Source organism: Protopterus annectens, chromosome 4.part0, assembly GCF_019279795.1.
Source record: "Protopterus annectens isolate FY-2018-M chromosome 4.part0, PAN1.0, whole genome shotgun sequence".
NCBI lineage: Eukaryota > Metazoa > Chordata > Ceratodontiformes > Protopteridae > Protopterus > Protopterus annectens.
The window spans coordinates 821119791-821191879 of NC_056733.1; positions in this window are offsets into that span (position 1 = coordinate 821119791).

A 72089-nucleotide genomic window follows, 5' to 3' on the forward strand; every position below is an offset into this window, starting at 1 on the left:
CCCTATCCTTATCTCATTTCCTCCCAATCATCCCTGCCTCCACTTAACCCTTTCACCTCCCCAACCCACTTAACTCCCACTAATATCAATCTAACCCCCCTAATATCATCTAATCCCTCATGAAGATGTCCCAGGACAACTTGGTTTGTTGCCAAACTTCATTTGTCAACCCCAAAAAATCTGCCAGCTGATCGAACATGCCAGCAGTTGTTTTGTGCAAGATTGCAGTACAGTGGCGATTGGGGTGTTTCCCATTTCCCCATTGTGGTGGGATCTTGGAGTTAAAATATATAATTAGCAGGTAGGGGGAGTAGGAGGGCTTGCCCCCAGCAAAAAAGAAGATTTCCTTTTTATATGTCTGTTTTCAGTCATTTACCGATCAGTGAATCGTGTTCAATCAGTTGTCATTCAACAAATGGATGTTTCAATCAATTGTAGGATATGATTCTACTGAAATTAAATGAAACACCCAAATATCAGTGTTAACAAAAGTCAACTGCAAAATGTCGGCTTTTCAGATGTCAACATGCTACTATTTATTTGTCGAGGAACAGTCTCTGCACATGCAAAACCTCAACAAAAAATATAAGAAAACATTGTTTTTTGCAGGGTGTCAACCTTTCTGTACCCCCAACACCGCTGCTAATTTTAAATACTAACTCCAAGATTGTACAATGTTGGGCAAAGGGCATACGTACCTACCCTAAAAATCATGCGGTGTTTCTCACCTGCTGACCATCTAAATACTAACTCCAAGATTGTACAATGTACCCTAAAAATCATGCGGTGTTTCTCATCTGCTGACCATCTGTGTAGTAGACCATCCTTTGTTGCTGGTGCAAGTGATCAAAGAGTCATGTGATCGCAGAGTGCCAGCATTACATAGTGGGTGGTCACAGTATAGGAGGGGGAATTGGGAATTTGCCCTTTCCCCACTGTTGAGCTATCTTATTTTGGCATAGGTGAGTAGCAGAGGGGTGGGGGTTCCCCATGCAAAAGGAATGTTTTTGACTTTTTTCAATGTTGTGTTGCTTGATCTGTATAGATCAATCAAATGTGCTTTGATGTTGTGATGTTCTAAGAAAAGTAGGGCACTCAAATATATATTTATACATATATAAATGTATGTATATGTATATATCATTGGTCACACACCGTCAAGTCATGGAAGCTCTTGCAAAAATACTTCTTCTCTTCTGTTTTCTTTAAAAGGGCATACCTTTAGTTATTCGGGAAAGACAGCGATACCAGTACTTTGGATAGTAGAAAGGTATAAAATACGCACACACATATTATACAAATAAAACACCACAAAATTCCAGAAGTATCAATAATACAACAAAGAAAATTACTTTTTAGTTACAAATAATTCGTCTCACATTCTAAAAATGTTAAGTAAAAGATTAAGACTTCTTCACACTCCAGCAAATGTTTTGCCTGGAAACCTTGTCTTTGACTTAATGAGAAACTTGGGAGGGAAGGGCCTTTCCCCTAGATGTGAAAGAAGCTGCAGGAAAATTGTTTCCTCTGCTGTTTTCAGTCTTGAATTTGGAGAAAGTGAAACAAAGGCACAAGCAGAATGCTGATGACAGTGATGATTCTTCCTTCCAGCACTGACATCTGAATCAAGTTAATTTCTGCATCTGTTCAGGGCACCGACACATTTAATGGCAACACGGGCCTACAAAGAGTCATAATATTCAGAACAAACAACGTGTTACTAAAGAGTTAACCAGTGTAAGCAGGAAATATAATATTACTGCTTACATCATCAAATTTAATTTACTTTATGCATTTCAAAATCGTTTCTGATATTTGCACATTAACATAGTCTTGATTTCCTTTCATTTATGTAGCAGTTTCTTAGTGTTTGCCCACGCTGTTAAAACTTGCCCACAGCCCAAAGTATTATACACACACACACACACACACACACACACACACACACTTCATAACATTGACATTTCATTAACACTGAATTTCATAACATTGAGACCATAACATTGAAAATTCAAAACACTGAAAACCCAAAACATTGAAAACTCAGAACACTGAAAGTGTGCTTCATAACATTTAAAACTACATTCCACAAGTAAATAAGACTCCCCCTCCACCTACAACATCACCTAACAAACACACATTCTACTACGTTTCTGCAGGCGGGCAAACCCCCTGCAATCCCCATGTGGGGGGCTCTGCCGCCCACACCCCCCCGTAAATTAAATATATCAACTCCAAGATGGCACTACAGTGGAAAAAAGTTAATTTCCTAACCTCACTGTATCACAATCGGAAATTAACTTTTTTCCACTGTAGTGCCAACTTGGAGTTGGTATATTTAAATTATATGGGTACAGGGAGGCTTGCTTCCCCCTGCAGAAACATAGTAAAAAGTGTGTTTGCTAGTTAGGTGTTATAGGTGGAGAGGATGTTATTTACATATGCATTGTCATTTTCAATGTTATGAAGCACACTTTCAATGCTCTGAGGTTTTGGGATTTAGATTTTATGGTCTCAATGTTATGAAATTCAACATTATGAAATTGCAATGTTATGAAGTAGACCCACACACACATATATATATATATATATATATATATATATATATATATATGTGTATATATATATATGTATATATATATATATATATATATATATAAATATATATATATATATTTGCATACCTTTTTATAACTCAACTAATCCATGACCTTTGAAGGTTCAAATCTTTGAGTTAGTCTAGCTCAGTCTCTTTAAATAGACAAACATACACACACACACATATTTGTATATATATATATATATATATATATATATATATATATATATATATATATTTAGTTGTACAGCCCTTCTGACAACTGGAATATCCCATTCATGAAAACAGCATCACATATATTACCAACAATGTACATTTCAGTACTGAAGATTACAGCATTACTCAAGGGAGTATTTCATGTTTAATACATTGCTTGTTTCTGAGTTCATGACTCTGCCTTTGTCTTGTGCATAAAAATTCATCACCTGGGTCTCACCTCCAGAGCACACCTGAGTCCATAAACCACTATTTAAGTGATTCGCTCATAAGATTTTTTGAGATTACTGATAATTTGTTGAGTTGTCTGAATTTTTATACATGTTCCTGATGATAACATACCGGTTTATTTTACATTTTTTTTTTGTGTAAATAATGTATTTGTTCATAGGTTCATAAGTTGGTACTAGGCTATCGGCCCTAGGGCCTATACAAGCCTAACTATAACAATTCCCTGGATATTTCTTCCCACAGTATTTACTTCCCTGGACCCCTGTCTAGCAGGGTGACTGACGTGATCCCCGGAATTAATTTCCTATCTCCCATCCAATCGTCAAGGTTCCCTTTGAAGATGGCCAAAGAGGCGCTCTGCTTAACATGTATGGGCAGTCTATTCCAGAGTCTGGGGAGTCTCTGTGTCAGGAACCTATCCCTACAGCATGTTTTGTTCATTGTGATGACAAGGTTTAAATCCCTGAAGCATGTGGCTCTGAGGGATTGGGATTTCTTTAAGTGTAGCATGTCCAGCAGCTATTGCCTCTGAGTAGATGATATGTGACAGAGTATGGCTGGAGTTTTTTTAGACAGTCAGCATAGGGCATCTGCTTTAGGCCTTTGATTTTTTTATTGAGGTATTTCTGTAGCCTTTCCAGTTGTTGCAGATGTCTTGAGAGGTACATACCAAACTGGGCGTTGTATTCTATAATGGGTCTAATGAGGGATGAGTACAGTGGGACAATGACATCCTTTTTTCTGGATGAAAAGCCCTTGGTGATGAGGCGTGCCACACAGAAAGATTTCCTGACTGTTGTAGAGATGTGACTATCAAAGATGAGACCACTGTCCACCTGTGTCCCTAAGTCTCTTATCACACTTTTGGTGTTTAATGTACTGCCACCTATATGATAATTCATGGGTACATGTTTTTTCCCAAAGGGGATAACTATACATTTCTTGGCATTGAGCTTGAGCCCATGGCTCTAGCATCAATCATCTGTTTCTGTAAGGCTCTTTTGTAGAATATCCACATAATTTGGGGATTCAGTAATGGCTCCCAGTTTGCAGTCATCTGCGAACTTTGTTAGCCAGAGTCCCTTAGTGTTGGCCTGTACTTCAGAGAAGTAGATGCCAAGCAAGAGCGGTCCCAGGACTGAACCCTGAGGTACTACACTTGCCACTTTTCTGGAGCTGGATTTGGAGTCGGCTACTTTTACAGTATGGGTTCTGTCAGTAAGCCAGTAGGCAACCCATCGAGTGATGTAGGGATTAATGCCCAGCTTAGTAAGTTTATCTATGATTCCAGAGTGGGGGATGGTGTCGAAGGCCTTGGCGAATTCCAGATAGGCTGTGTGGACTGCCTTACCCTCGTCCACAGTTCTTGAGACTGGTTCGAAGAAGTCAGTCAGGTTCAGGAGACAAGATCAGCCCTTCGCAAACCCAAACTGGGTGGGGTCTAGTGTTTGAAGGTTGCCAATGTCTTTGTCTAAAAGTTCCATAATAACACGTTCCATGGCCTTGCAGATCAGGCTCATCAGACTGATGGGGAAGTAGTTCCCAGGATCCAAGGTGGATCTCCCCTTGTTGAATGGGATAACTGTAGCTGTGCGCCACTCAGTGGGCATGAAGCCTGAGGTGAGGCTATGATTAAACATGACACTTAGGTGAGGTGCCAGTTAATTTTGTAGTTCATGTAGTACACAGACCGGGATGTCATCTGGTCCCATGGATGCTGTATTCTTAGCTTTGGAGAGTGCGGTTTTTACCTGTGTGGCTGTTATTACCAGAATTTGGCAATCGTTTGGTATTGAGATGGGCCCTTTAGGGGGTGAGAGGGGGGTGAAGTTGGCATTGAATTGATCTGCCAGGATATTGGCAATATCCTTGGGATCAGTATATTTAATGCCATTTTGTTGTAGCTCAGAGAAGATCTGAGCATTGCCATTTAGATTCTTGACATGGCTATAGAATGCATTGTGGTTGTCTTTGGAATCTTTGGCAATTTTATTTTCGTAACTAGCTTTGGAGGATTTTATGAGGGCTCTCAGATTCTTACTGAGGCTGGTAAGGGAATTTTTTGCATCCTGGGATTTTCCGCTTTTCTGCAACAGTTTCTTCCTTTTGTTGTAATGTTTGTTTATGACAGGGGACCACCAGATTGGCTTCCTTTTTTTGGAGGAGAGCGTTTGGTTCTATTTGGGATGGCATGATTCATGCATGAGGAGATGCGCTCGTACAGTGCCTAAGTGTAGGACTCAGCAGTCAAACTTTCAGTTCCCGTCTGCATGGGTGTCATGAAGTTTGTCACTTCTGACTTGAGTAGCATGAAGTTGGCTTTGGAGAAGTTTTTTATGGAGGTTGCCTTACTGGGGGGTGGGGGTGGGATGTGGATGTCAAGGGTGATTAGCTTATGGTCAGACCTGACCAATGAGGAGGTGACCACTGGTGTGGAGCATCAATTTCCCATGTTGGTAATGACCAGGTCTAGGATATTGGAGCACCTGGTGGGACTATGGATTAGTTGAGCCAGGGCATTGGAATTTATGAATTCCAAGAACCGTTGGGAAAAGGTGTTGGTACACAAGTAGTTTTCCAAGTTAATGGCAGGGTAGTTGAAATCACCCAGTATTAGAGTGTTTGGTTGTATCTTAATTTTTTCCAGTATGTTTAAAAAGGTGTAGTGAGAATCTTGGGGCATGGTGGGGGATCTGTAGCAAGCTACAATTTGGATTGCAGTCTTACCTAGTGTTAGTTGCACCTGGAGAATTTCAGACACATTGTGTTGGACAACTAGCCTGGGGGTGTGAATATCCTTGGTGAATATGGACACTCCTCCACCTTTAGTGTTTCGGTCCTGGTTTGGTGGCCAAAAAGTGTGGTAAGAGTTGTAGCCTGGTATTGTGGGGGTGCTGTCTGGAGCCTTGAACCAGATCTCAGTTACTGCACAGATATCAATGTTCTCCGTTTTAGGAGTGCCTTGAGAGAGTGCATTTTGAGGTTTAGACTTCTAGCACTGAGTAACATTACCTTCAGATTTTGCATGCTTGTACCTGTTACAGTGGTGGTTTTGTCTTTTGAACTTTGCCTAAAAAATGCACTATAAGGGTGGCAAGAGCCTTAGCCAGTAACCTGAATCCCAGGGGTGACAGGTGCAGACTATCTTTGGCAAAGCATCATGGTCTGTCAATCAGGTCGTCCCAGGGGAACAGATACTGGATCCCCTTTGAATGACACCAGAAACTTAGCCAATTGTTGAATTCAATCATTTTGTCCTTATACTGTGGTATCATTCTGTGCGAAGGCAGGATGTTACTCAGGGCTAGGGTCATACCTACCTGGACCACATGATCCGAGAGCTCTTCCATGTCCCTTTTCATGTAGTCCAGGGAGGTATGTCTCAAGTCATTCACTCCAACTTGACATAGGCAAACACATATTTATTTAAAAGAAAACAAACTGCATTAACATCTTCCCAGTTGTATACATTATACATCACTTATGTTCTTCTGTATAACTGTCATCAATCCAACATTACATAAATTGCTTATTTCCTGCTTACTTCCTGCCTTCCCTTAAAGTTTACTCCTCCTCCTCCAAAACATTAATCCACATGTATTGTTCCCACAATTTCCATTTATTTTTGTGTAATTTGCTCCTACCCTTTTCTAAAGTTCCCACTTCCAGTTATTTTATCTTTGTTACAATATGCAATACTTCAAATACAGTTTGTTTAGATTTTGATTTCCATTTTCTAGTATTTGCTTTTTTGGCAGATACCAGAATTAAACTTAATAAGGCTTTTATATGTCTGGGCAATTCAGATCCTCATTTTTAGTAAAATATTAATTTTGATTACTGTATTTCTTGCTTAAAGGTCTTTGTGTAGTTTGTTCCATTTTAGTGTAGCATAATGCAGAGGACATCAACTATATAAATATAACACATAAGACCGATCTCTGCTTCACATTTTTTAGGAATATCTGCAGTATCTGTGAGATCAGTGTGGGATGAAACGTTAATGTTCTTGAACTTCACAATCAGTTCTGCAACTCCAGTTATAGGATGATTTTTCCTAAAGATGGGATTGAAATATTTTATGATTATAGGTATAACATTTAGATGTTTGGTTTTATTTCACCGGTTGTTAAATCCTTACCTCCTGTTTATTGAAACAGTTATTTATAAGTAGACTACAAGTGATAATTCAATAAAGTTGTAAAAAAACCCACATTAAATGGCTTATTGGATTAATGCTAACAAATTAATGCTAAGGGTAGAGTGCAGTGTAATAAGAGGCCATATATTGAATGTGAGGCTACACAACACACTGACTTATCTGCCTTTTCTGATGAAACTGCAGCATAGTAGTCATTCCATTTATGAGCACTCTTGAATTAATAATACAGAACACAGTTCTTGGCTGTCACATTTTATATTAGCTATATTAGCTACTAATATATCATCTAGAAGTTGCAACCATCTCCTGATGTTGCTAAAAAAAATATCTCGAATTTGTTCTAAAATCTTTTTTTTTTTTTTTGTTTCTAAGTACTAATGTAAATTTGTAGCCAATTAGTATTCAGGATATGTAATCCTGGGTGGATTTGAGTCAAGCTACAGCAAGCCACAGTTGGAATCCACTGCAGATTAAACACATCTAAATTCAGGGGGACATGTTGGGAAAGGATTAATCGGTCCCTGCAACTGTTCACAGTGATTAAAGCTAATTATAACGCTTTGTCTCCTGGCAGAAGGTTAGACTTGGGGTCAGAGACTGACTGTGTGAAATCAGAACACTAGACAATGATACTCAAAGACATTTTAAAAGTTTAGAAGACATTCTTAAAGTTATATTGAGTGCCATGAGTAACAAGTATATGTTGTGCATTTCTTTGCCTGTTGTGGCATTTTTTTTTCTTTTGCATACAAAATAGCTATAGAATTAAAATACAACTTTTGGTTTGTTAAAGTTGAATTCGCCAAAGATGTCTGATATATATAGCTAATGCATTAAAATGGGTTTCCTTAGTTAGTGTAGGCAAATGATATAGTATCCATAACACGGAAAATGTACTGAATATTCCGTTCTGTGTACATGCTTTGAAAAAGACATCTTTATGGAATTTGACTTTGATGAATTACAGCAAATCTTTTAATGAATACACTTTAGGACATTACAAGGTTAAATACTACATTTATTCTGTAAAACAATGTATGCTGTGATTAAATTAATGATACTTTGAAGCTGCAATGTGGGACAACTTGAAACAGTTTACAAGCCAGTGTTGTACCACATAATTTTCTTTACACAGACATTCATTTACCTGCAATCGATTAGGGCCACTTGACTTGCAAAGTAGCAGAAACATAGAAAATAGTTAAGCATGATTGTTTCAACAAGAAGTTACGTAATCCCATTTCACATCCTTCTTAAATATGCAGACTGGACAAATAAGGTACAATGACAAAGGGCTTGCCCGAAACTACCACCTTAAATGGAAAAGGGTTGAATTTCCCTTAAAGCTGAAATTGTTACTATATCCACTGTAAAAAACAGCATACATTAATGGACTAGTTAAGGTTCATCTTCTACCATCAAAAATAGTCATGCATATGTTTTGTTGCCCCAAATGCCACATCTCCTACATGCATACTATTAAATAATGCCAATCAAAACATAAAACAACATACATACATAAACATACAACATAGCATATAAGCTGCTGTTTTACCAGCATTCCTCCTGCTGACGTCTACCACATCATTCTTCTTGCATGCATTTTTAATATGGCAGGGGAGAGGAAAAAATATGCTTTTACAGTAGTAACATTATGTTGTCATACATGGTGATTAGAATTTCAGTATTTAATGAAGTTATCGAATGGCTAAATTCTAATGATATCTTAATTGAAAGATTTATTATTCATTCCCTCATTGCCTGCTTAATTCAGTCTAGGATCACATGGGAGACATGGCATCACATGGCAGAGAAACTAATCCTGGTTAGGGTGTCAGTCTATTGCATGATGCACACATATACACACTCATACATGGCACACACATTTATGGCAGATTTGGAAGCTTGTCAGTTCAAATATTAGCATGCCTTTGGAATGTAGGAGAAAAATAGACCACACTGAAAAAAAAGACACCTCAGCTGAGAACCAAACAGAAGAACCAGGAGCTGTGAGGCATTGGTGCTAATCAGTGCACCACTTTATTGCCCTGATATGAAAGACAATGAAATGAGAAATAATTCCCAAATGGGCATGATTTCCATACTTAGGGCATTGTTGTATAACTCATCTACATAACCATATAAGTATATAGTTTCATGGTTGAAAGTGATAGTCTGGCTTACCAGGTACACTCATTCTTATTATAAATTCAGTAATGAAGCAACCATCTGTCTGTCCTGAACTGTAGCCCAACCTCTCCCTTTTACACCCCTTGTACTATGTAAATACTGCTTTTAGGATTTATCATGTCCTTTCTAACTCATCTCTCCAAATACGTTTTCATCTATTTATGCAGAGAACCACAGCAACTTTGGTTTTACTTCTTCATGGACTCATCCATTCCTTCAGTCATTATCAGCTCATAGTCTTTATTAGATCATCTGACATTCATCTTTCTTTTCACAATCTTCCTTATTAAAGTGCAAGACAACTGATTCTGCACAGTTTGTCTAAAAATATATTGTCCTATGACATTTTATATGTGGACTGACAATGCAGTAAGTTTAAGAACTCCGTACATATAAATGTATGGGTTATACTATTGTACAGCCAGCAGACTGGAGATCTCCACCAGCTGTATTTACCTTTTTTCAGCTATTTTGGAAATGACTTATACCACTACTTGTATGTCTCATTCCTCCTGATGTAGAGATTTGTGGCTTACTGCAGTATAGATCATGATTAAACTGTTTACTTTATTCCTTCCATTTGTATAGTAGCCCTTTTTGTACCACATCCTTTATAGGTTCATAGGTAAACACTAGGCTAGCTCCCCTTATAGACTATTTTAAGCCTAGTCAATTCCCTTAGTGAGAATCAAACCATGTACCCCTTGCTTGTGAGGTGAATGTCTTAACCATTATGCCAACCCCAAACCCATATTCAATATTTATCAGCACAGCTTTCAAGAGAATAGCTTTGAATTCTTTAAACTCATTGCTAAAACCAAGGAAATCCAGGAGCCCTCTGGATGACCATAAATAAAAAAAAACACCTCCTTGCTAACCCTTTGTATTCATAATAGCTTGTCTGATATGCAGAAGGAGGGGCTGGACAACCCAGCACTCACATCCTGTTTCTCTAACAAAGTCACAATTTACCTTCAGAGTTAAACATTTCTCTTCAATGGGGCCTACAGTGAGGAGTTCATTATGTCTATATTTGTAAAACATAGGTAACCATGCTACCTTGAAGGTAGAGCTCCCTGAATGCCTAACAGCCTGAATCTGTTTTATACATGCTGGATAATCTGCACATCATGTGTCATGTCCCAATCTCACAGTGATTTAATATACCTGGACTCCTGTGATAGCAGCCCAAGTCCATCTTGGACTTTTTTTTGTCTTTCTCTTTCATCTACTATAAACTCTTAAATATTATGTTCACTTTTTGGTAGAAAGTTTTTTTATCAAAACACACAGCACTGTATCTTTCATTTAATGTGATTACTTGTTTTTGAGCATTAATTACGTTTTACTGTAGATTTGAGCTGTGAGCTATTAGTGTACCAGCTAATTTGGAGTTATTTATAATGTCAAGATTTTTAACCTAAATATGGTATTTACTTTGCTGTGGAGCTGTAATATTGTGCTTGCAACCAAGCTGTGACATTTTCCTTCAGTGTATTTAATTTCTATATAGCAATTGTTGTCCATTTGTTTGTTTAGCAAGGTTGCCATCGGTTCATATCAACAACTGAAGAAGAATCTCTGGATCAGTCTGCCTAGCCAGGAAATGTGATAAATAATTAAATAAAACAGATCTGTACCTTTTTATGCTTCCTGTCAGGATGTGTGGCTCAGAGAGCTCCAAGGAATTTATTTGTAATTACCATTGTACCCTGATACAAAAAAAATGGTGAAATTGACAGTAAATTTGTGTGATCAAACGTCGATAGTTAACAGTAAGAAAAATAAATCACTGTATTGGCACAAAGAAAGAGTTTCTGTCTGCTGTGCTAGTGACTTAATGTCAGATTGCTGGTTGTGTGTCTGTGTATGCGTGTGTGTGTGTGGGGGGGGGGTTGGAACATTCAGTGGCGAGAGCTTGGGATGATATGGAAATCTCTAGCCACATGAGCATCCCCCAGTGGTAACTACGGGAAAATGCAGATGTAGAAGGGCCAGCAGAGTTTGTGGTAGCTGGCAATAGTCTAGGAGGAGGAGGATGTGGACACTTTATGACATGCCCACAGGGTAGTCAGTGTGTAGCAGTATGTATCTAGTATGACAGCTCACAGTATGTCCACTGCATATCTAACTTCTGTGCCAAGACAATGGATGAAATCTAGGTTACACCATAAAAATCCTAGGCAAAGTTATATAAGGGCCAGAATGTGCCTTCCTTTTAAAGAGACGAGAGTAGTCTGAAGTCAGTTGAAGCCATGGCCAAAGAATTACAATAAAATACATTAGTGATAAAATATGATCTTGGGAGTCCCATGGGTTACTATCTTGTAACCAGTTCTTTCTAGTTTGTACGTATATCCTAACATTGCCCCATTATAGGTATGGCTGGCAAAGCAGATAATTTATTAGTGCACATCAATGAATAATGCAAATTTCAAGGAATGGTGTTGAAGACTGGAACAGTAGAAATAACATGAATCTTTCTATTACTTACCATAATTGTATGAATTTTGATTACTAAACAATTAGAGGAAATGGTAAATTATGTAACAAATAATTACACCTGTGCTAATAAGGATTATAATCCAGAGCACTGATTAGAAAATAATTTTGACTTTATTAATCATATTGATTCAGTCAGTTATTATAGACACAATTATTTGAAATTTGGCAATCACAATGATTCTAGCTATAGAATAGATTTTAGAGTGGTGTTAGATTATAGAATGCTAAAATGGTTAATCTAAGGATTCCTCTGGTGATATTTTATGCATTCAAATAAAACTTGAATTTTTGTGGTCATCTTTTCTAAGTGGACATAATGTCTAAAGAGTTTAGTTAAGTATCTCCACATTAATACCTAGAATTGAGGGACTGTCTTGTTATTAACGTATTAAAAGACTTGATCTCTGTCTCTCTTTCTCTCTCTCTGTCTCTCTCTCACTCTTTCTCTCTTCATTAACTTGTGGAGAATCTATATTGGGATTAATTGTATCATATAAATATATGAACAAATGTTTTATTTTGATTTTTGGGCCTGAAGGCATCTTTCTAGGATTATTAAGAAGTAATTCCAATGGCACTATAGGATAAATTGCTTATATGTCAGATCTATGAGCATACAGAGTAAGCGCCCAAATAGACGGTCTGCCACCACTGCAGACACCTTTAAATCCAAATTTGAGGGGTTTCGCTGCCTTCAGTAAATGAAAGACAGGAGCATAACTCTCAACTTCTTTGCTCAGGAATCAGGGACAAAGTCAAAATAATGTGGAGACAAAGGCCCAAAATCAGGGACAACTTTAAATATTTCCCTAAATCACTTTAAAAAGTCAAGAGGACAATAGATGTTTCAACAACATACATTTTCAAAACAGTAGGAAGTAAAAGACTTTTACAGCTAATATTAGTGGCTGATTATAGTCATTAGTGATTTAGTCCTAATTTAAAAAAAAATGAGGATAAGGCAAAACTATGAGGCAAAATCAGCAACAGTTGAGATGTATGGGTAGGAGAGCAGTGCATTAGAGTAACAGTCGAATGCACAGCGAAAAGGAGCTACAATTAAAAATAAGGCATAATTCTGTTATCTGCATAGACATGAGATGGAGGTACAGTAGAGTTTACATTAACCAGAACTCAAGCAACCAGCACTCCCAAGCAACCGGCAATTTTGATTGGCCTGTGTACAGATATATGATCCTATCAAACACTGCAAAGTGGAGCCTGTTCTGTTCAATGCGGAACAGCCTGCTGTTCCACATTGTTCCGCACTGAACAGAAGAGGCTCTACTTTGTAATTTTTGATTGGCTCGTTTGCCGGTATATGAGCCAATTAAAAATCACACAGCGTCTGTCAAGCAACTGGAAACTACACTTATCTGGCATCTACTAATATAATATATATATATATATATATATATAGATATATATATATATATATATATAGATACATATATATGTATATATATATATATATATATATATATATATATATATATATATATATATATATATATATACACACACACACACACACATATATATATATATATATATATATATATATATATATATATATATATATATATTTAGGATTACTATCATAATTACAAAAGTCAGAATAATTTGTGACTTAAATATCGAAGGAATAGAATGAAAATAATGGAGTTTGAAATGTCAAAATCTGGTAAGTAATGTCAAAAAAGTTGCAGTCAATATTTTTTGATATTACAGATATTTACGAACCTTGACATGCTCTCAGATAGTAGATATAGTGTCCTGAATATCCATGAATTCCTTGTATCACAAAAAAAACAATAGTCTTTGTAACATTACTTTTTTTTTCCACAAGTCTACGCTTTTTAGGGGACGGAGGAACATAACATAAGAGTCTGCTTTTAACATCCTGCAGATGGTTTTGATCTAAACTAATAGCATGTAACACATCCATTATGCATAGTGTTTTTTTACCAAGCAAACTTCTCAATCGGCAATGCCAACCCTCCACCGCATTTTGACTACTAGGGTATCCCTGGGTACATGTATCTGCATGGTTCCAAAAGGACATCTCAAGCAGTGGTGGTTGCTTTTCTGAAGTACAACTACACATGCCATAATGACGAGGTTGTCCTAAAATGTAATTATTTTTAAAAAAGTCACATAGAGCTGCACCATTTTTACCTAGAGCCTCTTCAATAGATGTAAACATTTCCAATACCTGCCTTGTAGGTATGAAAGCCAAAGCAGGAATCTGCTTGCACAACAAAGCAAACTGCATATTATTACCATATAAAGTTGTTAAATTAAGCTTTTAAATCTGGCGCCACAAAATTTGACAGAAATGGAACCAACAACCCTTCGGAATACTCTGGGGAAGGTGTTTCATAATACTATTAACAGCTCCTTTTTCAAAATCGCTTAGGATCATTTTAGGTTTTATTTCTAAATTGAACTCACCACATACGCATAACAATGTATGCCAAAACTGATCATAACACTGTTCGCATTTCGATGGTAGTATTCCATAAACAACAGGCACGACCTTACTGCATCCAGCTCCTTCCAAACTACAGTGCACTGAGTACACTTTGCATTCTTTGGTACTCAGAGGGAATGTGCCATCCACTAATACACACAGTAAATTTAAATTATCCTCTGCAGTTAGAATAATGACATCGGATGTATGACTCCTTAATGAACTATGTTTCACAGTAAACTGTTCCTGTTTTAAAGGTAGCATGTCTGCTGTCAACTCTTTCAATGATGACAACTGAACAGTAAGTAAATTATTCCTTCTTAGCATATGTGTAGACTGCTTTAAAGTATTTGTGTTTGACATAGTTGTCGCAACATCTGTGGAAGTGCTGGCGAGATTCAAACACGGTCCCTCCACTGTCTGCTCTCCTTTTCATTTTTTCTTAAACTCTCAAATGTTCTGCTTTTATAACATCAGGACCGTGAAAACAACCTGTGCTTTTCTTTAATATCTCACCATTAACCCTTACATTTACTTGTACTTTTCATTGTACAACACCAGTACTTTCTACTCATTAGTACCTTTTTCCAAATAGTATTGATAGCTGTCTACACACAATATACTATGGCCCTTTTGTGGCATTATAGTACTGTATGCATTTCCAATTACACCTGGACAACTGCTTCTATTGCTGTCTGCCATGATGTATACAGCAATCCTACAAATGGAAATTAAACATTTAATAAAACACTGATACATATACTCCAGACAGCAGCTTTTGCTTATATACTCGTTCTGTTAGTCAATTAAGTAATTCCACTGCTATAATAAGTATCAGCAACAAGTGTACCATCAGTGATCTTGTATTTCTGTATAACGGTTCACGTAATTTACTGCTATTGATAACGTAAGGCCGCACAGCACATGTTTTCGATGCATACAACTACAAAATCATTTGTGCACCATTCAAATGTGCAACCATACTGTATTTTCGATAATACGACCTTTGCTGTACTGATTCTGCAAGCACATGGCATTTGCTCATGTAAATTTTGACATTTTTATCTCCGTACATGTCAGCGTCACTATTATGATAGTAATCCTATATATATATTTAAAAGTTGTGGTACCTTTAAATGAGTGAGCATGGTGGTGACATCATGCATTTTAAACAGTATTTAAATGGATTCATTATGGAGTCAAATTAGATTCTGATGAAGTCCCCAGTTTAGGGGATGAAAGTGCTCAATCTGTATGTTTTTATGTGGAAGAATAAAAACAGCTTGTACTGAAGAGCTGGCTGACTATTAGTGATTCCTGCTGCTGACAGTGTTTACTTTGGGACATTTTTCTTTGGTGTATTATAGACACTGTGGTTACTTTTGGTCGTTTTTAGTTGTATTTGTGTAAGTAACCTAAGCAATATGGACTCTTTGGATAATATCCCTTTCCTGTTTTCACCAGTGCACAGAGAAGAGTTTAATAAAATGCATTTTGAGCTTGCGATCGTGAAAGGAGAATTGTCCCGCCTTATTGGCCTTCTTAGCCAATCAGAGGGCTTGTTTCACTTTGGATCCTCTAAACAGAAGCATAATTCATCACCAGGAAATGAAGCAAGTGTAGAGCAAAGCAGGGCAGGACGAGGAGATAGTCCTGAAGAGTTTACGAGTAAAAAAACAGATTTGGAGTCTTTTTTGACTACGAAAAACGTGATTTTTTTTGTTTGAAATACCCCCAGGACAGTATAACAAGCAAAATGATGAAAATGAAACACAGTGAACTGGAACCAGACCCAAACAAACAGGTACAACCCTTATTTTTAATAAAGGCAGTGGTTTGCATCAAGGGACTGATTGTGAAGCCGTTTGTTGTGAGAATTCCCTTAAAGAACACAAAAAGACTGAAAAGTTGGACTATGAATGTTTAGTTAAGAAACCATTTGTTTTTTCAAATTGTGATGTTGGAAAAGATACAACTAAAAAATTGTATACAATGAACCTAGTACAATCAATAGAGGTTTGAAAGAAATTATTTATTCCTTTGAAAATAAAATGTTTAAGGTTAAAACTTTACAAATGGGAAATGCTTACCTTTCTGAATGTTTGACTAAGAAAATTGTTCCAAAGGGATTAAGGGTGTACACATTTCCCTTTGGTATTGATTATGCAGACAACTTATATGCTGAATTTGTGGAAATGTTTAACAAACACGGTTTAGCATTGATGACAAAGATTATTGAATTTAATGATGCTAAGTTATATGTTTTAATATCTGATATAGAGAAATTGAACAAAGATATATAATAAGATTTATTGTTTCCACAATATGTCAGGCCGTATGTTAAACAAATGGAAGGTATTGAAACTAAATGCAATCAGCTTTTTTAAAGGAAATGTAAGAAGATTGAAAGAGACTTAGCAGTTTTTAAGGCTGAGAAAGCTTACCCACCAGCATACACACAAAAAGAGAATTACACTTCTTTGGTTAAGAACAAATATACAAGTAAGCCAGGGAACCAGTCCTCTTATATATCCAACAACAAACAATATTATGATTATAAACAAGCCCCGTATAGGAACAGTTTTTTAAGGAACAACTGGGGGGAAGGATGGGTGGAAGACGAGATAGAAGAAGAGACTGGTCAGCAACAGTGGCGGGACAGGGAATACAAATGGAGATGAATAAACCCAATGAAAAAGAAGAGATACAAAAAGAAGGGGTTGTCAATACATACAAAGGATATCACGTTTATAACTACACAGAGATGGTGCTCACCAAAGAGCACTTCTTCCTATTCATGAAAGGCTTAAAATATGTTCCAACAAGGAATTTTAATTACAAGGATGTAATTTTAGAGCTACACATTCTTATGAGAAAGTTATATTTAGCATATATTTTCCAGAATCAAAATTCAGGTAGAAAAAATGAAAAAGAGATCAAGTTGAAAAGTACTATTAATCCACGTTTGGAGCCCACTTTACGTGTCCTAGAAAAGTTATTATGGATGACTTATTTATACTCAAAAGTAAAGAAGAAAAACAGCGCATGGTTTACAATTTAAATAAAAAAGAACAAGTGTTACTAGAACAGCTTAGCAATGACAAATCTATCAGGGTCATGTGACCAGATAAGGGAGAGGGTACAGTTTTATATGGGGCATTACAATACTCTCAAAAAATATTGGAGATGCTTTATCATACTGAAATATACTCTAACACCTCCCTTAATTAAATAAATATAGGACACCATCGTATTGACTATTATTTGGAAGAATATTTGATAGATGAAAGAATTACACCAGAGATATATAACTTCTTAAAAGTTAAACACCCAGTCATAGCTACTATATTTGGGATTTCCAAGACCCACAAAGGGTTGGAAGAGCTTAAGTTTAGGCCCATAGTGGCAGGACAGGGCCCTAAAACCTATCCATTTGGAGTGGTAATAGATAAATGGTTAAGTCATGTTTACAACAAGGTTGATCACCTTTTGAAAGATTCCTGGGACTTCCTTAGTAGGATTAAAAATATTCTTTGGGAATAAAATATTTATTTTCTTACGGTGGATGTGGTGGACTTGTACACATGAATTCCCAGGCAGGAAGGAATAGAGCTTTTCTCTGAAAGTATGAAAAGACATACTAATTTTTCTGATGATAAAGTGAATTTGATTTCAGAATTTATGAAGCTAGTATTGGATTACAATTATATATACTATGAGGGAGAATATTTCAAGCAAAACAAGGGTGTGACGATGGGGGCATTGTGTACCCCCACCTACGCCAACCTGGTGTTGTTGGAATGGGAACAAACTAAAGTATTTCCTAGTGAATGGTTTAAGTACATCAAAATATATGTGCATTTTTTGGATGTTATTTATATCTTATGGACATGGATGGAGGAAAATAAAAAAGAGTTTGTTGAATTTTTGAATAATTCATCCAATTTTTTGAAGTTTACTTACACAAGTAACGTGGAAAGTATTAGTTATTTGGACACACACATACAAAAAAACCTGTAATGGATTTAAATCAAACATTTATAGGAAATCTACATTCAGTAATTCCTATTTAGAGTATACTAGTAACCACCCCCATCATCAAAAAAATAACTGTCAAAGGTCAACTAGTTTGGGTTGCTCGTATGACCTCTGATGGAAATGACATCGATAGAGAATTACAAAATGTTGTACACTTGTTTTGCGAAACAGAGTATCCTGTTAATATGCTGGAGAAAAACTTAGAATATGTTAAAAAAGGGTGGGGTGTTAAATTTAAACCATTGTTAGGTAATTCACTACAAGTAAAAGAAACCTCTGAAGAAGAGAAGCAGTTTCATAGGGTTATGGTCATCCCTTTCAGTGGACAGGTTAAACAAGTGAAAAAGATTTTTGAAAATAATTGGTCCATAATGAAGAACAACCCTAAAGTATTGTCAGTGGTAGGGAAGGAACCTACTTTTGTATATAAAACAGAGCTTAACCTTAAAGGAGTTTTTGAACTTACTAAAAAGATGAGGCAGTAGGAAATGTTGGTACGACAAAATGTGGTACTTGTGCACAATGCAAATATATTCAAGTTAAGAAGACTCTAACTTTGAGATCCAAAGTGTTTTTTGAAAAAGGTAATTGTCAAACATCAGGGGTGATTTATTTGGCAGTTTGCAAATCCTGTTCAGCTTACTACATGGGTAAAATGGAAAGGCATCTTAGGGGCAGGATATATGAGCACCAGTACCAGATTGCTACAAAGAACTTAAATAATGCCCTTTATAAACACTCTATAGTATATGTAAACATTGTTCAGTTTTTATTTGGCATTGTGGAGCGAGTTAGGCCAAATCCTGGGAGGTGACTATAGGAACTACATAGAGGAAAGAGAGACTAAGTGGCAAATAAAATTAGCAGCAACATATTCACCAGGTCTTAATGAAATGGTATCCTTAAAACCTATACTAGTGAGAAAAGCTATCTCTTAGGTTTTTATTTATGGTATTTTTCATATAAATAGTGGGAAGAATTTTACATCACATTATAGACTATGTCAAAACATATTAAAATGTTTATGAAGTTCAACATTTAAAATGTTTTAAAGTTTATATTCATTCAGTGTGTATGCAATATAAAATGTTTTTTATTTAGAGTTGTTTTTAACTAAGTGCTGTACAGTTTTTACAGTTGGTATATATGTGGGAGATTAAAAGTTGTGGTGCCTTTAAATGAGTGAGCATGGTGGTGACATCATGCATTTTAAACAGTATTTAAATGGATTCATTATAGAGTGTAATTAGATTCTGATGAAGTCCCCAGTTTAGGGGATGAAACCCCTCAAGCTGTATGTTTTTATGTGAAAGAGAATTAGTGATTCCTGCTGCTGACAGTGTTTGCTTTGGGACATTTTTCTTTGGTGTATTATAGACAATGTGGTTACCTTTGGTCGTTTATATATATATATATATATAGCTGTTTAAAGTGACTGAATGACTCAAATGTCGATATTCACAAAACCAACAAAAAAACATTAAAAAATGTAGACATTACCTTGCTACTTTGCATGTGCCCACCAATAACCTTGGTACACACAAAATTAAATTAAACAAAGAATAAACCAAGAGAATCATAGTTTTTTGTAGGGGAGTCTCCCCTGCTAATGATATATACATATTCTGAAATCCCACAGTATCTGGGAATGGGCATATTCCCCTACCCCAATAATTGTCCAATCTCTACTTAGGGAAACTATATATATATATATATATATATATATATATATATATATATATATATATATATATATATATATATGGATCTACCTGACTACATCGAAAGTTCAGAAGAGCGAAAACGACTTCACCGACACCACATAATCGACAGTTCACAAACACGACACCTCATACACTCGACACATCATAACAACAACAATCAACAAACAAAACAAATCCCCTGTCCAAAAACCACACACACAACACAAGCACACCAAAATCCTTACAAACCAACACTAACCCTTACATACACAACTATCTACAACCCTAACCGAAACCCTAACCCTAAGGTCCGTCACTATCGCAAACTCACCTAACCTGCGCCCTAACCCTAACTCACTTAACCCGCCCCTAACCCAAAAAATATCACTACTGCACCCTTACCTAACCCGCGCCCTAACCCTAACTCACTTATCCCACCACTATCCCTACAGACTGTCAACATCGTACACTTACCTTACTCGCACCCTAACGTCCGTCACTACTGCATACTTACACATCCTTTCCCCACCTCAGTGTTCTCAGCGTCGGTGTTTTCCTCCGTCGGTCTTCTGACTTGTCGATCTTCTGGCGTCGGTGAAGTCGTTTTCGCTCTTCTGAGCTTTTGATGTAGTCAGGTAGATCCATATATATATATATATATATATATATATATATATATATATATATATATATATATATATATATATGGGATTCTACTTCATAACATCAATTTACCATAAACTTCAAAAGAGCGAACTCCCGGAACAGCGAATTTCACTTCCGGGAAACTAACCACTTGACCACCATTGCCAACCTTTGCCCTTTACTCCACTGTAGTGTGATCTTGTAGTTAGAATATTTAAATAGGGGGGTGTGGGGGGCTGTGGAGGTGACCCCCCCCCTTTGGTGGGTTTATTTGTTTAGTTTTTTTTTTTTGTTAGTGGTGGCGAAGTGGTTAATTTCCCGGAGGCGAAATTTGCCATTCCAGGAGTTCGCTCTTTTGAAGTTTACATGTTATCAGAGAAATGACATTATGATAAAGTGATGCCATAAAGTAGAACCATATATATATATATATATATATATATATATATATATATATATATATATAAAAAATATATATATAAAATATATAGGTAGATAGATCTAGATATAGAGGTAGAGACAGATAGATGTAGATAGACTGGAAGCCAAAAATCTAAACGAACAAACCAAAGAAAGCAACAAAAGCAACCAAAGGAGTAGTCCATACAGGATTTATTCAATGAAGCTCTTTTCGTCCGATTAATAATCAAGACTTCTTCAGATAAAAAATGTCTAAAAACATCTCTACTTAAATACACCTTCAAAAAAGGTCACATGATCAAATTAGGGTAATAACTACAGTGTCTATATTATAAGATCGATGGTTGAAATCATCGAACACCATATGGTCGATGTCTTCTAACATCAAATTTATAAAAACAACAACAAAAAAAAAGAAAAAAGTACCCTAACAACTTCTTTGGTTGCTTTTGTTGTTTTATTTGGTTTGTTCATTTGGATTTTTGGATTCCAGTAGTTTCATGTTCCATGGGAACTGAAGGCTGTATTTTATTTATTTATTTATTTTATTTTATTTTTTATTTTACATTTGTTGACCGGGCTAGTCTAGCTGGATCAAAGTCCATTTTCAGTAGAGGCCCGGGGAGAAAAGCTCCACAGATAAAAGCAAGGTAATAGAAAAACATGTACAATACACTTATGAGACAGGCAATGAGCAAAAATACAATGATATTAGTCCAGGTCTGGTTATACAAATCTAAGAAAAAACAAATAATACCAACTACGTAATAAGTACGGCATTGACTACTTTCAGTAGGGAGGGAGGGAGTATTATGTAGTTCAAATGTAATGCATACTTATAAAAACAATAATTTTATTATTGTATGTAACAGTTCACCAACAATTTTTTCACAGAGAACTCAAGAGGACATTAGTAGTCTTACTGCTATTATTGCTTTATTAACTCAGCGTATTCATGACTTGTCAGCTCTTGTGGAAACTGTCTTGAGTTCTGTGCCACAAGAGCCTCATAGGGTGTATATAACTAGTTATGGGTCAGAAATGCTTGCTCAACATACTCCGAGTAGCCCTAATGTCCGTAGCACGTCTCTTCAAACTCGACCTTGCAATAGTAGCTCTCATGTCCAATAGAGAGATTCAAACCTAGCTACAACTGTTGGTCCTATGACTGTACTTGGTTCTTTAGCTCCCTTGGAGCTTATTGAGGTCCCTAATATTAACACTTGGCTGAATGAATCATTGACTCTAACCAAGCAACACAATGAGCCAATGGAGGGACAGCCGGCTGAAGGGAATAAGAATATTGCTTTGAATTTAAAGTTGTTTGACCATAAACTACTTAAACATAAAAAATTGTAACTGGAAATCACCTACTTTCATGAGTGTAATAGAGAAGGGGTGGTACCTAAGGGGCTGTGAACATGGCAATATCCAACCAGCTTGGTAGCTAGTTCCCTGTTCCATCAGGACCTAATTAAGTTGTTCGACAAACATGGGCAAGAACTTATGGCTTTTATGTCCAAACATTATCAGCTCATGGCTGACAACTTGGCCAGCGAGAGCATGGAGTTAGATAATACTATTAAAGCTGACTCTAACTCCGATCGCTATAAGTTTTAATACAACAGGATTTTTTCAAGTATTAACCAACATATTAATAAACTTAAAGCTACTAAGGTTAAGAAACTGCACTTAGTTTATAACAACGGTGAAGCTTATCCTAAACCACCCCTTTCTCAAGAGTGGAATCAGATTGGAGGATCTCATGTACTTCTCCCTAACTCAAGTAACGTGAGCACTATGGACATGATGACAACAGGTGTGAGACAGCAGAACAGCTCTGTACAACAGAGAAGGAGCGAGAGACCACTAACCACTAGGAACAACTTAAACAACAAATGGAGTAACAGCCCTAATACTAATGTGAACAATGTTCACCAGCAAACATCCACAACTAACGAGGAGTATGCTCAAAATTTTCAGAGTCCCAGAGCTACCAACCACAACCCAGGTCACCAGAACCAACAACGCCACTACAATACGCTGGAAGCAAACAAACAGAGGAGGTAACACCTTTCTCTGACAACAATTTTTTTAGTAGAGAGAGGTAACAATTGTACAAATGAAGACGGTGACTTTAAAGTGTATAATCATTCGACACTTGAGATTGAACCTGCCTTGGTTACACTATTAGCTAAGGGATTGACTTTTGTGCCTGCACGTTTTACAGACACTACTAAGACTTTAATGGATTTTAAAATGTATATAAGGAAACTCAATCTAACTGTACTTCTTAGAAATAATGAAATTTCTGATTCTGCTTTTAAGGTTTCCAGTACATTCAACTTACCTACACACCCACTGATTGCTTTGTTTGACTGAGTGTGTGAGTTGGACATCAGATCACTTGATAAGGAGAATAAACAAATAATACACAGAAATAATCATAATGTGTCAAGATTCAAATGGGCAGCCTTGAATAATTTACGTAAACTCCCAGTAAGGATGATGAAACCAGATAAGGGGGTGGGCTGGTAGTGATGGATTTGAATATGTATATGCAGAAAATGAAACAGGCATTAATGACTGAGACTTATGATAAGTTTAGTTTAAATGAACTTAATACAGCATACAACATATTAAGTCATATTTCAATGACTTATTTACTGAAGCAACTATAGATGTGAACCTTTACAACTACATAACAATCTTAGCCCCTAGAACACCTACTCTATTTAGCATCCCAAAAATCCACATAAGTCTAGTCAACCTGCCTATGAGGCAGTTAGTGCCAGGCAATCTAGTAATTATTGTAGTGCTAAAGTCATAGACACTATTCTGAAAAAATACATTGGCCAAGAACCAGCAATTTGTAAATATTCTTGGTCCTTTTTATCTAGACTGAACGAACTAGAATTTAAAGGAGAGTATAACTTTCTAACAACCGACGTTAAGGATTTATTTATATATGTCAATTCCACATGTAGAGGGTATTGAATGGGTCTCACATATTTTGAGATTGAGGGGTGCACCACAAACAGAAATTACATTAGTCGAGACTTTATTGGATATTATCTTGACTAACAACTACATCATTTTTGATAATGAAATCTATTTACAAAAAATCAGGGTGGCTATGGGTTCACCTTGTGGAGCAAGCTTTGCCAACTTGGTCATGGCTTATTGAGAGTTAAACTATATTACAAAGAACAGAGTGATTAATGAACAGATTTATTTTTACATGCATTTCCTGGATGACATTTTTATCTTCCTTAAAGGAGATGAAAGAGATGCTCTAGAATTAGTTGGGTATTTCAACAACACAACCATTTTATTTTGCAATTTACTTATACTTTTCACCAAGACAACGTGGTGTACTTATACAGTGACCTGAGGAACGATAGAATCCATGGGAACCTCTTATCTAAGATTTACAGAAAAAGTATCGACTCAAATGCCTTCTTGCATTATACCAGCTCACACCTGTTCCATCAGAAATGGTCCGTTATCAAAGGCCAACTTGTAAGAGCAGCAAGGATGGTTTCAGTAGAGGAAGAATTTGTGGAAGAATGTTCAATATTGAGGGGTATGTTCCTCAGGAGAGGTTACCCTGATTCACTGATGCAGGTGTTGACTGAAGAAGTGCAATCTAAAAGGAATAGAGGTTTTTATAAACCACTATTGAGTAGTAATAGAGTGCACAGGGACACACTAGTTGAGTTAAACCAAAGTGATGGCAGTACCAATGCAGTTCGCCACACTATGAACACTAACAAGTTCTCATTGAGTTTCATCATAACTTTTTGTATAGATGCATTAGACATCAAAAACATTCTAAACAAAAATTGGAACTTGTTGATGGGTGACCAAGACCTGTTAAATAAGTTAGGGTAGCGTCCCTCAGTGGTATTTAGGAGGGGGTGCAGCCTGAAGAATTTGTTGGAAAACACCAACCCTTGTTCAGTGAGACTCCTAGGCATGTGTAAGTGTGAAATGTGTAGGTTTTGCAAATATATGGATACAAGCCAAAGCTTTATGATAAGAAATGTAAGATATTTTAGAACTAAAAAATGTAACTGTAATTCTAGGATGATTGTGTACCTAGATGATTAGATGTGGCAAATTTGTTTAAATGCTTGTTGCTACCCAGGATTAAACGAGATGTGTTCTATTTTATGTCTTTTAAAACTGAAGAGTTTGTTAAGATAAAGTGTACATATCTGCCTGCATATATATAAAAAACAGAGTGAAGGTAACATTTTAGCTTGTTATAGAGCTACCACAAGAATTTTGTTGTTGCACTGCTATGTATTTTGAATTTTTTATTATTTCTAGTTGATGTAGTTTTAAATGTTTTCAAGTTTAATAGAGGGTTAAATTTTTGGAGGGAAGTATGTTGTTATTACCCTAATTTGATCATGTGACTTTTTTTGAACTTGTATTTAAGTAGGGATGTTTTTAAACATTTTTTATCTGAAGAAGTCCTGATTGCTAATCGGACGAAAAGCACTTCATTGAATAAATCCTGTGTGGACAACTCCTTTGGTTGCCTTTGTTGCTTTCTTAGATATAGATAGATAGTTATACAGATAGAAATAGAGATAGAGATATAGAAATAGCCAGGGCTAGATTTAGCACAAGGTGGCCTAGAGGTCAATGCTGGCAGGGGGGGGGGGGAGTAACACTAAAAAATCTCATTATGTCCGCAATTGCTGCTCAGCTATATAAATATTACAAAAAAATTCTGACTATTCCAGTTTCTGCTCAACCAACTCCTTGGCAGCTCAATTTTATTATATATAGCTCCAGGAAATTTCTTCCATTGACTCACATATATTATACAGCCAATTAAAGAGTGAGAAAATTCATGGAGTTTAGAAATGCATGTTAACGCTGATGCTGAACTGTGGAGCTTGAAAGTGAGTGCCAGATCAAAACTGTGGGTGTCTGGTAATGGCTCTGTGGAAAATAAAGCTCTCCTGGGGTGTGCATGTGTGTCTGAGATTGTGAGTGTGTGTATATGTGTTTGTGTGTTTATATGTGCATCAGTGTGTGTAAATGTGCATGTATGCATGTGTGTGTGTGTGTGTGTGTGTGTGTGTGTGTGTGTGTGTGTGTGTGTGTGTATGTGTGTGTGTGTGTGTGTGTGCACATGTGTGTGAGTATGCATCCGTGCATGTGTTTGTATGTGATTCTCCCCCTGGGTCTCTTTGCTGATGGACAGCTCCTGGTAGGGTTCCATTGTTCTGTAAAACTGCTTCATACTGCATCTGCATAGCAGTTGTGGCATTCAGTCATTCCTCCTCATTGTTAACTGGTAACAGATTTAAGGCATGAGAGAATTCTGTGTATACTGCAGAAGTATCAGTCATTTACTTATCAAATGTGAAACTTACTGCTATTGCTGAAGAAACATTGAATGTCTTCTTACAAAGAACGTGCTCGGATTTCATAAAGTATGTCATGCGCTGCTGGCCATGTTTGGTAATGGCTTCTACAGAGACAAATCAGTAAGCACAATCTGACAATATCAGAGAACCAGATGGAAGCTAAACACTGAAAATCTACTGCTACTGCAACAAGAGTGATTGTTTAAGGAACAAATTTCACTAATGCATGCAATAATTTCTTTGCCCATCAGTTCTGTAAGTTCAAAATCAGCATCTGTCCTTCATTGTACCTTTGATCCCACCATCCTGATTTTAACTCCTGTAATATGTTTGACTTCAAACTTCATATCAAAAACAAAGTATGCTAATACAAGAACTGTTCTGCTAGCAACTTACTAAATCATAAGAGGAATATCAACACCTGTCCTTGATGTAGGCCTTTAACCCCCCCCCCCCCCCATCTTGTGTCTGTCTAATCTAATCTTTGCAAACACAAACTCAACCTCCCAAGTTATGGTGCAAACACACCTTCTTCTGGTAAGTCATTGATAATTATACTCATCAATAATGCCATTCATTAGAGTTTCGTAATTGTGTTATTCATTCAGAAAATGCATATGAGTCATTTACTGGGAAAATTTGTGCCAGGTCAGTTAACAATGCTACACATTGTGACAGGCCTTTTGACAAAAGATACTAAGTGGACAAGGAGAGATTCCAAAGGACAGGTTTTCAAAAGGTTTAAGTCTTTTTTAGTCTGTATCAGTGTTTACAACCTGTAGTGTCACTAAACTTAATGTAGTCAGTGTTAATGCTGGTAGTTACGGACTGGGTGCTGCCATGATGCAATTGGATGAAAGCAAACACAAACCAATTGCTTTCTGTTCTAGAATACTGACTGAAACAGATAAACATTCTCAGTTTGAGAAGGAATGCCTAGCAGGAGTACGGGCATGTGAATAATTCCCCAAGTTCTTATTTAGGCTGGACTGTTTATAACTGCAAACATAAAATAAACCACTGGTTCCTCTTTTCAACTTGAATGACTAGGATAAACCACTAACAAGATGTCAGCGACAGCCAATGAGATGGAGACATTTCACTACAAAAGCTGTGCACATGAAAAGAAAGCAAATCGAGATGACTGATAGCCTGTATAGAAACCTAGTGTCTGACCTGATTGAGTCTGATACAGAAAATGTGACTGCCTATTTGCAAAGTGTCATGCAAAACCAACTTGTGATTACAAGCAGAATGGAGAATGGACATTCTCAAAGGTGTTACCAGATAAAACACTGATCTACAAATAATAACTGGTTATGTCAGAAAAATGGATAACCTAACAAGAAGACACAGGCAAAGTAACTGTTGTACAAATTATTTACTCTAAGAACATTTGGCAGTGTGCCAAGATTGAGTTGCTGTGCTAAATTTGCAGAGAGTTGAAATCATCAGATATTTTCATGAGGGTCATCAAGGGTTGTCCAAATACAGAGAAAGAGTCAACATATCTGTATGTTGGCCAAGTATAAATGCAGATATTGCACAAGTGGTCACGGTGTGCCGGTTTTGCATAGTACATAAGCCAACTCAAAGGACAAAACCTCTTTCAGCATTGCAAAATATGACAGAAAATCACAAGTGACCTGTGTAAATAAAATACTTGGTGGTAGTAAATTATTACTCCGGAAACATTGAAATGATCTACCTACCCGTGATAACTAGTCAGCAGGTGATAACTTGATTTAAAACAATCCTCTCAAGCTGGGGGATTCCTATAGAACTAATTACCAACTGTCTGTATCCATGGAATTCCAAAGCTTCACTAAAGAATATGGACATGTCTTCATTACCCTCTACTGAGTGGTGCTGCAGACACAACAGTGCAAACAGCTAAGAAAATTCTTAGCTGGATTTACTTATTTCCTTAATGTCATACAGAGCAGCTTCACCCAAGCAACTAACATTTGGTGGGCAAATCCAAACAAATGTTCCTAATGCCTGAATCACAAACTACAGCCAATGGTTATTCTGTATAGAGTGCAGAAAATGGTCATAAGGGCTAAATCTGCATTCAAGTACTTCTGTAAATAAAGTAGTTACCACTGTCTGAAAAGTCAAATGAGATGAGAGATTCTAAATCAGAGGTGACTGAATCAAACCACAGAATTAGTCATGATATTACCTAAACAACACTCTTGACAAATGTTCAGCCAGTAGTGATGTATCCAAATGAAATTCTCCAATAATTACTCAAACTGGATAAATGTTACTAGATATAGACAAGTTAAACAACAGGTCAGACTCTCATTTTCATGGTTTAACCCATTTGTTTTTGCAGGTACCCAGCCTGTTCAGACTACCTTGTGGGCATGAGATAAAGCTTGCAGTGAAGTTTTGAAAATAGTGACCATTTCAGAGCCAGATAAGTAACCAAATGAATATAAACTGTAGAACTCAGTCACCATCTTCCTTCACATTGCAGAGGCTGTGGTCACTACATCTGACTCTGATAATGCAGGAGCTCTGCCACAAGGCCCAACTCCCAAACATTTTCACTGAGAATTTTGTCATTGTACAATAGCCTATGGTCATTACAAGAGCTCTGCCACAAGGCCCAACTCCCAAATGTTTTAACTGAGAATTTTGTCATTGTACAATGTAAGCTAATTTAACCTGAAGAACCTTGCTGTTTATTAACTTCAGCTAGTCAAACATGTGCCTGTCTGTGCTGGAAACTGGTTTTAACATCACCCCCCTCCAAAAAAGTAGTCATTGCACTCTAAGAACCACTTCCTAAATTGGCCACTGTCCGTTTTCTTGGCCAATAGATTACACTGTATATGCCAGTTATTAAGTTTCCCACGTCTCCAGATTTTTGCATTTAGGAAATGAAAGAAAAACTGTTCTACTTTGTATTCTCTTTTAATTACTTTGTACTGGCTATAACCTGATTACCCTTTGTTATAATTTGACCTGAGGGTCACTCCAGTCATCTAACTTTTGTTGTCATAAACGTTAGAAACATAAGAAATAAAGTTGCTGAACTAAATGCCTGTATTACCTAATATAAATAATACTGATATTTTCACTGTAATTGAAACTTGGCTTAAACCCAACATAAACGCCTCTAAAATTACACCTCTTGGCTATAATATCATATGCAATGACTGTATAAAGAGGAAAGGTGGTGGTATTGCTTTAATATTTCCCAACAACTACCACATTTTCCTTGCAAAAAACTAATACCAAAATTCAGTTCAGCAGAGCTTCTTATTACTTTGCTGAAATTAAACAGTTATAAACAAATATATATTACTATTCCTTACATCTCTCCTGGCAACAATACAGCTATATTGGAAGATATTCTACACTGGCTATCAATAACAATTTCACAAGAAAAAAATACTGCTAGGTGATGAAAATGTCAGTTGGTTGAACATTAACCCTAAATCCTTTAAATCATGCATGAACTTTCATAGAGCCAATTAATAGCTCCACACTATAGCAAGACATCCCATTCCTTAGATCCTAGTATCAGATCCTAGCAAATATATCAACACTGGTACAAGTCAGACTCAGTGATCATCTCCCAGCCTATAGGACCACACATCTCAAACATCCCCTCAAACAGCATCTTTATAAAACAACACGCAACTTGGTTAACAACTCCTCCTTAAGAGGAAACCTGCAAGTGCTCCTAAACTTCAGCCGGATGCCTGGGCACCTCTACGGGCTAGGCTTGTAAAGGCTCCAAGGCCATTAGCCTAGTACACAGCTATGAACCTATGAAAAACTATAGACCAATAACTTGCCTTCCAACAAAGTATAAACAATACACTGGAACTGATGCCAACGGAGTTTATAGTCATTTAGAAAAAAACTCAATCATGGCAATAGTACAAAAGAGTAACAAATGAAGTCATGTGGAACAAAAGTTAATTTGTTGTTAAATAAACTCATAATGGAGAACTGTAAAAAGGGGAAGAATCTAAGTATGGCATGGATAGACTACAAAAAAGCATTTGACAGCATCCCACATTCATGGATAAAGGGATGCTTACAAATGTATAATATATACCCTTCATTGATTGATTAGATTACAGTGACCATGAAACAGTGGCAAACAATTTTGCAGCTATGCCATGATAAAGGACAGATCATCATCCCAGGAATACAAATTCAAAGGGGGATATTTCAGGGTGACTCTTTCTCACATCTGCTCTTTTGTCTTGTCCTTAACCCATTAAGATGTCTACTTAACAGATTAGGTTATGGCTACAATTTGGCTCTCAGAAAACAACCAAGTATAAAGATTTTTCACCTTATTTTTGTGGATGATTTAAAACTGTATAGTTCCTCCCATGAGGCACTGAAAGCACAACTGCAAGCGGTCAAAACTTTCTCAGCTGATATAAAAATGTCATTTGGTTTTGATAAATGTACAAAAACAACTTTTAAAGCAGGAAATCTGTAGGATCAAGAAAATACTAGTCTGGGACAGGAATGTGATATAAAGGAAGTTGAGCAGGAGGGAGTGTGCAAATATTTGGGAATTGATGGAGGGTCAATGATAAAGCATGAACAAATGTGAATAAAACTTAGGAATATTTTAGAAAACTAAAAGTGACACTTAAAACAACTCTGACATCCAAGAACAAAGCCGAAGTACAACTCTGACATCCAAGAACAAAGCCCAAGTTATAAACTAATTTGCAGTTCCTGTCGTAACTTACAGTTTTGAGGTGATTGGCTGGCCCCAAGACATATTGGATCAGTTAGACAGGAAAACAAGAACAATGCTTCAAGCTTATCAAATGATTTATAAAAGTCAGTATATCAGGCCGCTGTGGTGCAGCGGTTCGCGTTGTCACCTCACAGCAAGAGGTTCTCTGTTCGATTCTCGACTGGAGCACCTTCTGTGTGGAGTCTGCATGTCCTCCCCATGGTCGAGTGATGTTGAAGACATGAAGGTAGGTACGTGCGTTAATGGGCGTCGGGCTGTCAACTTGGCACCGTAAAAATCCACTGCCAGTCATTAGCGGACGGGAGTTCTGCTGTGGTGACCCCTAACTGGGAAAAGCCGAAAGACTTTAGTATAAACAAAGATTATATAGTCCTCATTCTGTAGGAGGTATGAGCCTCCTCGAAACTGATTACTTGTATAGATCTGTAATTGTAGGACTGCATACATATCTGCTGACCATACCTCTCAACTGTACAAATTATCGCAGAATGTCCAGTTTTTAGCCTCATATTTTTGGTGTGTTCCTCTTAAAATCTGCACTTTTCTGGCAAATAGTTGAGGATTGAAGTCATTAAATAATGACAAACATTTGAGTTTAAGACTCCACATCCTTCAGAAAATCCATGCTAATGCAAAACCTATTATTCTATCAACTTTCTAAGTTTGTAAGACCAATATTTAAAATCTGTCCCTATTTGTCCCCCCAATATTTTAGGCTTTGTCCAGATTTTATGCTGACCTCACAAGATCCAAACACAGAGAAAGTTCTAAAACATGGTGCAGCAGTAACGTTTTCGCCTCACAGCAAGAGGTTCTCCCGTTCGATTCTCGGCTGGAGCACCTTCTGTGTAGAGTTTGCATATCCTCCCCGCGGTCGAGTGGTGTTCGAAAGACATGGGTGAATGGGCATGCCTTCGTTGAAGGTTGGGAGTCAGGCTGGCACCTCGGCACCATAAAAATCTACTGACTATCATTAGCAGACTGGAGTTCTGCTGTGGCGACCCCTAACCGGGAAAAGCCGAAAGAAGAAGAAGAGTTGCAAGTACAGAAAACTCCTGGAACAACCTCATGTCAGTCAGGATCTAATGTAGGAATCGCTAAGGAGATATGAATTTAAACCAAAAGATGAAAGGTTAATATTGTTGGCCCAGGACAGTAGACTACGTGCACATTGGTTTACAAAGTCCATTGAACATGCTGGCGAAACAGACAAATGCAGGTTTTGTAAAACAGAACTGGAAACAATTGCACACCTTCTTGCTGGGTGTGATACACTAATGACAGAAGGCCTGTATACTGAAAGGCATAATAATGTGGCAAGACTGTTACATTGGGAATTGTGCAAACATTATAATATTGAAGTAGCTGAGAAGCACTGGAAACATGAGCCACAAAGCATTATAGAAAATTATGAAGTTTATACGACATGGGATCAGCCATTACCAACAGTTAAAAAATAGATGTGAGAAAACCAGATATAGTAGTCCATGAAAAGAAGACAAAAGTAACATTGATCATTGAAATTGCTACACCCAGTGGCTATACTGTCTTACATACAGAGAGACACTAAGTCATAAAATACCAAGTTTTGCAGGCAGAAACAAGGGCAATGTGGAATGTCAGCACGCGAAAGCGCTTATCTTTTATTATTTTTATGTTGCATTGAATAAAGCTGAATTGGAACTTCTCGTGGTGTGTCCTCAGGTTTTATTATTCTGAGATTCTTGGTTTCATACGTTCCAGAGGACACTTTGGAGAGCGGAGATATTATTATTTTTTACATTGTATTAAGATATGTTATTGATAGAGTAAACCAGCACCCATGGGGATTGGTAGATGCCGGATAACTGTAGTTTCTGGTTGCTTGAGAGTTACTATTAAAAAACAGGCCTAACTAATACCGTACCCTATACAATTTGTTTGGTTTGACTTGTTCTCAGGCTGGGGAGAGAGGGAATTTATTTCTATCTTCCTTTTTAAAATTCTAAAACTCTAAAAATGTAAGGTATGTTTCTGCAGGGGGGGGCTGCAACACATGAAAATTGTACTGTATTTTTTCTATATTTTTTTGTCAGTTGCTTGAGTTCCAGTTAACTGAGAGTTTACTATACATGTAATTCCATATGAATTGCAGGAGTCAGTTCTGGTCACATTGTGGGTGCTGTGAAGATCACTTTTGGCTGATATCAAAGACTGAAGCAATACTGATTTCATGAACTTTAGTCATACTCTGACTTAGGAAAAGGGTCCATTCCTATCATGGTATCAGAAACCCAAAAGACCTGGAGAAATTGACCAGCCATCTCACACATTTGACTTAAACAGCTTGTATATAAAATAACATGCAATCTTTCCAAGTTTAACCCATAGCATTTATTAACTGGAACGTCTTAAAATGTCTTCCCTTAGGTGATGCTGTAAATAAATTCAGTACAACTTTTCTGGATATCCTAAATAGCCTTCCACCATCTAGAAGGCAGAGAATAAAAAAAATAATGGCTATCCACTAAGAGTAGAATGTCAATGCAGGATAGAAAAAAAGCATGCAAGGAATTGCAAAAAAATATAAAATCCCACAATATCTTGAAAACTTCAGAATGCTTCACAATCACACTAAAAAAGCAAATAAAGACAAGACAATTCTGGACAGACATTATAGAAATCTGGCATCCTGACCAAACCCTAATCCAAATCCCAATAACTTATTACTCAAAACCACAATACAGTTCAACTCCTATTTTATGAACAGTATAGCATCTCTAACCAAGGATTCCCCAACATCTAATCCCAACCTTGCCCAACAGCCATATATCACCACATCCACTTTCACCATCAAATCTTTGCCCACATCCTATATAAAACTATTGTTAAACAAACACAAACCAAGCTGTACTTCAGCTGATGACCTTCCAGTGAGTACCTTAAAATAGCAGCTGGTAGCATTCCCTGCCATGTCTCAATCCTTACAAATAGGCAAATCGAGAAATCCCATGTTCCTCCTTCTCCCTGGAAAAAGCCATACATTATCTCTCTGCACAGAAGAGGAAATTCAACAGACATGACTAACTTTAGATTTATAGCAATCTTATCCTGCCTCACCAAAACACTCGAAAATAGTTTTCAAAAACAATTGTTAAACTATTTCCTGTAGGAAGAACTCCTATCCCCCATACAAGATGGCTTCCATCTCTTCCATAGTACTAACTCTGCCCTTCTGATTTATATAGATATTGTCAATAAAGCTATAGGTAACGGCAAACTAGTCTCCTCCTTATTTCTAGACTTGTCTAAAGCCTTTGACACAATCTGTTACAGCAAACCTCTCTCACAAATGCACTCATTAGCTCTGTCAGTCCTTCTATGGTTCAAAAGCTACCTATCCAATATGTATCAGTCAGTAAAATGGCACTCCAACCCCTCTTCATACCTCCCAGTCCCCAATGGTGGGCTGCAAGGTCTGTCATTGGTCTCCTTCTCTTTAACATTTTCACCAACAATCTCCACACATCCAAGCAACAGGCCACCCTAATACAGTAGTTAGATGACTCCACACTCATGTACACATTTGACAATGTGGTACACCTCCAAAGAATTACTCAGCCGCTGAAGCATGGCTATATAACGCACAACTCATGCTCAACCCTGAAAAACAAACTACTTATTTTTTCCCCAAATCCCTCTCTCATGAGAAATTTGAAGTCCTCTCTCTTGATACTACAACCATTGAAGTCACTTCTCATAGCAAATTATTAGAGATGATTGTGGATAATAATCTTACATTTGATCTGCATATACAAAATTGAATAAGAAAAACTGATCAAAAACTAGGGATGCTTGATAGATGCAAAACCGTTCTCACCAACACAACTAAAACTACACTTGCCACTACTTATCACCTCTCACACTTCTTTATGGTGCTCCCATCTTTACTAAACTTAGGGCATCACAAAATTGAAAATCAAAAACTTGAACAATGCTATGACAACATTGCTAAATTTGCAGCAAATGCCCCTTTCAGAATCCATCACTGTAGAGCACTAAAAAGCCTAAATTAGAACTACTCCATCAACTAACATATACACAGCTTTGTACCACCTGTAAAATTATCCAGCATCCATCTGCTTGTCCAGCATCAAATAATATTCTATACAAGCAACTATGTTCCCAGTCAGTCATTATGATCAGATGACCAACAACTCCTGTCTGTCCACAAACCTATCAAATCTGCTGGGCATTGTCTGTAATGGTACCATATTGCTAAGGCCTGGAGCTCCTTATCTCTATCCTTCAGGTCAGTACCCTTCCTCCCATCCTTCACAACCATTCTAAAAGACTTGCTAGGCAAATGCTGGCTCTGTTCTTGCTCAACACCAGGATAAATTATATCCCTACATGTGAACAAATACATAGTCTTATCTTATACCTCCTTACTCTCCCTTCTTTATTCTCTTCCTTGCTTCTATGGATTTATCGCTCCTGGCTTTTCCCTTTAAATATACCATAAGCCTACTTTTCTGTCACTTCATATTGCAATTCCTGCTTTATTGTACTCACTTACCTTTAATTGCTCTATAAACTGACTACGATTTCTCTAAATTATTGTCATATACCATGTATCTATTATTAACCAATGTTTTCATCTTGTGTCTAATTTTGTATAATTTTTTTTAAACTGCAGTTGTTTTTGTATTATTTTTAAAGATTGCAAAATTACTGTTCTAAAAATATTTTGTAGCACCTTACAGCTTTTCTTCCTGATCCTCCTCTGAAAATGGTCTCCTAGCCAGTTGGATTTTCTCAGTAATCAAATGTCAATAAATAAGTAAAATTAAAAGCTGAAAATATTCATTAATGATTGATTGTTCTCGGTATTGATGTAAATCAGCAAAAATATATAGTAGTAATGTGTGTTTAAAGGACGTAGTCTGAAATGCTTTTAAAACTGTTTTTAAGTTAAATGTGGCATTGGATATGACTGCATTAAATCAAAGTCCAAATATGCTTTTTAAAGGAGCATGAAGATTAAAGTCAAATGTCTTCTGTGCATCAGAAAAGTGCTTGATGATAATTTCTATGGCTATATAATGTGTAAATTCTATATTCCTAAGAGACTGTGACACTGTCTCAACGAATGGGAGAAGCAGTGATGCCAGATCATCTTTATAGGCTGTTCAGTCAGCAACAGAATAATTGTAAGCATCTAGCATGAAAGAGAAGCTTCTTACCCATATTACACTGCAGCTTGAGAAGCTGGACATGAAGGTGTGTGTGTGTGTGTGTGTGTGTGTGTGTGTGTGTGTGTGTGTGTGTGTGTGTGTGTGTGTGTGTGTGTGTGTGGTTTGCTGTCATGCTTATGATGAAACTAGAAAATAAATGCAAAGTGCTTTCACCCATACCTACTCTTGTAGAAAGCAACCCATCATAAAAGGTTTGCCCTTTTCTATTACCATGGATTCTTCCACCTTGCACATCTAACTGTTTTTTTTATTTTGCTCAACAAACTTCTCTTATGTGCAGCTTGCATAAAGCTGCCTTTTAGATTTATCTTTCATGTTATTGAGTATTGCATGAGTGTCTCTCATTACAATTTTGTCAATTTTTATGTGAATTAGGTAATGAGAAAGTCAAGTGTTAGATTGCTAAAACTTTGTATTGAGCCATTTTCATTTACTTAGTCATGCAATCATTCTGTCTCCTTCCCTCATTGGTAATAATCGGCATTCATTCATTATTTGGCAGTATGCACAACATCGGTAAAAGTCATGTTCTTCGCCATGATGGCTGCGGCAGAATAGATTTTTATGTAGTGAAAAATATGGCATGAACTAGACGGCTAGCCAAAATGCATTATAGGATTTATTTTCAGAGCAGCAATGCAGACCTTTTCATGATGCAACAATTTGTAAAAGGATGCACACTAGATTTTAAAGGATAAGAAGATAATGCAGCAAGTGTAAAGAAGAGCACAGCAGAGGTACAGAGACTACAAAAAAATATCTAAAAGGCTGATCACAATATGTATTCTGTAGGAGACACAAGGGACCAAAACGATAAAACCTTTTCAGAAGGAAGGAATGTATAAGACACAGCATAAAATGTTTCAGGTGAAGGGAGATAACAGAATATGATTTAAGATCTCAAAATGAGTTGCTCAAGACAAATGTAGAAATCTATTTTCAGTACAAGGGGTTAGATTCCTTTAGCAAACTATTTCATTTTCTATACAGGTTTAGAAACAACTGCTGTGCTTACATCCGCTTAGGAGAGAAATAATGTATAAAAAGAGACGTGTACCATTATTTACATGCAGCCCAAAAAGATTGCATGTTTTTTATTAGTGTTCAGTGTGTTAATAAACAGTTTAAATTAACATCTAGACGAGTTTTATTGCTTTATCTATACTAAAGAAACCATTTTACTGCCTCATCTACACAAATGAACTGCATGACAAATTAGAATGTTCACACAAAAAAGGCAAACATTTGCCAAGGGATTATAAGAAATACACACTAAGTGTTCACAGTTATCACTCCCCGTAAGCTTTTCTCATGCTTGGTAAGTTGAGAGAAAGGCCTCCTAATTTTGCTTTTTTAGACCCCGGCACAGCCTTGTCATCTTGCGATTACTCAAAAGTTTGACAGTGCTGTAAAGCATGACTGATTAGCATATTCTGTGTGTTGCTAGGTCAGTGTTTTTACAGTATTGTCAAGAAACTACTGACTAATTAGTACAATACTCAAAATTCTACAAGAAGAAATGCTCTAAATTCTAAAGATAGTGATATCATTTCTGATGGTAATGCTTATAAATTACCTACATTTGTCATGTGAAATAGTAATAATGCATGAATAATACAGTAATAATGTAACTGCAGTCAGCCATAATAAAACATGTCAGCTAAGCTATTTTTAATGTCCCTTTTGGGTCCACTATGAATACTTGTGTCTCGTTTAATCAAAAAACTATTATTCGAACACAAAAGATCTACGACCTTAGGTGATCAACAATTATACTCCCAAGGTGGTGTAACACAATAACTTTCTGTAAGGAGGCAATTAGATAGATACAGATATAGAAATCAATATCTACCACCTCCAAGACTACACAAACTCAAAGAAGAGGAAGAAAGTGAGGAAATATACAACACTCACCCTCTTGCTTTTCTCCAAGTCAAACAGCCATGACATGCTGCCAGACATCTTTAATTCATGATCTTTTGAGCATCTGTGAACTTGGCCTGTGACAAACAATAGAGCTGCCATCTCTCCATTTTTAAATTCCATTGTCCTAAACTTGTTTTGTTCAGAAACAATGGGGTGTGAGAGGGTGTGGGCAGTACAGAGCTGCCTACAGATATTTTATACTCCAGGGAGCACATATCAGAACAGGACCTACTTTTGCCAGTTGCACTCATACTGGTGTATTAGCATCAAAGACCACTACAATCAGATATAAGGACATTGTCTGTGGGTTTCATTCTTCCTTATTTGCAGATTGCTAGGTGCTGGGTGGGTGCTGTGAGGGTTGAGGTGAGATAGCAGGAAGGATTGTGTGAAGTTTTATTGAAATTTACTGCCAATGGAGTTTGAAAATATTGAAATGACTAGTGGAATGCTGCAAGTGAAGAATGCAAACATTTTTTTTTCTTTTCTGTAGTGTTTGCCTTTCCTCTAAACTTGTGCAATGATAGAGTTAAATTAATTAGAAGAGCGTGGAACAGCACCCCCATGGAAGCACGTGTGTGTGTGTGTGTGTGTGTGTGTGTGTGTGTGTGTGTGTGTGTGTGTGTGTGTGTGTGTGTGTGTGTGTATGTGTGTGTGTGTGTGTGTGTGTATGTGTGTGTGTGTGTGTGTGTGTGTTTGTTTGTGTCTTTCGTCTTTTCCCGGTTAGGGGTCGCCACAGCGGAACTCCAGTCCGCTAATGATTGGTAGTTGATTTTTACGTACCGGGTTACCAGCCCTGACGCACAACCTTCAACGAAGGCATGCCCCATTCACGTATGCCTCCACACAGAAGACGCTCTAGCTGAGAATCGAACGGGACAACGTCTTGCTATGAGGTGACAATGCTACCGCAGCACCACCACCGCAGTGTGTGTGTGTGTGTGTGTGTGTGTGTGTGTGTGTGTGTGTGTGTGTGTGTGTGTGTGTGTGTGTGTGTGTGTGTGTGGTTCCTTATTAGGGGAGATCAGTGCTTTGGTATTAATCTATAAATGTATTTTTTTATGAAAATCATGTCCCCAGAGTGAACAAGCAGGAAACTGAGACTGCTATGACTTTTTGGTTCCTTAACCTGAAAATAACAAAGTGCTTCAGTGGAGGCATACTTTCTTTTAAACTGATCTACTGTCTAATTAACTATAGACTGGCTTATATTGGGAAACACAAAATGGAAAAAAGAATTAGAAGAAAAAATAATTTCATGTAAAGCAACTGTTCCTAAACCCAGATGTCTAACCTGGCATCATGTAATGACACTGTAAATATTTGCCTTTCCAATGTTAACTTTCTCAGTTCAAGACACATGTTGGTACTACAAGTATGTAATACCTAACACAAAGTATATTAACTCCCCCCTGTAAAAAGCCAAACTACAATTATAGTTTTCAATGTTTAGCATGAATCTGTACTATATCTAACATTATACCCATAGGGTAAAAGACTTCAAATGAGGGCTGCCCATACTTCTAAGATATGGTAAACAGGAAGAAACAATGCATTGTAAGAGTAGCAAGGTTCAAAGGCCCCTCCATGGAGGAATGGTGGGTTACTTTGCCCCACCAAAAGTAACTATTGAAAAATTATTGATGATGTTATTCAAAATATTTGTCATGGCTAATTTCAGTAACATGGTCACAATTATAATGCATCTGGTGTGTGTGTGCGTGTGTGGGGGGTGGTGGTGGTGTGTGTGTGTGTGTGTGTGTGTGTGTGTGTATATGTGTGGGGGGGGTGTGGGGGGTGCATGTGTGTGTGTGTGTGTACGTGTGTGTGTACGTGTGTGTGTGTGTGTGTGTGTGTGTGTGTGTGTGTGTGTGTGTGTGTGTGTGTGTGTGTGTGTGTGTGGTTCCTTATTAGGGGAGATCAGTGCTTTGGTATTAATCTATAAATGTATTTTTTTATGAAAATCATGTCCCCAGAGTGAACAAGCAGGAAACTGAGACTGCTATGACTTTTTGGTTCCTTAACCTGAAAATAACAAAGTGCTTCAGTGGAGGCATACTTTCTTTTAAACTGATCTACTGTCTAATTAACTATAGACTGGCTTATATTGGGAAACACAAAATGGAAAAAAGAATTAGAAGAAAAAATAATTTCATGTAAAGCAACTGTTCCTAAACCCAGATGTCTAACCTGGCATCATGTAATGACACTGTAAATATTTGCCTTTCCAATGTTAACTTTCTCAGTTCAAGACACATGTTGGTACTACAAGTATGTAATACCTAACACAAAGTATATTAACTCCCCCCTGTAAAAAGCCAAACTACAATTATAGTTTTCAATGTTTAGCATGAATCTGTACTATATCTAACATTATACCCATAGGGTAAAAGACTTCAAATGAGGGCTGCCCATACTTCTAAGATATGGTAAACAGGAAGAAACAATGCATTGTAAGAGTAGCAAGGTTCAAAGGCCCCTCCATGGAGGAATGGTGGGTTACTTTGCCCCACCAAAAGTAACTATTGAAAAATTATTGATGATGTTATTCAAAATATTTGTCATGGCTAATTTCAGTAACATGGTCACAATTATAATGCATCTGGTGTGTGTGTGCGTGTGTGGGGGGTGGTGGTGGTGTGTGTGTGTGTGTGTGTGTGTGTGTGTGTGTGTGTGTGTGTGTGTGTATATGTGTGGGGGTGTGGGGGTGCATGTGTGTGTGTGTGTGTACGTGTGTGTGTGTGTGTGTGTGTGTGTGTGTGTGTGTGTGTGTGTGTGTGTGTGTGTGTGTGTGCGTGTGTGCGTGTGTGCATGTGTGAGTGTGTGCGCGCACGTGTGTGTGTTTGTGTGTCTGTGTGTCTGTGTGTCTGTGTGTGTATGCATGTGCACAAGTTCCTATGTTCATAAGTGTTTACTAGGCTATGACCACTAGGGCCCTTACAAGTCTAGCCATGCATCCCAAAAGTGACCCACAAATTTGATTTCCATATGGGTGATCTTCTGACTGCTTCTGTCCATCACAGACAAAGGCACCAGACCAGGGGTGAATTGCTGATTACCTATCCACTGGTTCAAGTTGTGCTTAAATGGGGTTAGGGAGGAAGTTTGTTTCACATGAATGGGGACCCTGTTCCAGAGAATGGCAATTCTCTGAGAAACATGTCTGTCTCTCCAACATGTCCTGTGTAAGTTGCCAGCAAAATGTAGGTCCTTTGCTCCAGTAGTTCTGCTGCTGTTTGTTTTGTGGACATGCAAAAGGCTCATCAGAACAGGGACCAGGTACGCCTTGCATGCCAGGTAAAGATCACCGCTCAGAAGTCTGTATGATACCAAGTAAAGAGTCAAGGCTTTCAGGTGATCAGCATAGGACATTGTGTTTACTCTCTGGACACTTTTTCTACAGAACCACTGTGGACATTCCAGTTGCTGCATCTGTGTCTGGTCAGGTACATACTGAAGCGTGCGTTATACTCTATGATGGGTCTGATGAGATCTGAGTATAGTAGCATGATGACCTCTCTGGACCTAGATGCCATGCCCTTTCTTATAAACTGAGCAACATAGAAGGATGTCCTTACTGCATTGGACACATGTGGGTCAAAGGGTAGGTTACTATCTTCATGAGTTCCGAAATCCCTGATTATTGAATCAACTTTTAAGGGTGTATTATTGATGACATAGTTACCTGGGATGTCTGACTTCCCAATAGGTACTATAATGCATTTTTTAGTATTGAGTTTTAAGCCATGGCTTTCAGCAAGAGTTTGTCTGTGTTATGCCTTCCTGTAGGGTGTTCTCACCTTGGGGCAATTTAATGACTGCTCTCAGTTTGCAATTATCTGCAAACTTGGTCAGCCAGAGTCCATTGACATTAACTTTGACATCCGAGAAGTAGATGCCGAATTGGAGTAGGACCAGTGCAGAGCCTTGAAGGACCCCATTGGTGACTGGCCTCTTTTTGGAGGTGGCCTGACTGATCCTAACCCCTTGTGTCCTATCCATGTGCCAGCTCGCTATCCAGTGTAGTAATATTGCCATGAATGTGGTTTTCCTAGCTGTCCAGTGTGTTAAAAGGGGAAACAGAAAAACTTTCTCATAGCTGCCAAAGGTGATATTGGAAAGAACAATGTAACAGTGAAGAAAAAAGCCGATGCACACCACCACGGAATAAAAATAGAATTAAAATCTTTAATAATCCGATAAAACAATAAAACCTGGTGGTGTGTATCGGCTTTTTTCTTCAATATTAGTGTGTTAAAAGGGGTTTATGCCAAGTTCCATAAGTTTGTTGACAAACAAGGTATTTGATAGTGGAGGTATTGTAGCAAATGCTTAAGCCAGATAATGGTAGGCAGTATGTACCACTTTCCCGTCATCCACTGCCTTAGTGACCTTTTCAAAAAAGTCCACCAGGTTCAGTAAACACGACCTTCCTTTGACAAAGCCAAACTGAGATGGATCCAGTGTCTGGAGGTTTCCTATGTCCTTGCTGACAATTTCCATGATAATTCTTTCCATGACTTTGCAAATGAGACTTGTCAGATAACTGGGTCTATAGTTTCCATGATCTGTTGAAGGTCCTAACTTATGAAGAGGGATGACTGTTGTGGTCCTCCATTCTCATGGTACAAAGCCTGTTTTAAGACCATAGTTAAATACTGAATTCAGGGGTCCTGGTAAGTCATATTTTAAACTATTCAGGAGATATCCTTGGATGTTATCAGAGTCCACTGAAGCTGTACATGCTCCCTAGTTATAGTTGGAGATGTTATGCTTGAGGGTACTTCTTGGGAGATGGTCGGGGGGTGAGAGGGGCTAATGCTGGAACAGTATTTGTCCACTAACAGGTTCACTATATCACCATGCTCGATGCATGTGACACCATTAACCATCATTTCAACACATTGCTCTGTGCTGCTCTTCAGCTTTCTGAAATAGCTGAAGAAGGCCTGATGGTTATCTTTCACCTGGGAAGTTGGCTTTGTTTAACCTAATTAGCCCTCTTAGTTGCCTATTTAGTTTTATGAGAAAGTTTTTATCCTAATGGGAATGAATTATTCTTCCAGAATTTTGTCTTCTTTTGTTGTATGTTTTGTTTAATTTGGGATGACATCAGGATGGTTTGTTTCTGGGGCTAGTTCTTGGTTTATTTCTGGTAGGTACAGCACCCTCTATGCAGTCATTGGCATGGTTGTAATGAGTTTCGGACATCAATTTAATGTAGGCTGCTATATTCTCAGGGTGTGGAAGGGCACTGAATTTTGACAAGCCATCATTTAATTCATTACATCTGAGTGACGCCTCCAGGTGCATCTGCAGTTAACTCCTACTGATGCCTCTAGGCGTCAAATATCGATTGTTCATATTTACATCAATAATTCCAAAACCATGCCATGTACAAGGTTTTAAAAAATTGCTTCTTAAAGCTTACACAATGGCAAACTCAACTGCATTAATGTTTGACCTCTGTCTAGTGCAGTTGAATAGATATTAACTGTTGTTTTTATAATATTTAATTTTCACATTTTTCTAAATATCTCATCAACTAAGTAACACAGACAGATCATCTTAGCCTCAAATGAAAGCTCTCAGCTAGATGAATAAAATGTAGCTAACAGTATGTGAGTAACTTGAGTGGCTGCTGAGATATTGTGCATTTTTACAAAATATTACAAATGTAATAGTTACTGTGTTTACTGAGACTTAAAAAAATCAGTTTAGGACCTAGTACCTAAAGAATACTACCATTATAAAATAGTTTGTGCTGAAGAGTTTGTCATTTATACTTCTTTCATAACCCCTATGGTTCCGGAGATATTAACATTTATTTGAAATGTGAAGACATCATTTTACTCTGTCAAAAGGCTTAGGCTACACCCATTGGAAGTTACAGTGCAAACCTCCTGAGCTCCAGTGGAGTGAAAAGGTAGTTTGCCTAGGAATACTTCTTAACTTTTAGTAGTTTTACTGGGGTTATGGAGTTGACTTCGATTTTAAAGAAGACAGCTTTATGGTCAGACCTTACAGGGAGGACAAGATATCGGAAGAGGTAGCATTAACCATATTTGTGAGTATGAGGTCCAGTATGTTGGAGCCTCTAGTGGAAGTTTTCACTATTTGGTCAAGGATGTTTGTATTTAAGAAGTAAGAAATCTCTCTGCCTATAGATATGAGGCAGTGTAGAACTGTTAGTCTATAGAGAGGTAATAAAGTCTCCCATCAGTAGGGTGTTAGGATGGATGGTAAGTGCTTCCGGTAAGTTCAAGTATGCATTGTGAACTTCTTGGGAAATGGAGGGTGACCTGTAGCTGGCTAGAATATGGTATGTGATTTTTGTCTGTGGTGATGTGCACATGGAAGGACTCCAGTGCATCATCCTGTTATTCCATCTTAGCGATATGGTTGTTATTGAGCTGTAGAAAGACACCTCCACCTTCAGCCCTTGGCTGTGCAGCTACTGCTCTAAAAGTGTGGGAGAATCTGAAACCTTGCACTACTGGGATACTGTCTGCAGCTTTAAACCACGCCTTGGTAACTGCAGAGATGTCTATATTCTGAAGTGTGAGGAGTGCTTGGAGGGAGTGTAGTTTTTTTATTTAGACTCCCTGCATTGAGCAGAAACATCTTGAGGTTCATTGAGTTGACTTTGCTATGTTGGTTGGTTTATTAATTTTGCATTGCCTAAACAAGGCACTATAGGGGTGGATAAAGTTTTAGCCAATATTTGAAAGCCTAGAGGGGACAGGTGCAGACCATCCTTGGCAAAGCAGTGAAGTCTATTAAAATGTCCTCCCAACCTAACAATTATTGGATTCCCTTAGAATGACACCAGAAACACGGTCACTTGTCATAATCAATCATCTTTTGCTCATATTGTGGTATCACCAGAAGTAATGGTAATATGCTGCTCAGTGCTAGGCTTGTACCAGCCTGAGACACATAGTGCGATTACTCCAAAATGTCTCTCTTCATATAGTCCAGGGAGGTACATCTTAGGTCATTTACACCCACATGGACTATGATGGAATTATACTGGTACCTGTGGTGAACTCATTTGAGTGTGTTCATGATTTGGTGGATCTTGGCTCCAAATAAACAACTAACCAGTATCTTCTCCTAATTCAAAATTCAACACACAGGAACAAGGAAAACCAACATAAAATATACTCAAGAGGCTGGGGCTAGGAAAACAATACAATTCAATGGTGCTTCTGTTCCTAGTCACTGCTTCTCCTTATTTGACCTGGTTAGAGGGCCATCAGTACATCTTGCAATGGGGTCCCATATATCGAGATTCCTGGGAAGTGTATTTGTTTGCCTTAGAGGCTTATTGTTTGGAGCTTATTTGAGAGAGACTGCATGTGTGATGTTAGGGTGTTGTTTTTTCTGAGTATCTTTGGGCTTGCTTTGCCATAGCTTTACCAACAGGCACTCAAGGTGATCTTTGCTGTTTAGGAATATTGCTTTTAAGTGCCTAAGCGTACGTTTTGTGTGTGTGTGTGTGTGTGTGTGTGTGTGTGTGTGTGTGTGTGTGTGTGTGTGTGTGTGTGTGTGTGTGTTGTGTGCTGTGTGAGGTGGGTGTTGTGTGTGAGGTTTTGACAACATGACGTTCACTTGTATGCAACAGTTTAGCCTCCAATATTGTTGTGTAAATACACCTCTCTCATACTGTGTCTGTTTCTTTAAGGACTGAATAATCTGTAAATATGAGGCAATTGCTATATTGTCTTAAAATTCCTATATCCACCAGGATGGCTAAATAGAAGTTAGGAAATGATATATTCATGCTGTCCAGTCCTTTGACTGGTGAGCTACACGGGATGGTGTATTGGGGTTAGAAGGCTATCAACTGTGCTTTGTTGGTGCAGACCAATAATGGTGCATTATTGGGGTAGATTATACTAAACAGTACTAAATTCTACTAACTTTAATGGTTATACAATAATAAATTTTAATAAATATATAGGCATTGCCACCCAGCGCCCAACTAGCTGCTCTAAGCTTGTCAGCACACTAGGTATTTGCTCTATACTTGCTACTTTATGGGATACAGTTTTATGGACCATTCTATAGGGAAAATTTGCTTTCTAGGTGTTTGTTGTACAGGACACTATTAACCATTGCTATGTGGTGAGCACCTCTGCGCAAATGTGTCAACTTTATAGTAGCCCAGAAAAATGGAAACTAACGAGTCCTCCGGCCAATAAAATGACTATACAATGAGCTCTTTTATGTGTTTCCCAACTCAAATAGACCAGGAACACACCTGCCACCAGAAGATGAATAAATCTAGTCCTCCTAATATAAAAATACAGCAGAAGAGACCAACAGGTGCAATGTCACCACAAACCAAATAAGTAGCTTTCTGGAAATCCCTTCCTGAAGGTGATTTCAAGACGGTCTGACAGCAGTAACAGTGAGAGGAACAGCAATTGTTTTACAAAATTACAGTCAAATGCACAAATACAAGCAGAAAACAGTAGCAATCTCTCAAAATAACTTAAGCAAGTGTGATTTAGCAAAAAAAAGTACTTATCTTTGCCTAGATGGCACTAGATACAAGTAAAACACTTCTGGCACACAGGCTAGGATGGCAGTGTTTGCTGAACTCTGGCAACATGAGCAGAAAGCAAAGTGTAGTAAAGGAGATTTCTGCAAGAGCATACTGGTTTGTGGTGTGAGCACACAATATCATGGAGCTATGAAAAACAGAGTGGGAAGAGCACTTAAATAGCTTCTACAACAGACAGTAACAATGAAAGGGTGAAGGGAGGAACTTTTGAAATTAGATTAGATATACACAGCAGTGCAAGGTGAACAAAATCACGTTGCTTTGGTCCCCGTGCAAGACATAAAAATGAGCACATAGTTTGAATGACAGACTAATGCACATACAGTAATAATTAAAATATTAACACAATAAATGACCACACTTGGAGTGGAAGACATTAGACAGTATTATACCAGTAGGTAGTGCAAGACTATGGCTTCACATTGTGATTGCTTAGAATATTCCACTTCATCAATTGTAGCATGATTTATTCTGATGTTCCTATTGAACATGTATGGAATGGTGACTCACTCCTGACTATTGCACATTCAGGAAGTTATAGCATAAGATATCCGGCTGCTAACTGTACCAGTTATTGAAACAATTTGCCAGAGTGATTACTACAGATGATACTTCATAACAAGTGGCATATTGATCTAATTATTCACTGTCATGCCTGGCATTCAAGTTCAGCAGCCTTATGGATAGAGGGAAGAAGCTCCTGTTCGGTCTAGATGTTTTGTAGTGTAAGCTGCAATACCACCTGCCTGAGTAAAGGTGGAAGTACATGCCATGGGCAGGGTGAGTGGGATCGTTGATTATCTTCCTAGCCCTTCCTAGATACCGGGTCTCATGCAGATCATCCATGGATGGGAGTGAGGAACCTATGACTTTTTCTGCTGTCCTCACTACCCTCAGGAGAGCCTTGCAGTCAGATGCTTTGCAGTTACCATACCAAACTATGATGTTATTTGACAGGATGCTGTTGATGGTCTCCCTGTAGAAGGCTTTGAGGATGTACTGAGATAGGGTTGCCTTCCTCAGTTTCTGTAGGAAGTGCTGACGTTGTTGTACCTTCTTCACTGTGTGGCCTATATGAGTTGACCAGGATAGGTCATCTGAGATGTGCACTTCCAGGAACTTGGTGTTTTTGACTCCTTCCACTGCCATCCCCTTAATTTCCAGAGGCTGATGTATCTCCCAAGTCCTCCTGAAGTCCACTATTAATTCTTTGCTCTTGCTTACATTTAAGGCCAGATTGTTGCTGTCACACCAGCCATAAAGATGCTCCTCTTCATCCCTGTAGGCTGTTTTCTCACCATTTCTGACAAGACCTACAACAGTGGTATCATCCGCGAACTTGATGATTTTGTTGGATTTATTTATTTATTTACTGTCATTTCTTAACCGGGTTAGTCCAACTGAGCCAGAGGTCCATTTTCAGTGGAGACCCGAGGAGAAGAGTTCCATATACAGGTAAAATATGACAATAATTACACAAAGAGATACACTTACAAGAATATAGTAACAAGAAGTTATACATGCAAGATAAACTCCACTATTAATACAGCTGAGTTCTAGTTGCAGAATGATAGTACTGAAACAACAATATATTCTGTATGCAAAAATATATACAAGTAGCAGCAACTTACATGAACATGGTGTAGGCATAGAGTAGTAAGCATTTTGAAAGACAGATAGAAACTAAGAAGTATGGTTAGAGTAAGGAGGTAGAGATTAGGAAGATAACAGCAGGAATCAGTTAGGAGTTTGACAAGGACAGGACCAGGTCTTTAGTAGGTAGTTTTCAAGCTCGAGTTTGAATTGGGCTTTATGGGCTGAACTTCTCCGGATATTGGCCAAGGCTCTTGCCACCCCTGTAGTGCCTTTTTTTAGGCAGTGTTCCAAAGACCAAATTACCACTGTAACAGCTACAAACAAATGTAGTCTGAGGGTCATGCTGCTCAATGCTAGAAGTCTAAATCTCAAAATGCACTCGCTCGAAGCACTCCTTAAAATGGAGAACATCGACATTTGTACTGTAACAGAGACCTGGTTCAAGGCAGCAGAAAGCACACCTGCACTACCAGGCTATAACTCATTCCACACTTTTCGGCCCCAGAACTTGGATCGAAGCTCCAAAGGCGGTGGTGTTTCCATATTCATAAAGGATGCGCTCACCTCCAGAATGGTAGCTCAACATAATGCATCAGAGATACTTCAGGTGCAGCTAACATTGAGTAAGACAGCAATTCAGGTCGTAGCCTGCTATAGGTCCCCAACCATGTCCCAAGACTCTTACTCCATGTTTCTAAGCACCCTGGAGAATATTAGGGTCCAACCTAACACTCTCATACTGGGCAACTTTAACTACCCCTTCATTAAGTGGGAAAACTACTCATGTACCAATACACCTGCCCAGCATTTCCTGGAATTCATTAATTCCAATGCCCTGGACCAGCTCATTCTTACCCCCACTAGACGTAGCAACATCCTTGACCTGATGATTACTAACATGGGCAACCGTTGCTCTTCACCAATAGCCAATGCCTCCTGGTTAGATCCGACCACAAACAAATCACCTTGGAAATCCACATCCCCACCCCCCTGCAACCATGAAACACTTCTCCAAAGCTATCTTTGGGCTCCTAAAAACAGAGGTGGCTAACTTTATGGCACCCATGCAAATGAGGAACAGTTGCATGACTGCCAAATCATACACTAATACCCTGTACGAACACGTACACAAATGCGTGAATCTCGCCATATCCAATAGAACCAAGATGCTCGTCTCCAAAAAAAGGAAGCCAATCTGGTGATCCCCTGCCATAAACAAACTCTACAACAGAAGGAAGAAACTGATGCAGAATAAGGTGAAGTTCCAAGACTAGAAAAACTCCCTTATCAGCCTCAACAAAATGTGGAGATCCCTCATCAAATCCTCTAAAGCTAGCTATGAAAACAGAATTGCAGCAGATAGTAATGACAACTACAAGGCCTTCTATAGTTATGTAAAGAATCTCCATGGCAATACCCAAATTTGCTCTGAGCTACTGCACAATGGTACCTCCTGTACCGAGCCAACATATATTGCCAATATACTGACCGACAGATTCAGTGCCAACTTTATCCCTCTCTCTCCTACCAAAGGACCAATCACAATACCAGTAGATTGCCAGGAACCCAGTATTACTGCTTCACAGGTTAAAACAGCACTATCCAAGGCCAAGAATACAGCTTCTATGGGATCTGACAGTATCCCTGACTGTGTTCTACATGAACTACAGAGTGAACTGGCATCTCACCTGTGCGCACTGTTCAATCACAGCCTCACCTCAGGCTTTGTCCCTACCGAATGGCACACTGCTACAGTCATCCCTCTCCACAAAGGAGAAGCGACTACAGACCCTGAGAATTATCACCCCATTAGCCTGATGAGTCTGATATGAAAAGCTATGGAATGCATTATCATGGACCTAATAAACAAGGATATAGGTTCATAGGTGTGTACTAGGCTAATGACCCTGGAGCCTATATAAGCCTAGCCCAAATAGATTCCCTGGCATCATGCCGCCCAAAGTTAGTTCGTAGTGCTCTTGTCAAGCAAGGCCACTGAAGTGATCCCTGGGGTGAACTTGCTATTGCCCATCCACTCATCAAGATTTCTCTTAAAGAGGGCCAGTGAAGTGCTCTGCTTGACGTGAATGGGAAGTTTGTTCCAGAGTATGGGAAGTCTTTGGGTTAAGAACCTGTCCCTCCAGCATGTTCTGTTTATTGTGGTAATGAGGTTTAGGTCCCTGGAGCTTGTGGCATGGAGGGATTGGGATTTCTTTAGGTATAGCATATCTAGCAGATCTGGGTCAGACATGGCTTTGTAGGTCAAGCAGAGATCGCCTCTAAGTAGGCGATAAGAGACAGATTATAGCTGGAGTTTTTTGAGTCTGTCCATATAGGACATTTGTCTAAGGCCTAAGATCCTATTAGTGAGGTATTTGTGTGGCCTTTCCAGTTGTTGTAGGTGTCTAGTGAGGTACATACTAAATGGGGTGTTGTATTCTATAATAGGTCTAATGAGGGACGAGTAGAGAGGGATTATGACCTCTTTCTTCCTGGATGAGAGACCTTTTGTAATGAGAGTGCCACATAGAATGACTTTCTGACTACAGTGGCAATGTGGTTATCAAAGGAGATTTTGCTATCAACCTGTGTCCCCAGGTCTCTTATCACACCTTCAGTGTATAGTGGACTACCTCCTATGTGGTAGTTCAAGGGCACCAAATTTTTAACAAAGGGAATGACAATGCACTTTTTGGCATTGAGCTTAAGGCCATGGTTCTGGCACCAGTCATTGGTGTCAGTGAGGCCTTTTTGTAGAATGTCTACATCAGTTGGAGAATCAATAATGGCTTCCAGTTTGCAATCATCTATGAACTTGGTTAGCCAGAGTCCCTTTGTGTTGGCTTGAACTTCAGAGAAGTGTGGGTTCTATCAGTGAGCCACTTGGCAACCCATCTTATGACATATGGGTTTATGCCTAGTTTAGTTAATCTATCTATGATTCCTGAGTGAGGGATGGTGTCGAAGGCCTTGGCAAGATCTAGGTAAGCTGTGTGAACTACCTTGCCCTCATCCACAGCTCTGGTGACAGTCTTGAAGAAGTCTATCAGGTTGAGCAGGCATGATCTACCTTCCACAAACCCAAACTGCATGGGGTCCAGAGTTTGGAGATTCCCTTTGTCCTTATTTATAAGGTCCATGATGATGTGCTGCATAGCCTTAGATATCAGACTCATCAGACTAATGGGGTGGTAGTTCCTAGGGTCTGTAGTCACCCCCCTTTGTGGAGTGGGATGACTGTAGCAGTATGCAATTCAGTAGGAACAAAGCCTGAAATGAGGCTGTGATTGACCAGGGTACTCGGGTGTGGTGCCAGTTCACTTTGTAATTCATGTAGAACACAGCCAGGGATATTATTAGGTCCCATGGAAGCTGTATTCTTGGCTTGGGACAGTGTGTTTTTTACCTGTGTAGCTGTGATAATAGGGACTTGGCATTCCTCAGGTATTGTGATAGGCCCTTTAGGGGGTGAAAGGGGGGTAGCGTTCGCACTGAACCTGTCAGCCAATATGTTGGGAATATCAGTTGGTTCTGTATATGTATTGCCATTGTGCTGTAACTCAGAGCAGATCTGAGTTTTGCCATGTAGATTCTTGACATAACTATAGAATGCCTTGTAGATGTCTTTGGAATCTGCAGCAATTTTGTTTTCATAGCTAGCTTTACAGGATTTGATGATGGATCTCAGTTTTTTGCTGAGGCTAACAAGGGAGTTTTTCCAGTCTTGGGAATTCACCCTTTTCTGCAACAGTTTTTTCCTTCTGTTGTAGAGTTTGTTTATGGTGGGGAACCACCAGATTGGCTTCCTTTTTTTGGAGGAGAGCATCTTGGTTCTATTTGGTATGGCCCATTCCATGCGCTTATATATGTGCTCATGCAGTGCATCGGTGTATGATTCAGCAGTCATGCACCTATTTCCCATTTGCATGGGTGTCGTGAAGTTAGCCACCTCTGTTTTTAGAAGCCCAAAGTTGGCTTTGGAGAAGCTTTTTATGGTGATTTCCTTTAGGGGGGTGAGGGTGAGATCTGGATATCCATGTTGATTAATTTGTGGTCAGATCTGACCAGGGAGGAGTTAATTACTGGTGTAGAGCAATGTTCACCCATGTTACTATGACGAGGTCAAGGATGTTTTTACCCCTGGTTGGGGTAAGAATGAGTTGGTCCAGGGCACTGGAATTAATGAAGTCCTGAAAACATTGAGCAAGTGTGTCGGTACATGAGTAATTTTCCTAGTTAATAGAGGAGTAGCTAAAGTCTCCCAGTATAAGGGTATTGGGTTGTACCCTAATATTTTCCAGTGTGTTTAGGAATCTGGAGTTGGAGTCTTGTGACATGGTGGGGGATCTATAACAGGCTATAACCTGGATTGTAGTTTTACCCAGTGTTAGTTGTACCTGAAGTATCTCTGATGGGTTATGTTGGGCTACTAGTCTGGAGGTGTGCATATCCTTTATGAATGTGGAGGCACCACCACCATGATTCTGATGAAGTCCCCAGTTTAGGGGATGAAAGCACTCAATCTGTGTCTTTGTATCTTGGAAGAATAAAAGCAGCTTGGACTGAAGAGTTTGGCTGACTGAAAGTGTTTTCTACTGCTTCACAGTGTATGTTTTGGAGTAAAAACAGCTTGGACTGACTGAAGAGTTTGGCTGACTGAAAGTGTTTTCTACTGCTTCACAGTATATGTTTTGGACTTTTTTTAGTTATATTTACACTGTGGTTACTTTTGTTTTTTTATTTGTACCTGAAGTATCTCTGATGCGTTATGTTGGGCAACTAGTCTGGAGGTGTGCAAATCCTTTATGAATATGGAAACATCACCACCTTTATTGCTTCGATCCAGATTTAGGGGCCGAAAGGTGTGGTATGAAATATAGCCTGATAGTGCTGGGGTGCTCACCAGAGCCTTGAACCAGGTCTCGGTCACTGCACAGATGTCGATGTTCTCCATTTTAAGGAGTGCTTCGAGCAAGTGCATTTTGAGATTTAGACTACTAGCGTCGAGTAGCATAACCCTCAGATTTCATTTGCATGTAGCTGTTATGGTGGTAATTTTGTCTTCAGGACATTGCCTAAAAAAGGCACTATAGGGTTGGCAAGAACCTTGGCCAGTATCCGGAATCCCTGGGGTGGCAGGTGCAGGCCATCTGTGGTGAAGCATCAAGGTCTGTCAATCATGTCATCCCAGGCAGACAGATACTGGATCCCCTTAGAATGACACCAGAAACCTAACCAACTGTTGAAGTCAGTCATTTTCTGCTTGTACTGTGGTACCATTCTGGGAGACAGTAGGATGCTACTCAGAGCTAGGGTCATACCTGCCTGGGCTACAAGATCTGAGAGCTCCTCTATGTCTCTTTTCATGTAGTCCAGGGAGGTACGTCTCTGGTCATACACACCAGCATGGACAATGACAGAGTCATATTTGTTCTTGTTATGGAGTGACCTAAGTGCGTGTGTTATGTGGTGGATCCTGACACCTGACAGGCAGCTGACCGTAACTTTCTCCTTATTCAAAATAGTGAGTGGGACATCAATGTGCCTTACTATTGAGTCACATATGACTAGTGTATTGGGTAAGTTATTTTACCTTATGGGTTCTGGTTGAGTGGCACACTGTTTATGTGAGCTATGTGTCTCATGGCTTGTGCTGGGATGTGGTGGTTGTTTGCATTTCTGCCTCGGAGGTCACTGTTGTCTGGGCAGATTTTTATTGAGAGCCTCCACGAAAGTAGGCAATTGTTTTGTGTTACTATGTGAGGGTTGTGGTGGTGTAAGTTCTGGAGGGCTATGTGTTGAATGTGGTGTGGTGCAGGTGTTAACCTTCTCCTCTTGACTGGCTAATCCAGTCTTGGCTGGAGAGTGCTTGGCTTCCAATTTGGCTATATATGTGCATCTCTCACAAGTCATAGTGCTGGGAGGTAAGAGGAGAGGGTTATCTGTGTACATGAGGCAGTTGCTACATTGCCTCAGGATGCCCAAGTTCACCAGATTGACAGGAGAAAGCACAGGGAACTGACCTTTAGACATGCCTGGATATGAGCACAATATATTAAGTACTGAAGCCTTTTACAGGAAAAATGTCACTCAAAGTGTCTGAGTCTGCACAGAGCACTGCCAAACACTTGAGGGGAAGCTAATACGTAGACCCTGGAAATTTAAGGATGAAGTATTTAGGGAGATATTCTAAAGTTAGGAAGAAATCAAGCAGTACTTACAGAAAATAAAGAATTAGCTTGTCAAGAATGATGAAAAGAGGGGAGTCACATGAATGGCTACTGCCTGGCTACTGCTGGTTGCAGCACAGCTTCACTCTGTTGGGATACAATACTCCTTTGCTTCTTCTCTCACCAGAATCAAAATGTTAGCACCAATCCCAAGAAGAGAAGCAGGCTACCGCCTGTTTGGTGATCCACAGTCTTGTTCCAGATGTTGCAAGGGTCTGCAGGCTTGTAGCCTTTTTATGGTAGATGTCTCGAATAGCAACCAGAAAAATTAGGTACATTAAGCACAGACACTCACATTCCAACCAGAAAGAGTCAGGAATCAATCCACTCAGCTCCTACTGTCACCAGGATCAGAATATCATCACAGATTCCAAGTTGTCACCTATAAAGCAGTTTTTAAGCTTTCTGGTGATCAGCAGTCTCCAGGAAATAATGTAACTGCACCCCTTCTCTCACTGGGAGAAAACAGAAGCAGTAATCCCAAGATGACTACTGAGAGACAGAATGTGGGCTCTCCAATAACTGGTGGTCTTGAAATAGATGCTTAAAGGTAAGATGAAAAAAATGGTTTATCCTAAACACTGCAGTGTGCACAAGAGGAGTTAGGTGTGAAAGTAGGTAACTTAAGTTTTACCTGTCTAAAAAGTTAAGTTTTAGTGGAGAGTCACTATTTTTAAAACAGCAAGATAGATTGTAAGGGGGTGGTCACTTTTTTATTCTGGTACTATGGAATACGGTAGGATGGCCAATAAATGTAAATAGTTGAAGGGCAGTGATTTCACAAAATGATATTTTTGTGCTTACTCACCCCAACCAGTAAAAGCAGAGAGGAAATGAGATATATGGTTAAATTAACATAAGGGGCAGACAACTAGAAAGACAGTGGTGTTTAAGAACATAACGGTAACCACATGGGAGGTTGGGAAAAATTTCTGTCTGACTCACAAGAGACAGAGCTGTGGTGTCTTTTCAAGTTTTAATATGCAGTTAAAAGCAGAATACAAGTAAAACATGGTGTAAAGAAAACAAATCACAGTATACAAAATAGAAAAAGGCAATAAAGCAATACAGAATACAACAAATAAAAAGCAAACCAACCTGTCCCTCACAGCAAACTGCAGCAGAGTCTGGGTGAACCTGTCCAGTAAAGCTCTGAAATGTTTTATTTTACCTCTTAAGTAGAAGGTTTAGTTCTTAGCTCCACACCCACAGTTCACAGATGATTAACATTAACTGATCTCTTCTAACGTATGTGTGACTCCTTAATTGACCTATTTTAATTTCTGTCTGACTCACAAGAGATGGAGCTGTGGTTTCTTTTCAAGTTTTAATGTGCAGTTAAAAGTAGAATACAAGTAAAACACAGCTTAAAGAAAACTACTCACAATACACAAAATAGAAAAAGGCAGTAAAGCAAAACAGAATACAACCAATAAAAAGCAAACTAACCCTTCCTTCACAGCAAACTGCAGCATAGTCTGGGTGAGCCATTCCAGTAAAGCTCTGAAATGTTTTATTTTACACCTTAAATAAAAGGTTTGGTTCCTAGCTCCACCCCCTCAGCTCACAGATAATTAACCTTAACTGACGTCTTCTAACTTATGCGTGACTCCATAATGGACCTGTTCTAATTTCTGTCTGACCCACAAGAGACAGAGCTGTGGTGTCTTTTCAAGTTTTAATATGCAGTTTAAAGAAGAATGCAAGTAAAGCACAGTGTAAAGAAAACAAATCACAGTATACAAAATAGAAAAAGGCAATAAAGCAATACAGAATACAACAAATAAAAAGCAAACCAACCTTTCCCTCACAGCAAACTGCAGCAGAGTCTGGGTGAGCCTGTCCAGTAAAGCTCTGAAATGTTTTATTTTACCCCTTAAGTAGAAGGTTTAGTTCCTAGCTCCACACCCACAGTTCACAGATGATTAACTTTAGCTGACCTCTTCTAACTTATGTGTGACTCCTTAATTGACCTATTGTAATTTCTGTCTGACTCACAAGAGACGGAGCTGTGGTTTCTTTTCAAGTTTTAATGTGCAGTTAAAAGTAGAATACAAGTAAAACACAGCGTAAAGAAAACTACTCACAATACACAAAATAGAAAAAGGCAGTAAAGCAAAGCAGAATACAACAAATAAAAAGCAAACCAACCCTTCCTTCACAGCAAACTGCAGCAGAGTCTGGGTGAGCCATTCCAGTAAAGCTCTGAAATGTTTTATTTTACATCTTAAGTAGAAGGTTTAGTTCCTAGCTCCACCCCCTCAGTTCACAGATGATTAACCTTAACTGACCTTTTCTAACGTATGTGTGACTTCTTAATTGGCCTGTTCTAATTTCTGTCTGACTCACAAGAGTCAGAGCTGTGGAGTCTTTTCAAGTTTTAATATGCAGTTAAAATCAGAATACAAGTAAAACACAGTGTAAAGAAAACAAATCACAGTATAGAAAATAGAAAAAAGCAATAAAGAAATAGAGAATACAGCAAATAAAAAGCAAATCAACCTTTCCCTCACAGCAAACTGCAGCAGAGTCGTAGTGAGCCTTTCCAGTAAAGCTCTGAAATGTTTTATTTTTCCCTTAAATAGCAGGTTTAGTTCCTAGGTCCACCCCCTCAGTTCACAGATGATTAACCTTAACTGACCTCTTCTAACTTATGTGTGACTCCTTAATTGACCTGTTCTAATTTCTGTCTGACTCACAAGAGACAGAGCTGTGGTGTCTTTTCAAGTTTTAATATGCAGTTAAAAGCAGAATACAAGTAAAACACACTATAAAGAAAACAAATCACAGTATACAAAATAAAAAGGCAATAAAACAATACAGAATAAAACAAATAAAAAGCAAAACAACCTTTCCCTCACACCAAACAGCAACAAAGACTGGGTGAGCCTTTCCAGTAAAGCTCTGAAATGTTTTATTTTACCCCTTAAATAGAAGGTTTTGTTTCTAGCTCCATCCTGTCAGTTCACAGATGAGTAACATTAACTGACCTCTTCTAACTTATGTGTGACTCTTTAATTGACCTGTTCTAATTTCTGTCTGACTTACAAGAGACAGAGCTGTGGTGTCTTTTCAAGTTTTAATATGCAGTTAAAAGAAGCATTCAAGTAAAACACAGTGCAAAGAAAACAAATCACAGTATACAAAATAGAAAAAGGCAATAAAGCAATACAGAATACAACAAATAAAAAGCAAACCAACCTTACCCTCACAGCAAACTGCAGTAGAGTCTGGGTGAGCCTTTCCAGTAAATATAGTCCAGTATATATCCAGTATAGGGAATCACCAAATTCTGGATCCCACACAGTCAGTCACCAGAGCTATGGATGAAGGCAAGGTGGTTCATACAGCCTACCTTGAGCTGGCCAAGGCCTTTGATGCCATTCCCCACTCAGGAATCATAGAAAAACTCACTAAGCTAGGCATCAACCCCGATATCACTAGGTGGGTTAAAAACTGGCTCACAGATAGAACCCACAGTATAAAGTAGCTGACTCCAAATCAGACTGCTGGCCAGTCACGAGTGGAGTCCCACAGAGTTTGGTCCTGGGTCCTCCCCTGTTTGGTATCTACTTCCCTGAAGTCCATGCCAGCACGAAGGGACTCTGGCTGACAAAGTTTGCAGGTGACTGCAAGTTGGGAGCTATTATTATCTCCCCAAGTGATGTTGACATCCTACAGAAAGGTCTCACTGAGACCAACGACTGGTGTCAGAACCATGGCCAATGCCAAAAAATGTGTCATCATCCCCTTTGGGAAAAACCTGGTTCCCAAGTCCACTGAACACAGAAGGTGATATAAGAGATCTGGGAACACAGGTTGACAGCAACCTCTCTTTTGACCACCACATTGCCACTGTGGTCAGAAAGTCCTTCTATGTTGCACATCTCATTACTAAGGGTTTTGCATCCAGGAAGAAAAAGGTCATTGCCTCCCTCTACTCTTCCCTCATTAGGCCAGTCATCAAGTACAATGTCCCATTTGGCATGTACCTCACGAGGCACCTGCAACAACTGGAGAGGCCACAAAAGTACCTCACAAAGAGGATCCTGGACCTTAAATACTTGTCTTATATGGACAGACTCAAAAAACTCCACCTATTTTCTGTCTCATATCGCCTACTTAGAGGCGATCTCTGCTTGACTTACAAAGCCATGTCTGACCCAGCTCTGTTAGAAATGCTCCATCTAAAGAAATCCTAATCCCTCCACACTACACGCTCCAGAGACCTCAACCTCATTACCACAATTAACAGAACAAGCTGAAGGGACAGGTTCATAACCCAGAGACTGCCCATGCTATGGAATAGACTTCCCATACATATCAAACAGAGCACCTCATTGGCCCTCTTCAAGATAAATCTTGATGAGTGGAAGGAAAATAGAAAATTCACCAGGGATCACTTCAGTGGCTCTACTCGACAGAGGTACTGGGAACTAAGGTTGGATGGCATGATGCCAGAGTAATCCTATGGGCTAGGCTTGTAAAGGCTCCAGGGCCATTAGCCTAGTACACACCTATGAACTTTGAACCTATATTTTTTATATTAAGTTGAAGGGGCATGGCCAAGCATCAGCAGGGTGAGTGGTATTGTTGATTATCTTCCTAACCCTTCCTACACACTGAGTCTCTTGCAGATCATCCATGGATGGGAGCAAGGAACCAATGGCTTTTTCTGCTGGCCTCACTACCCTCAGGAGAGCCTTGAGGTCAGATGCTTTGCAGTTACCATACCAAGCTATGATGTTATTTGACAGGATGCTGTCGATGGTCTCCCTATAAACATTAATTCTTGGCCATGCAGTTGTGTGTCAAAAAGATGAACAGCAGAGGACTCAGAATGCAGCCCTGAGAGACACCAATGCTTAATGTAATACTAATTGAACTGTACTAATTGAACACATACTTTTTGGGGACTGTTGATGAGAAAGTCCAATATCCAGTTACATGGGGGGGAGTTGATGCCCAGCTGGATCAGCTTTGCTATCAGATTCTGGGAGATGACAGTGTTAATGGCAGAACTAAAATTAATGAACAACATTTTTACATAGCAATTCTTGTTCTCTAGATGTGCCAAGGATTCATGAAGTACTATAGCTATTGCATCAACTGTGCAGTGGTTAGATCTATAAGCAAATTGTAATGTATCCTGTGTTGCATGTAGGCTTGAAGAGATATGGTTCTTAATCAACCACTCAAAACACTTCATTACTGTTGATGTAAGAGCAACTGTCCAGTAATAATTTAGGCTTGTTGGTTGAGATTTTTTTGGGTAAGAGAATGATTGTCATATATTTGAAGCAACTTGGTACAATGGCTAGTTGCAGGGATGGGTTGAATATATATGTTAGTACAGTGGACAGTTGGGTAGCACAGTCTCTTAGAATCCTTCCCATAATATTATCAGTACCAAGTGCTTTTCTTGGGTTTACTTGCCTCAGGGTCTTCAGAACATCAGATGTTCTTAGACATAGCATCTCCTCATCCTGTTTGAGAGGGAGCTTATTTGGCACAGTGTTGTTGTCCATATCAAATCTGCTGAAGTAGGTGTTTAGTTTGTTCAGAAATTCTGTGTTGTAATCACATGGGGAGGATGCAGGCCTATAGTCGGTTATGGTTTGACTGCCTTGCCAGAGACGTCTGGAGTCCCTTTGGTCAGAGAAGTGTCCCTGAATTTTACACTCTTAGGTCCTCTTAGCCTCCTTTATAGCTGTACTTAGATTTGTTCTGGCCATTCTTAGGGCATCCTAGTCTTTTGATTTAAATGCAGCATTTCAAGCCTTTAGGAGATTATATACTTCTCCAGATAGACAGAGTTTCTGATTAGCGTGCATGGTGATACATTTATTGGCTATTATGTCATCAATACCTTTTGAAATATAGGCTATTGCAGATTCCATATACTCCTCCAGGTCAATATGGTGTTTTTTTAATGCTGCATCTCTAAACACTGACCATTTCATACATTGGAAGTAGTCCTGTAGTGCCAGGAAGCAGCATGATGGCCAGATGGTCTGAGTTGCCCAGATGTGGATAAGGTACTGCTGTGTAGGTCAGTTTTACATATATGTACACCTTATACAGAGTATTCACCCCTCTTGTTGCAAAGTTCACATGTTGATGGTAATGGGGTAGTATGGATTTCAAGTCAGCTTGATTGAAATCACCTACAATTATATGGGCAAACTCAGGGTTCTTATTCTGGAAGTCATTTATTGACAGATACTGTTCAATGCCACATTGGTATTAGCACTACGGGGGATGTAAACAGCTGTTGTGCTCACTCCATTGAACTCCCAAGGCAAGTAGAAGGGTCTGCATTTTAGTGACATGAACTCAATGTTCTCCGAGCAGTGAGAGGTGATTATTTCACAGTTTGTACATCAGTTGTTGTTGATATACATACAAACACCCCTCCAGGAGACTTGCCACAGAGAGACTGATTTCTGTCAGCCTGAAATGACTTCCCCTCCACATATGTTGTGCTATCATTTTTACAGGAGTTTAGCCAAGTTTCAGTGAACACAAATAAACAACTATTTCTCACCTTAGGTTGTGTGGAAAGAGCCATCCTTAAATAGTCCATCTTGCTTTCCAGTGAGAGTACATTTGCCAGCAGCATGGGAGGAAGTGCAGGCCTGTGTAGATATCTTTTCAGTCTGGCCTTAATTCCTGCTCTACAGCCTCTATTTCTTCATCTTTCACATCTTTTCATTTTAATATGCTTCCCTTGTGAGTTTGGCAACTGGTTAGAATGGTTTGACAGGTTTCTGCAGTTTTTACCATGTTTCAGTAAGATTTCAAGGTGCAGAAGTACCGGGAGTGTGTTTGTGTTTACAGACCTCTCTACTAGCAGTTTGTCAAACATGCATCACAGCAAAATATGAGATTGGATTTCCAGAATATTCTCAGCATTGTAGCTAATCATCATGCCTTCATTTATTGCCCTTAAATCTGTTTTTTTCTGTTGTTTGTGATGAAAAACAAGACAAATAATGCACTTTTCTGTAGGGATCCAAAGCAGCTGTTGCCACACAGGGTGCCGCCATTTTTTTATTTATTTATTTTTTTTTACTATAAGGGGATTACTATAAGGGTTGGAGGTCAGAGACACTCCCTTATAAAACCACAACAGAAAAAAAAAAGTGAGAGGGTTGTGAAAAAAACTCAAGAAAGAAGCAGGTTAGCAAGAGAGGAATCCAATCACATAAAGCCAATATTGGAGCTCTTTCAGAAACTAGGGGATGGGGCAGACACAAAGAACGGGGGATCAGAAGGCACTTGAATGCAACTTTAGGTAAATGATCAGCAGAATATAAACACATAGAAGCAAAGCTTCTAGCTTAGCTGCACTTAGCTCCTTATTAACCCTTTACAACCCCAATTGCCCTCTGCGATCTGAACAGCAACCTTTTCTAGAGGTTCATAAACTGCATTACCTGCAGGCCAATTATTATACTCTTGGATCATTGCCAGAAAATGGAATAATTTGCCTTCCTCTATCCACTTACAACAAAGAACCCATCATTTCAAAACTATGCTTCATAATTATCTCCTCTCCAGCTTGATATGTAACTGCTCAGTTCTTTACTCTTCTATTACTTAATGTATTAATCAATTTCAGGTCTGTTTATAGCCTACCTTATGCTCAAGTACTTTGTATTCCTGATAATTTCTTTTGAATGTAACTTAATTCCATCACTTGTTTTCTATTATTCATTTATCCCTTTCCCCATTAGTCTCAATCTTTCCCTGCTTTCAGTCTACATCACTCTTCCTCTTTTTTTCCTATTTCCTACTCTCCTATATATTACAAAATTCCTCCACTTATGCCCTCTTCCCTATGTTTTACGTATGGACATATTGTTTATCCAAAGCAATGCCTTGTTAGATGCATACTTTTGTGCATAACCTGTAAAACAGGTTTAACCATTCTGCCATGATTTTTATTGTATGTACTTTGACTGTGTTTAACTCTGCTGTTAATGTTTTGGAAACTCTTTTGTAAGTTGTATGACATTTTTTTGCTAGTTGTATATTTTATGTAACTTTTATGTAATCCAAAAGACTTCCAAAAATCCACAAGGTAAACCAAGGCAGATGTGATAAAAACCAGTTTAATGAACGGTAAGCGCTTTCATCCTCTCCTGAGCACTTCTTCAGACCATATAAAAAAATACAAATTCACATACACTGCTTATAAAATACATAGCATTTCAAACTAACCTATCACAGAATAAAATCACTTAAATAGTCTCCGCCTTTTAAGAAAGGGTTTTAAAGGGATAGAGGTATTCAAACCTGGTGGTGTGTTGCTGTATAGCCTAATAATCCAACTGCTCTCTTTCTGTTCTAGAATGTTATTAAGATCTCCCAGTCTACCGCCAGGCTTAAGTTGTTCTAAAACTCTAAACATAAATGTATGTGTAGAGTCTGTGTCCCTCACATGACAGGCTAGGGCATTTGTTGAATCATTCTTCCTAATAGCTAATAAATGCTCACGTATCCTTTCCTTTAATTGTCTCTTGGTCTTTCCTACATAGAAATTTCAACAAGATAAACAACTAGCTAAGTAGACCACATATGTACTACAGCACTTGGTATAAGAATTACTAGTGTATTTAAAATGTGTGGTTGGATGTATAAAACTAGACGCTGTATCTATAAATGAGCAATAATTGCATTTGCCACACATAGTGGTACATCCATTATTTATAGAACTACGTGAATTGTTATATTTATAATATAGCATCTGTTTAAGATTGTGCGTGTTTTTAAAAGCAAAATTTGGTCGTGGTCCTACAACCTGGCTAATTTTTTCATGTGACATAAGAATAGACCAGTTTTTCTTGATAATGTCACAAAAAGCTCTATGATCACTAGTATAATTCATCGTACATTGGATTGTTGTGTATTCCCATTGTGGGAAACTGAATTATTGGCATAGAGAAAAGGACATGCATTCGTGGGTCTTAATTCAGTAACCTCACGTTCCATTTGATCTACCTCATCGTGTTTATAACCTCTGCATTTAAATTCATCCTTTAGCTTAGATAGAGCTGCATCAAAGACCTCTTGAACACTATCTAGTCTGGACATCCACATGCTCTGGCCCTTCAGTACATTCTTAAAAACCCTCTTCGGATGCATGCTATTCCTGTGTAGGGTGGCATTTACCCTACATTCTTTCCTGAACATATGTGTGGCTATTTGGCCATCTAATGTCCTATATATCTTGACATCAAGGAAATCTATGGCAGTATATGAATGGTGATGGGTAAATTTAAGGAAATTGGTGGTTATATTCAAATATTGCACAAAATGTGGTATTAATTCATGTGGCCCTTGCCAAAGAATATAAAGGTCATCCACAAACCTTTTAAAAAAGGCTATATATTTCCTATATGTATGTTGACTGAGCATATATTTCTCTTCCCAACCACTCATAACCAAATTGGCATAACTATTGGCGCAGGGGGTCACCATAGCTACCCCCTGCCATTGCCAATAATACTGCCCGTTGAAACAAAACAAGTTATGTTCCAATATAATGCTAAGTAGGCCACACAGCAACACATTCTTACTATCAGTAAAACTGCCATCTCTTTTTATAACATCATGTAATATTTTCAAACGTTGTTCATTGGGTATACTTGTAAAAAGTGACTGTACATCCAACGTAATAAAACTAAGGTCATTCAAATCAGTGCAAGAACTTAAAAATGAAGACATAGAGACTATAAAATGTCCAGTATCTTTAAGAATCACTTCAGATTTATCTACCAACTTTCTTAGTTCTTTCTCAACAAAAATAGATATAGATTCAGTGGCCCATCCCCCACCAGAGACAATAGATCTCATAGGGGGTCTGTGCATTGATTTATGTACTTTTGGTAGACCATTCAAAACAGGTATGATAGGATGTGTAATTTTAAAATAATTGTATAAATCAAGATTAATCATATTACTAGCTAAATAACTACTTAAAATTCTATGAATCTTATGAATGGTGTGATGAACAATATCTAAATTAATGGAACAATATGTATTGGCATCATTTAATAGATAATAGAGAACCTCCTTTATCTGCTGGTCTGAAAATAACTGTGTCATCCTTTTGTAAGTCATACAGGACTGTCCACTTATCATTGGTCAACTTCCTAAAATGTTTCCGTTTACTAGTAGTAGTCATAAAGTATGCTCTAACTTCATTTTCACATATACAGTTAAATGCTTCTAGTATAGGATCCAAAACAGACATATAACAACTTGGCTTCTTATAAATATTCATATTTGTATTTTCAAACATAGTTCGTAACATAACATTCCTGGTAAACATTTTTATGTCAGTTATCATCTCTGATAAATACATGTTAGAAGCTGGTATAAATGACATACCTTTATTTAAAACATTCAACTCTGTATTGGAAAAGGTCCTTTTGGATAAGTTACAAATTATTCCCCGCTCGACTTCTGCCACATTTTCTTTATCGTTTGAGAAGGTATCTTCTCTGTCTCTAATAGTTGTAGAGAACGCTTCCTCCCCCTGTTCAATTGTGTCCTGTCTTTGGGTATGTAACTGTCCCATATGGGGAAAGGGAGAAGTGGAAACACCAAAGGGATGTGAACAGACTTGTCCTTAGGCTTAACCGCTTGACTGTTCAACTGTTGACTTGCCAACAAATTAGAAGTACATGGTTTGTGAGCAGCATTGTCGGCTATAGCTGCTGCTATAGGTGTCTCCATCTGAATTGCTGAAGCCTGTGTGTTCACAAAGAACAGGGGAACAGAAAGGCACTGGAATGCAAATTCTCTGAGCTATGAGTCAATGAGTCCAGGCAGGTTAGAATTTCAGGAACTTTAGCTTAATGACTCAGTAGAGGATGGAGCAGACACAAAGAACAAGGAAAAAAAAAGGCTCAAGAATGAAACTTTAAACACATGTGTGATAACCAGGATGAAAAATTGTAGGAGAAAATCTGCAATATCAACACTGTAAAAGGAGTGAAGCACAAATCCTGGGGCAGAAAAAAACAATACTCTCACTGCTGATGTTTAAGGCACCAGACTATACTTGCACTGTCTTATTTCTATGTAAGAATGTGTGTGTGTGTGTGTGTGTGTGTGTGTGTGTGTGTGTGTGTGTGTGTGTGTGTGTGTGTGTGTATGGTATGTGTGTGTGTTTATGTGTGGATACATATATATATATATATATATATATATATATATATATATATATATATATATATATATATATATATATATATATATAGGTGCTCCCATTAAAGTGTATTTGTGTGCCCTCAAGTGTGTGTGCATGTGTGGCCCTCCTCCCATTAAGGATCTCACTAACAATCCTAATCCCACTTGTCCAAGTACTACAGAAGGGTTCAAGCTACCATGGTCATCTGCTGAAATAAAGAAAATTACCATTAATTATTTTATCTTTATCCCCACCAACATTAACACACTTGAGGAAATTCTTCTATGGTCCTCATATAATATCAAGCTTGAGACATACATCCTAGGAGATGTGAACATTGACTGGAACAAAATTACTGCCAATAACCCCACCATTTCAATCAATCCATGTAATTTCACTCAACTTACAAATGCTATAACCAGACCTAATAAAAATAACCCCCCAGGCTCCATACTGGACTGGATCCTTGTCTCCCACCCAAACAAAATCTGCCATGCTGGCACCTTACCAGAGTGTATCAGTGATCACTTACCAGCCTTCATCCATAGAGCAACCCCCACCTCTCCTCATCTACACCAATATATCCATACTTGGAATCTCAACAACTTTAACCCTACAACTTTTTCCAATTCTCTCCAACTGATAAATTGTGATACTCTAAAAACTCTACCTCTAGACAGTGCTGTTGAATTCTTCAACTCAGCCTTCTCAGACACTCTAAACTCCCAAGCCCCTCCAAGAATAAAACATATAAAAACCAATTCCACCTCTTGGCTTAGTAAAGATACCAAAACACTCATGCAACAAAGGGAAAAGACCTGGAAACTCTACCATCGTAATAGGCACCCTGACACCCTTCTTAAATATAAACAACTCCGCAACTTAGCCAAAAAACGTATCATACAAGACAAAAAAGCATACTATATCAAACTCCAGTCTAACCACTCCTCTAACCCCAAACAATTCTGGAAATCCATCAACTCACTTCTCAACCCAGGCACCAAAAACAAACCTTGCCCTGACACTAGTAAATCTGACCTAGAAATAGCTACTCTGTTCAGCTCCTTCTTTACTAACTCTATAGCAGAACTCACTAAAACATTCCCAAACAACAACATCTCCCCCCAAATCAAACCCTCTGCCCAACCTTCCACCCCAAACTCACCTCCCATATTCCACCTCAAACCCATCCCGACCTCATATATAAAAAAACTTCTCTCTAAGCTTAAGCCTTGCTCCAATGCCCCTGACAATATCCCCTCACTCTTCTTAAGAATTGCAGCAGACAGCATCGCCATCCCCATTAGCATACTCATCAACAGATCCATACAAGAATCATATGTCCCCAAACTGTGGCATGCAGCCTTTATCCTACCCCTCCATAAAGGAGGCAAAAATAATAACACTTCCAACTTCTGACCCATAGCGATTCTCTCCCCTATTTCAAAAATTCTTGAGAAATGCATCCACCTCCAGATCATGCCATTCATTACACATAACCAACTCCTCACCCCACCACAACATGGGTTCCGTCCTGGCCATAGCACAATAACAGCTCTTCTTTCTTTTCTAGACATCGTAAACAATGCCCGTGACTCCAGAGAACTTGTATCCACAGTCCTCCTTGACCTCTCCAAGGCTTTCGACACAGTCTCCCATACTCACCTTCTTCACCACCTTTCCAATCTTAACCTCTCAGAAAACACCATTACCTGGTTCAGCAGCTACCTCTCTGACAGATCACAGGCAGTAAAATGGAAGACTGGCACCTCAGCCTTCATTCCTACCCCAACCAGTGTACCCTAGGGATCCATTCTTGGCCCTATGCTCTTCAATATCTTCATTAATGATTTCCATGCAGCCATTCCTAACACTAAGATAATACAATATGCAGATTACTCAACTTTAGTTTGCTCTGCATCAAACCTCCCTGAGCTCCAAACAAAAACTCAGACTGCCTTCTCAACTACTGAGAACTGGATGCTCCAAAATCACCTCTCTTTGAATGCCAACAAATCAAAGATCCGTCTATTCTCTCTCTCAAAATCTATCCACCTAGACAAAACCTCTTTCAAGATTACAAGCCTTGCCAACTCCTCTATAGAAGTTGTTCCTTTTGCTAAACTTCTTGGAGTTACTATTGACAAACACCTAAAATTCGATACCCACATTCAGCTATATATAAAGAAAACCATCAGAAACTTGGCATGTTGTACAGAAACTCCCACTTCCTCTCCCCTCAACACGACAGACCCTCGCCACTAGCTTCTTACTACCTTCACTAATGTGTGGTGCTCCCCTACTAACCAACCTATCTTCCTCTATCTCTTCTGAACTAGAATCCTGTTACAATAAAATCTCAAAGTTCGCCACCACTTCCAAATACTCCACTCACCACTGTAAACCTCTCCACCAGCTGCAATGACTGGAACTCCCAAACTACCTTGACTACCTCCAACTCATCACCACTCACAAGCTTATTTTCAAAGCAACTATATGCCCAGCACTAACAAACATCTTAACATTATACATCCCAAACAGAACTCTAAGATCTACCCACCACAATCTAATCTCTGTTTATAAACCAAACCATCCCGCTGGTCAGCTTCTCCTATCCTTTTCCCTCACCAAAAAATGGAACTCTCTCCCTCCATCTCTAAGAAATTCTAAGAACTCTGAACACTTCATAACCCAGCTGCATTCTTACCTCTCCCAAAAATGGAAATGCAGTTGCACTCCACCTACCAAACCTGCTTAATACATAAATACTTTATAACACACAAAGTTTGTTCTTCCTTACACACTATTGATTAACCCTATGTACTGCCTTCATGCTAATGCTACCTCTATACCACTCTCAGTGGATTTAAACCTCTGTATTAATTTAACTCATGCTAATATTCATGCATAAAGAACTCATCCATGCTAATGTTACTTCTACATCATTGTCAGATAATTTAAAACTCTGTATTAATTTAACCTTGTACTACTGTTCTCAACCACTAAACATGTAAATATGCTTTACATCCTTCTCCAAGCTGCTGTTTAACTTTTGTTTAGTTTTTGCTATTTTGTATGTAAAATTTGCTTAGTTTGTTTCTGTTTCCACTATGTATTGTACTTCATATTATGGAGCTTGTACTATGTATTATTGGAGCTTTTCTCCCCAGGCCTCCACTGAAAATGGGCTGTTTGAGCCCAGTGGACCTCCCCGGTCATCAAACTGAAAATAAATAAGTAAATAAGTTATGGAAATCTACTCATAATTATTTCCCCATCCTCTTTTCAGTGACTAGAGGGTGCGTGATACATCACTGCTTGCTTAACTAGTACTAGGCTCTGGCATTTGTTAATTTTGCCATTGTCAACATCTGAAATAAAATGAAGACCGTCTTTATATTTGTGTAACTGAAAGCAGTGCCTGTCTCTCACTTCAGGCATCTCTATGTACCACCCATAACTGCCTCAATATTTTCAGTCTGAGAGTGCAGATGGATCAGCAGATAGTTAGGGCTCGCTCAAAACTAAGGTGATTATACAAATTTTGGGATTTGCCAGTTCAGATATGTCTACTTGAGTTCAGAAAAAGGTCATAACTTGAAATGCTTTGCAAACATGATCCCACATTTTCAGCATACCACCTATAGAACCCCACATCATAGCAAAAAGACAGTCCTAGTTTCAACCTGTAGGCTGAATTCACCTTCCATACTGACAATATAAAATCACTTTGCTGTGATAATATAGCAGAATGGCAGCAATCCAGTTTATGAAATGGAATCTTTAGGGAAGTTCCATGATAAATTTATTAGAATTATTAGTAAATTCCAGTGCAATTGTCTTATACTTAGTGTGATTAATGCTAACAGCACTGGCAATTCTGAGTATTTTGCTCCACAATCTATAATGTTTCTTCATATTATTTCATGTGTGGTTATTCAGTCTTTGCTAAAAAAGGATTATTTTTCAGTGTAAATGGAGACTTTGCTCATTACGCAAAGTTATCATTAGAATTACATTTGAAAATGTTTAATGCACTTGTTATAAGGAAGGTGTATAAAAAAGAGAGTTGAACATTAGGCACAATAATAGCTTTTAATTCTATATTTTATTAATGCACACTTCTAACTTCTTCATGTTTTGCTTAACCCTATATTTGCAAAATAGTAATCTCTTTATAGCACCAAAGAAATATGAAAGAAGTTACTTATTAAATGTAGACCTCCATGTTGTTTCATAGCACAAAATATAATATATATGTTTATTATGCAAAACAATATTATGAGTCAAAGTAAACAGTTTCAGAGCATTTATTCAAAAAGCAGGCTTATAGCAAGTTCAAACTGAACATTTTGTAAAAAATATATAAAAAAAAAAAATCCTGAATTAAATTTAGAAAATTGTCATTATTCTGGCACAAAATTTAGATTACACCAGACATGTTATAGCTGACATTTTCCAAAGGCAATCTTTCCAATCCAGTTTTTATACATTTTATATTTGATATGCAAAACCTGTTTTACAAGAAGACATAAAAACATAATTATTTACCATGAAAAGGATCATAAATTGTATGTCACGCTCATATTCTGCATTTTGAATATTTTATCCTCAAGCTTGTAATACACACACACGCACACACGCACACAAGCACACACGCACACACGCATGCACGCACACACACACACACACACACACACACACACACACACACACACACATACACACACACACACACACACACACACACACACACACACACACACACACACACGCACTCACGTATGTGCATTTCTTCCAAGGCCTTCTTAAAAAATGATAGCAGACATTTCTCTGAGTCTGAGATATGTTTTTGTCACATTGGAAGAAATTTAATTGTACCACTTCTGTAGGGAAACAAGTCAAATTGACTATAATTGCTTTATAACTTAGGTAGCAATTTAGAACAGATCAGTTCTGCTTCATAACAACGTTTTATTCCTTAGAAAGTATCCTTGGTCTTTTCTGAATGGCAATGTCAGATATAAAAGGTTCTGGCTAACTAAATTTACAGATGACTGCAAGCTAGGAACAATCATTGAATCCCCAAATGACTTAGCCATCCTGCAGGAAGGTATGTGCCAAACAAATAACTGGTGCCAAAATCATGGACTGAAACTAAATGTTAAAAAGGATTTAAGTTTGTTGACAACGCCCAAGTGTAGCAAATCCTTTAGCCAGATATAGGTAGGCAGTAGGCACCACTTCCCCCTTATCCATTGCCTTGGTGACCTTTTCAAAGAAGCCCACCGAGTTCAGTAAGCATGACCTTCCTTTGACAAAGCCAAACTGGGATGGATCCAGTGCCTGGAGGTTTCCTATGTCCTTGTAGCCAAAAATGGATTACTGTATCCTTTGGGAAGTCATCTACTTCAGGGCAGTACCACCTTGACAATATGCCCCTAAGAGTTGATTTAGTTGTTCAGGATATGGAAACTTTTGTAGACCGTGACCTATCTTTCAACCAGCACATGTTCATTCAGTAAGAAAGTCTTTCCATGTTGCATAGCTTATAAACAAAGGGATTGTGTCTAGATATTGGGATGTCTTTGTTCCCCTGTATTTAGCCATCATTAGGCCAATCACTGATTATAATGCTACCTTTGGCATATATCTGTCCAGACACATGCAACAACTGAAACACCCACAGATACCTTACTAGAAGGATACAAGGTCTAAACAACATGTCCTACATGGAGTGACTCAAAGCCCTGTCACTATACTTGGTATCCTACACACTACTAAGAGATGACCTATGTCTGGCACACAAGACATCCTCTGATCCATTACAGATGGATTTAGTAGAAACCAACAAGTCAAATAGCATCAGAAATACTTAGTTTATGGATCTAAACTTCGTCTACAACATCAACAGAATGGTATGGAGGGACAGGTATATTCTGAAGATGATACCACTGCTCTGGAGCAGACTCCCCATCCATACAAAATAAACCTCATCTTCATCCA